Source organism: Toxorhynchites rutilus, chromosome 2 (genome assembly GCF_029784135.1).
Source record: "Toxorhynchites rutilus septentrionalis strain SRP chromosome 2, ASM2978413v1, whole genome shotgun sequence".
Lineage (NCBI taxonomy): Eukaryota > Metazoa > Arthropoda > Insecta > Diptera > Culicidae > Toxorhynchites > Toxorhynchites rutilus.
The window spans coordinates 279,419,707-279,489,425 of NC_073745.1; the positions used below are offsets into that span (position 1 = coordinate 279,419,707).

At 38.3% G+C, this 69,719-nt stretch overlaps 1 protein-coding gene across 1 annotated transcript; it reads left to right on the forward strand.

Moving 5' to 3' along the window:
- The first annotated feature begins 46,697 nt into the window (after positions 1–46,697).
- On the forward strand, positions 46,698–57,345 carry LOC129767291 (solute carrier organic anion transporter family member 74D-like). Its single transcript, XM_055768004.1, has 8 exons — positions 46,698–46,873; positions 47,432–48,405; positions 54,944–55,509; positions 55,571–56,243; positions 56,301–56,442; positions 56,507–56,626; positions 56,688–57,007; positions 57,063–57,345. Exons 2-8 carry the CDS (start codon positions 48,143–48,145, stop codon positions 57,229–57,231), a joined length of 2,253 nt encoding a protein of 750 aa, XP_055623979.1. The 5' UTR covers positions 46,698–46,873; positions 47,432–48,142; the 3' UTR covers positions 57,232–57,345.
- Positions 57,346–69,719: the final 12,374 nt, after the last annotated feature.

A 69,719-nucleotide genomic window follows, 5' to 3' on the forward strand; every position in this document is an offset into this window, starting at 1 on the left:
AAAATAAAATCGTGGGGCACGTTGGATTTCCATTATCCACAATTAGCGACTTCATGATATGTCCCACGTTTTTATTTTAGTCTTATCAATGCCCTAGACTAATGAAGGAAAGGTGTGATTACTGCTAACTACTACTTGCTTAATTATTTTCTAGCTTTTAGTACATTATTATGTTTAATCACAATTAAACCGTTTAACTTACCGTTTTACCGTTTTTTTACTTATTTTATTCGATATGACCTTGCATCAGCAAGAAGTAATTTGATTTGCTCAGAAGTTTTAATTTTTAGTTTCGCTCTAGACAGCGATCAGTCTATACCAGGGGTGGCCGAACTTTTAGGCATTACGGGCGACTAATTGTTCAAATGCTAGCCTGCGGTCTACCAATGTTGACTGTATCGAAAAGTCATCAGAAAATGTATGTAGAAGTAAACAATAAAAAACGTTTTAACCCTTCTGTACTCGCGCGCAGAATCATAACTCATATACTCGCGCACCGTGTCACATACTGTGCGTGTCTCTGTAATTCTGCTATTGTGTATTTTTAGGCGTTATTTATATTTATTTTATTTAAAAAAATAATTAAATGAAAACACTCCTGAAAATATAATTTCTTCAACCTAATTCAGTTTCAATAATCATTTCATTCAGCCTCCTCAAGCAAAATTATTGATTCTCGGTCTGTGAGATCGTTTGGAAAGGAAAAACATAAGTCGTACTAATAAATATTCAATGATAAATTATTCTATAAAAAAAAAGTAATGCTTTATTTTCTGTAAAGTCTCATCAATCAATATTTTTGACTTCTTTTCAACGAAATTGTCATTATTGTCATAAAAATGGGTGTGTTTCTATGTAAATGATTATCATATCCCACAATTATCTAGAGGTATGAGAAATATCTATCGGAAATATTGGCCCCTATTGTGTAAACTGAATCGAACGGTCGATTCGATCCCTATAACTGTCACACTGAGCAAATTTTTGTATTTTATAAATCGATAGAATCTTATCGAATCGAGTTCTTTCTCGAACGTCATGTGTTGCGAATTGCATATTCTGAAATGTTGCCGAAATGTTTCTCAAAGCGAAATATTAAGAATACAACTATCAAACCAAACAGCTCGAAAAGTTATGCCGACTGCTTGCACCCGACTGTATCTATAACAGCAAAATAGAGCGAACGAGCAAAATTCTGTTCAACTAGAATTACATAATAGAGTCCAGCATTCGATTTCAGAAATTTTTAATTTCTCATTCATCACTGTTGCTCTATTCATGACTATATTTCTTGAAAGTAATCTGCACAAATTATTCACATTACTCATCATAATTTTAAAATTAAAATAACAGTACTTCATTATAACTCGCATTTGCCTTTGAAAGTCGAAGTTTCTTCCAAAAATTTAGATGCCGGATGTTTCCTGCATTTTCAATTGGTTATTTAACAAATTGATGAAATTGTTCATAGTGTAAATTTTTTGATGGTAGAACAACTGGATGTGTTAGAAAAAAAATATTAGAACTGAAACTTTATTGAAGAACTATTTTTTTCTCAATTCTTTATTTAAGAGACTTACTGTCTCCTGGCCTGGTTCACCTAAGGAAATATCTATTCTTACAACTAATAAAACATTTTTGAGGTATTGAAGTTAGCAGAAACACCTCCTAAAATGATCACGGCAAAAGTTGGAAGGATATTTAATCCCTTGCATTTGGAGGTGGCACTATCCTAGAGCAGCTGACGGGCGCCTAGGAATACCTACGCGCGCCTAGGGCGCCTAGGAATACATATACCTTTAGATCGCGAACTACCGTTTGACCATCCCTGGTCTATACCATATGTTAAGTAAAAGACTGTGCTGTCGAATATGTACACTGTTTGTCTCTGCTGATTTGAGAATCGATTCCGCAAATGTCACGTTGCAACGAGATAGAAGTATTGTTTTGCTCTGTGGCTTCAATTTTTAGCAGCACGATTCGGCAGTCATCCAGCTAGCAACCAGTCGTCGGTGACGGAAAGGACGACCGAAATGGCATTTCTCGAGGATGAGAGTTTAGGTTAAGGCTTGTAAAAATAAAATAAAAATATCTGAATGAAAATTAAATTTTGGAAAAGTGGCAATTTTTTTCTAAACATAGTCTCTTTTTAGCTCAATTCACTTGAACCAGCGATGCTCCAACTTCTTTAATCCATCTGAAAAATACTCAAGGTATGCAAAATAGGATTCCGTGGCGGCGATGACCTCCTCATTCGACTTAAATTTCTGCCGGCGAGTGACTTTTTCAAGTTTGGAGAAAAAAAAAATCGCGCGGGGCCAAATCTTAAGAATACGGTGGATAGAGCAGCAGTTCATAGTGCAATTCGACCAATTTGGCCGTGGCGACGGCTCAATTTCCATTTTTTCCATTTTTCTAAAATTCGCGGACACGCCCGCTCCCACACACGGTCAAAACAAAACTACGAGTCCGATTCGGCTGAAACAGTAGCCGTTTACAAGAATTTACTACACGATAAGTAATCTCTCCTGCGATACTGACACCATCGGGCGATGAGGCTAAGTACCTATCGGACCGCCCTTCTATATAGGCCCTCAATTGTTTTCTATCAACCAAATTAAAGCTCCCTCACAATTTGTTCTATGATCACCAACTATTATTATTTTTTTTTAAATTTCGCTGCAATATCATTTCACACAATTTTCAGGAATCTTCAATTAAAATCTCCAAAAATCACGATTTTTACTCCTCTGTTCTTAATTTAAATATATAAGAAATATTTTTCCAAACTGTATATAATCGAAAGTAAAAGAAAATATAAGGAAATCAGAAAACGAAAATGTTTGAAAGTATTCATATCGATCGAAAAATTAATATTGGGCGGAACGAAGTTCGCCGGATGAACTAGTAACAATATATTTCTTATATGACAAGTGAAACCCAAACAAAAAGAAAGAGTTGACAAGACAATGCGAGGGGAGTCTTCGTAGCCTAATTAGTTGCGTGTCCGCTACTAAGCGAACAATCATGAGCTCATAACTCAGGGCCCTCAACTGAACATCTATGTGTGTTATTCTAGCTACTACGTCCACGCAATAATCATCATATGACGGTAATGCCAGCCCCTTACTGCTCACATAACGGTCTGCTAATGTGCTATTTAACGGTAATTGGTGCTATTTATAACACAACAATAGAAGCCTCATATCAACAGTCCCGCTGTGAACAGTCCAACTGTGAACGTTCGAACTGATCCGTCTGCTGGGAACTAAGGGTGGACTGTATGTAGGAAGCGTTGTTCCACTCTTGGACACAACGGGTGCGTGGAAGGAACCCTCGTGTTCCTCACGCCTTAATCTACGGGTGGGAGCCCCAATGGCTCCGCTCCGTGCATGCACTGAGAGGAATAGTTAGTAAATACGACGAATATTTTGGTACATGTTACAAATCCTCTAGTCATTTTCTACCTTACTAATCATTGGTACATATTACGAAAGAAAAATGGTAGGCTCAAACGTCAAACAAACTACGATTTGTTGGTCCAACATTGATGCAATATCAGTGAAAATTTTGCTTCTCATTTGTGAGAGATAATCATCAGGGATAATAAAAATGTTTTTTAAAAATTATTTTTAATTTGAAAAATTCTATTTGATTACATTTAACTCCACATACTTAGAAAACATTATAATAATAATATATAACTTATTCTATAAGCAGCGTACACGAGGAAAGTTCCCGTTCATCTTCCTGTTGCATCGCTCTAGTTAGCAATATGTAGGGAGTGTCGGTAGCACCAGCACGTTTCAACCGCATTTTGTTCTCTCGTGTCTCTATGAAGAAAAGAAATACATATGTTAATAATATTAAATATGTATATATGTAATGAAACGTAACATCAAAAAAATGCTTACCTCCGAATCGCTTCATCTCCAAAATAGAAATGGCGATTTGCAAAGTGCGCACATCACAGATATTAGGTATGACAAAAAAACAAAGTTACTAATGGTATGAAGTAAAATCTACGAATCTCTGGTAGGAACGTTCATTGCGTCTGACATCGCTTTTACGCAATTTTGGTAATATTTACAAAACATTTGTATATTTTACCAATGTTTTGGCTACTAAAGATTTGGTAGCTGCTTTTACTAAACTATTTCTCCAGTATGGAAAACTATCTACATGCTCTGAAAAGAGCATTTTTTACTCTTTCGGAAATGCTTGAATAAACTCTTCTTAACCTTGATGGATTTTGGGTTTGAGTAGTGCGAGATGGAGACATGGGTTATGCTTTATTTACACTGCTTTCATTGTAATTATTCTCACTGAATGTTTAAATACACTAAAATTCACTCGCTGCTGCTGCTGATGTTATATTCCTCCCTCTGCTGCTGACGCAGTACAGCCGCTGATGCAATGCTGCTTCTTCGTATTTTTCTTCCTCTGCCACTGCTGCTGACGTGACACTGGATCTGATGCAATGCTGCTTGTTATTTTTCTTGCTCTGCCACTACTGCTGATATCATAATGCCGCTGGTTCAATTCTGCTGCTTTATTCCGTTAATGTTGTTCACTTTTCCTTGTTGCTTGTCACACGGTCGAGATCAAACTGAATAATTTTCGCTGTTGGTGCAGCTTCTTAAGGCGCGTCCACATTATGCCGAATGAGGCCGATCGGCCAGTACCAGGCGGCATATTCGGTTCGTTATGTAATGTGGACGCCCCATCGGGTGCACGAAGCCGAAGTCCCATCGCATGCACGAAGCCATCACGAACACACGAAGCACTATGTTGTCAACGCTAATATACTTCGTTTTGTTTTGGTTCGACTTTCTCGAACCGGACCCACTTGTTTCGGTTTGGGTTCGTTTGATTCGAGTCGGTTTTCGGCACGTCGGCAAGCCCGGGCGGTACGTCCACATTTAGTCGGCTTTACCGGGCGGCCAAGGCCGCTTGGCGTGATGTGGACGCGTCTTTATATACCCTCATTTGGGTAAGTGCATTGTGACGAAACTAAAGTGGGCGTGGCTTACGAAACGAATACTTTTCAGTGCTCTTCTCGGACTGAACACGAACAATAGGAATATTCTTACGCCGGAAAAGGTGACAAGTGTTGTGTATCGATAGAATAGGAATACTCTCACGCCTAAATGGCTACTGTGTAATAAATAAAAATGTATATCGATAAGATAGGAACACTCATACGCCTAAAAATGGCTAATTATATTACAAATGAGAAAAAAAAATGTACACGATAAATTCGGCTCTGTTACAGATGAACTGCCAAATGAGCGTAATAAAAATAAACAGATGGGATAAAAAAAGACAATTCGAGAAAATCATCGGACAATTTCTATTGCTATGATAAAAACCTCAATCGTTTATAGGTAATATTCCAAAACAGCCCGAGCAAAGATACAAAGATACAACGTGTCAGAATTTTCGTTTATAATGCCGGCAATTTATACTTTATTGTTTGGTTCAGGCGCGAAAGCATTAAAAACGAAAACGTCAATGTTTAATAGGTCATCCTTAGTTCTCTATCCATTCAAATAACTTTTTTTGACCTAGCCACGGCATGAAAAAATTTGAATCTCGCTCCGGGCAGTAGTATATCACTCCCCATTAATTCTCAATTGAGTTTTGGATCTGGTAAATAAGCAGGGTAGTTCAGAATCTGAAATCGCAGTTCAATCCGACTTTCGACTTCCGACTTTTATGAAATGATACATTAGACACTGAAAGTCTATTGCCAACTCGTCTTAGGAGTTGACAGTACCATCTCAGATAGCAGTGAAACGTTGTCGGTGTAAAGACATGGGTCATTTAAGCAACTTTGCATACTTGAAACTTGAAACTATGCTTTTTGAAAAAGACCAAACATTTTTTCTTAATTTTTTACAAAAAATTATAACCCAAAAAACTACGATACTTACAAAATTGTGGTCAAAGGATGGAATGTAGAAAATGATTTTACCGAAAAAATTTTAAACGATAACTCATTTTCCTTAAAAACATTTTTTTTTAATTCTCAAAAAAATACATAAATAGCCCATACAATTTCCAAAAAGTCGTTTATGCATCTAAAGATCGGGCACTTTTACAGGAAAAAAAAATTTCTATCTAAATCTTTTTCATGTTTTCTTTGAAAAAATCACAACAAATACTAATTTTGTTAAAAGTCGAGATTGCGATATAGTATATTTGAAAAAGTTTTAGATCTAAAAAAAAAATATGAACTTTTATCGATGACGCCAACTTTCTATCTTGTATAGTTTCTGGAATATATGGTGTTTTTGTATGGAGACGAATAAAGTTTTTTTTCTCCTAATGAAAATGTGTCACCCTTCTAAGCTCGAGTCGACCGCGAGTAATCGGTTTCCTATTTCATTAACCATAGAATTAAGGAAACAACATGTTGATATATGTTAGTTGAAATATAGTTAAGAGTTTGGCTCCATTAAACTTATGTAACTGAGCCTGTAAAAATTATCGGATTAATAAAAAAAAAAAGTTTTGCTCGTAACATTTTTATGTGTAAATTCTCCCGTTTGACACGTTCTTGACATGTTCCTAAATAGAAAAAAGATTACAGAACATTTGAATTGCGGTGATCTATACATCAAAATGTTACGAATTGAACATTAATAGTAATTTTTCGAAGAGAACATGAAAAAAGTTGTTGTCAGAAAAACGTTTTCCATGTAAAGGTGCCCGTCTTCTGATGTGTGGGTGGCTTGTGGAAAATTGTAAAGGCTATTTTGAACTGCCCGACCGAACGGTTTTTCGGATCAATAATTCACGCCGACGATCTCTTTACAACTGACTGCTTTATTCTATTTTTGTAAGTCTATATAAACCCAAGTTTCGTAAATCTATTACCTCTTCAAAATATAATAAACAAAACGAATTTTTTTCAAGGATTTTTTTTCAAAAATTTGTTTGATATTTCTTGATGAAAACTTAAATATATCTCGCACAAAAATACACAAACATACGAGCAAAACATTATTTTTTCCAGGAATATCCATACAAAAATACCTTATATTTCAGAAACTATTTATTAAACTATATATATATATATAAAAAAATGGATTTTTTGTCTGTCTGTCTGTCTGATTCTTATGGACTTGGAAACTACTGAACCGATCAACATGAAAATTAGTATGTACGGGTTTTTGGGGCCGAGGAAGGTTTCCGTGATAGTTTGAGACCCCTCCCCCCTCTCTAAGGGAGGGCTGCCATACACATAAACCACAAATTTCTTCATCACTCGGGAATTATTCAAGCAAATGAAGCCAAATTAGGCATACGGAGGTTTTAGAGTGCAATAAATGTTACTATGGTGGTTAGACTCTCCACCTTCCTCTTTAGTGGGGGGCTGCCATACACATGAAACATAAATTTCTGCATTACTCGAGAATTAATCAAGCAAATGAAACCAAATTAGGTATATGGAGTTTTTAGGGTGCAATAAATGATTCTATGGTGGTTAGACACTCCTTCCGCTCTCTAAGGGTGGGTTATCATACAAATGAAATACAAATTTCTGCATAGCTCGAAAACTAATCAAGCAAATGGGGCCAAATTAGGCATGTGAAGGTTTCACGGGGCACGAAACGTTTCTATGGTGAATACACTCCTCCCCACTTCTCTAAGGGTGGCTGCCAGACAAACGAAACACAAACTTCTGCATAACTCGAGAACTGAGTGTTTTGGGTATGAGAAATGTTTCTATAGTGGTATGACACCCCTCCCTCCTCTGGAATGGAGAGGGGGTCCCATAAAAATATTACACATATTTCAACCAAACATGACAATTGAACATTTTTGGAAAACTTTGAAGATAAAAGGGAAAATTCGGAAAATAAAATTCTCATATGTTCTACAATTACATAGTACTGTTAGTCCATTTGATGTTTGCGCTAGCAAAATTGATCTTTGTTACAAACTGGAAATGGAATTTATTGTGATGAAACGCACTCCTATATCTTCTTCTATCTATACCAAACAAAAGGATCGCCGGATGTGTTGATAAGAACAGAACTCGAGGAAGGAATTGTCCGATTTAGGGCTGTCATTATTCTATCATATTTTCTGCATAAAACATTTATTCCATGTAACGGAGAAACATGTTATTTGCAAGTGATTGAAGAAAGTTGAACGAGAATTATGTCTGAAAATAATCTGATATTATAATGATGAGTTTTGTTAGAAATACTAGGAATTTTATAGTAAAAGGTAAATTCAACGGGGTCGATTAGAGGATCAATCAATGAACAGTTCTGCGATTGGACCCATGAACTTGCTCATAGTAAGAAAACGTGAATGTTTGAAGGTATTGATAACAAAAAACAAATTTTGGGCGGGACGAAGTTTGTCGGGTCAGCTAGTAAAAAATAAAAAGTTGACGTCTTCGATAAAAGTCCATATGTCAATAATATCTATAAAAAAAAATCTAAAAAATTGATATTTTTAAAGAAAATTCAAACAATTTCCTACATTGCATCCTTTGACTAGTATTAAAGTTTTTAAATCATATTTTTTGTAAAAAATTAAGAAAAAAAATGGTCTTTTTCAAAAAGTAGTCTAATTCTTCTTTAAACATTTTAAGTATGTAGCATTTTAGCTTTAAACATTTTAAGTAGTTGGTATGAAATTGGTATATTGGATTTTGCTTTAAAAATCGTGAAAAAGTTTTAAAAAAAAGTTTTTGAAGGTATAGCCACATATGCTAATAAGAACTGTGAATCAGTGTGTTTATTGTCAATTGAAATAATCGTACCTCTCATCGAGCTGAAAGGTTTTACAAATCAATTGTAATGCAGTGAAGTAGATTTTGGGCATTGGACATGATTAGATTTTGTTAACACAATATTCGGACGGGCATTATCCAACGCGTCGCATTATTGTCTTTTCTCCATTTTATTTGCAATGAAATTTTATTGAAGCGGATGAAAATTATTTCCAAATAACCGATATCAAACATTAGTACAAGCATTTGAATGAACAAGTTGTAAAGCATTTTGTCCACCGTCTTCGGAGCAAACAATCTCCGGAGAATTGTTGTAACAAAGACAGAACAACCTCGCATTATCACATCTCAGCTCCCATCCAACGTCCGATAACAAGCATAATATAGCTATAAATTATATATCATAAAGTCATCTGTCATATATCCTGTGAGTTATTTGCTGGTGCTCTGCCGGTTGGCTCCGTCTAATACCATTCTCCCTTGTACTATTCCAGCCAGCAGCGCCAAAGCTGTCTCCGAGTATTTTTGGCCTCTTCCAGTTTTTTTCGCTTCCCTCCTCACGTTATTATTTATCGTTCCGTAATAGAAAATAAATCGAAAGATAAAAAATAAATACAAGTCCTAATGCGGCCAAAGGTCGGTACCAAACATGAGAAATCATCCACAAGGACATCCCCGCTAAGTTGTGAGGAACATCAACAACAACAACAGGAAAAAAAACCGCCATAAGTCTGTTTCGTTCTGATCCCGTCCCTCTTGAGCGCGGAATGAAACTTGCAACTTGGATTCGGATTTCCCCTCCATCCGATTGGCCGTTTTCTCCATCTCTCCGTCTCACTCTGTGGGCCGACTTAAAACATACTTGCTCAGCACTTGAATCCAACTGTAAACGATGCGATGGAAGCATTTTTATTTTTCCATCTTCTGGCGGACAGTAAGCCGATTTTGTTAAACTGACCCCGAAAAGGAAAAAAATCTATGGCGATCGGCCGCTCGCAGTAGCCAATCTGACGAACTGAGTACTGATTAGACATGTCTCCCCGCTCATAATTGTAATACCATTTGTGTATTTGAGTAAATCTTTGTCGAGTTGTGATCCTTTTGGGAGAATTTTCAAACTCGAAGGATTCAGCTTACCCAGAGGAATAAGAACGCATACCAATTCAAATATTTACCCAACTGCCCACGGGAACACACAAGTCGACGGAAATCAACACCTACTCATCTAACAAATTGGCCTCGGAATTGGTCAGCATAGGAAAGCATTCCCGCCGCCCGGATTGATGCACATACCCGAGAGCGCGTCCACTCGAGTAATACCACAGCAGGCAGCAGAGAGGGAGATTTTTAAACAAATAAAGCCTCCGTTTATGGTTTCAAATTTTGAACTGTTTGCTTTCCTTTCATCCGAAGGTAAATTTTGTCGTTCGCTCAAGTGGCAGGATGATTCTTCAAAATCATGCGCTTACCTCGACGAATTAGGCTCGGATATGGATGGCATGAGCATGTACGGTAGCGGTAGCGGTTCATCGGAGATTCAGATGAGGCGTAGACACTGACGTTGGATTGTTGTTTGTTTGTTGATTCTAATGATGCACCACGCACAGTAGCCAACCGGCAAACACCCGACACGCATGGAAGAAACATAAAGTGAATCGGAACAAACAAACGGCTGAATGAATGAATGAACGGGAGATATCTTCTGGGTAACTCCGGCGATTGGAATGTTCGGGAATTCGGCCTTGATTTGTCTGCTATGGATCATCCCGTTTTTGGAAGGATAGTGATTGACAATGTTGGATTGCAAAAAAAATCTATTGTATTTTTCATTACATTTTGGCACATCCGAGGATGGCACAAAAGTGCTATGGGTACAAAAAAGTTCAAATAAACTTTCTTATACCATCTTAGTATACATTTAATTTTTCATGATTCTACATCCCATTAAAAGATTAGATCTGATTAACAACTTTTCGCCAATAAACCCAATCCATGGCTGCAGTTCTCAAACTCCCGGCTGCATCGATTCTTGCCAAGTCTGGCTCAACCTGGTCAAACCACCTCGCTCGCTGGGATCCTCTCCTTTTTGTTCCTACCGGATTCGATGCACCATCTTTGCGTGGTTGCTGTCCGGCAATCTTGCAACATGCCCTGCCTATCGCACTCGTCCAGCCTCGGCGACTTTCTGGATGCTGGGTTTGCCGTAGAGTTGCGCCAGTTCGTAATTCATTCTCGTTCTCCATACTCCGTTTTTCTGTACACCACCGAATATTGTTCTGAACACTAGGGATTGCATTACCGTGCCAGAATTTCAATAACCGGCTATTCGGTAATGAAAATTTCATTACCGGTAAAACCGGTAAAATATTGGTAAAAAAATACTTTGAAAAAAACAATTTTCTTGAAGAAACGGATTTTATTTATAATTTTATATTTATACAAAAAAAACATTGAGCAATTTTTTTGCTGGTTGAAGTAATACTTAAGGACACAGAGAATCTAATTAATCTAATTAACAAAATTTCCAGAAAAGGAAAACACCCGTTCGGAGTTCAATTATGTTGGGCGTACAGTACGAAGAGTATCGAATACCATTGTCATGTATTTGCCACTGATTCCCTCTGTACGAAAACTTTTGTCCGAGGGTTTTTATCAAACCGTTTATAAACGTTGAGCTTTGGGCTGTACTTTGATACCATTGATTGTTCTAATCGTCGTTCAAGTTTTTCCCTTGACCATGTTCAACTGTTCTGCAGTTTTCGCATCGTCTAGTGGATTTCTTTCCTCCTGTTGTTCAGCTACTGAATCAATATCATTATCGTCAAATTTGATCAAGTCAGGTACAATTTCAAATGCCTGCTTGATCAATGCAGTCCGTTTGATAGAAGACACCAAAGTCATCATTAATTGTGTCACAACCACGAGCAGAATGAATATATACGGGAACAAATCTGCATATACGAAACGTCTTTCTGCAATCCTTCCAATCAGGGCTTCAAGCGGCTGCTTCAATATTTCTGATGATTGCTCCGATAGCAATCATCATCAGATGATCATTTGTCTATCATTACTCCGATAGCATAAATTGCAATCATTTCTTTCGTAATAGCAGTTCAACAGCGACCAGAACTGGTTTGAGGGCATCAACCAATTCCATTATCGCTGTCAATTCTCCATCGCTGAAACTTATCTTGTGATTCGTTTTCAGATTGAGCCGCGATTTATGAACTGAAGTTCGGAGATCGTTGAATCGGCGCAACACTGTCGATTCTCGATTAATATTTCAAAGCCGAAATTACCGGTTATTGACTGTAAAATTACCGGTAATTCGGTAATGACAAATGACCCGGTATTACCGGTAAAACTGGTTAACAATCCCTACTGAACACTCGGCGCACGAAAACACCAAGCGCTTGTGAGTCCTCTTCAAGCGTCCTTCGTCCATGCTTCGTGCCCATAGTGAACAACCGGTCGAATTAGGGATTTGTACAAGGTACACCTCGTACGGGGTCGGAGTTTGTTGGACCTCAAGGACTTGCGGAGCCCATAGTAGATACGACTTCCATTGACTATGCGTCTTCGAATTTCACGGCTGTTGTTGTTGTCAGTTATTATCAACGAGCCGAGGTAGACAAATTCCTCTACCACCTCGAGCTCGTCCCCGTCGATCGCAACACTCAAAAAGAACTATGTTGCGATCAGTCCCTTCTGCTAGTATATATTTAGTCTTAGACGCATTGATCCCAAACCCAATCAGCCCTGCTTCGTGTTTCAGTCGGCTACCGTCGCATGTATTCTTCCGATTATGTCCACGTCGCACGGTGGGGCGTCCCATAGACAAAAGTCAAAAAATTCACTTTTATATACCCCCAAACTAAGTAGGCGGTGTGTTTTATACATGTTTCAGGCATGCTGAAACGATCTCAGTAGCCTTGTTAGCCCACCCAATTTGTCAGAACAAGCATGTGCAGTCAAGAAGTTTCTTCTAAGCACGTGGCAAATTAATTTTCAGTGATTCATCACAGTTTTACATTGATGGCCTGATTCTCGAATACACTACGAATACATTTCACGGTGGAAACGGTATGAAACGTATTCGCGATGACAACGGTACGGTGTCGACATCTGGATGCGAGATTAGTTTCCCACTAAATTTATCATTATAATATCAAATTTTCTTCAGATGAAAATTTTGTGTGAGATTATTATATCACATGAAGAAAACAAAGTTTTCCACTCACATTGAAAACCAGTTTGATACGAAGAAGTTAATTTTCATTAATTATTTTTATTTGAAATGTGCTCATTCTGCCTGAAAACTCATTATTATCTTCGACACTTCACTAACTCGTAAAACGTAGTTCAATGGCGTGCCGTTTATTTCGTTTCCACCGTGAAGTGTATTCGAGAATCAGGCCCTGAGTTTTCGTTTACGTTTGATATCTTTTAAAGTGAAACCCCAAATGGCGATGATAGCAACACGTAAGTATAATCCGTTTCCTTAACTATTATTGGGACATGCCGCAAATAAACGCTTCTTTGTTAAGGTAGTTTTTTTCCTTATAAAAAAAAGGAAATTAAAATTTCAAATCCTCCGGCAAAAAAAGTTCCGCGGAGTTCCTCTCCAAATCACCCCTCAACTTTTCAGTCATTATACCATTGATATTTTGCAAGTGATTCTTGTTACTCAAGTCTGCTCTTCTGACCACAGTTTACGTTTTTTAGATGATATTTCTACAATCAAGAATAAGCAAATTTTCGAACAATCCCAGTTGACCCCTCCCAAAGAAAAGATCTTTGCTCACCTTTTTCTTGAGTTTTTATGATACGGATGATTTTTCTAAAGAGTTTAAAGAAGAGCTTTTGAAATTTTGCAAAGTTTTTTGCTACAAAATTAACCAGAGATGGTCGACATGCTGCAGATCATATTCAAAATTCGTAAAGCAAAATTCTGACTGGTTGTCAAAACCAGTTAAGCTTCCGGCATATCAGAAAGGTAAAACTAAAGACGATTTGCAGTCTGTTCCTCAAATTGGTAAAGGAAGACCTCAGAAATCGTTTAACGAATGTTCGAAAAAGACAAAAAGGCGACGTGTTGATGATCTTCTTAACAACAATGCACCTGAAGACCTTGCATTCGCTGCCGATCAAACTGTTCGAGTGGAAATCAGGAGAAAACACTGACGGTGGCACAAGCACTGGCTCTATATGTTGATTTAGATATCTCTGAAAGAAAGTACAATGTACTTCGAAGTACTTTGAATGAAATACATCCAAATTTGCTACCAAGTCTTTATGCATTGAAACAAGAAAAAGCAAAAATAACTCCTAAATTGATCTCTGCGACCGGGACGTCTGCTGAAGTAGATTTACAAAATCTCATGAATTGCACCCACGCTAGCATCGTCAAAGAAATTCCGCTAATGACATCAACTTCAGTCAATCTCGTCTGTAAATGGCAGTTCAGGGCATAGTGCATACAAGCAAAAGTGTACGGAAGCAGGAAGTTCAGACGAAAGTTTGTTAGTTGTTGCACTGGTTCCCTTAAAACTGATCGACTCCGCAAATAACACTATCATCTGGATGAATCCTCGGCCAAGTTCAACATCGTACTGTAGACCGCTTACATTTGTGTTCACGAAGGAAGACTCACAAGCTATTCTTGGCATTCAGTCTGAAATGGAGAAGAAAATTAAAGCGTTACAGAATTTCATCATCAACAACGATAGCGTTAGGGCTGACTCATTAGCAAAGATAGGTGCAATTGAAGGCGATATTTATCAGCGTCAAATCGCCTTCAATGAATTTTATTCTTTAGTCCGCAAAAATACCATAATTAACTGGCAACGCAAATGGAACGAAGATGAATTGAGCCGGTGGCTCCACTCGATTATCCCTAAGGTTAGCCTCAAACCATGGTTCAAAAGTCTGGACTTGAGTCGGGCCTTTATTCGCACCTTCTCCCGACTCATGTCCAATCACTGTTCGTTAGACGCGCTACTCTTTCGTATTAATCTTGCCGACAACAATCTTTGTGTTTGTGGCCAAGGTTACCACGACATCGAGCACGTTGTTTGGTCGTGCGAGCTGTATCTTGTCGCCAGATCGAATTTAGAAGACACCCTTCGGGCCTGAGGAAGGCAGCCCATGGAACCGGTGAGAGACGTGTTGGCTCGGTTAGACCTTGATTCTTCTTCTTCTTCAATGGCACTAACGTTCCTAGGGGAACTTCACCGTCTCAACGTAGTATTACTTGCGTCATTTTTATTAGTACTTAGTTGAGATTTCTATGCCAAATAACACGCCTTGAATGCATTCTGAGTGGCAAGTTCTAGAATACGCGTGATCACAGTGCAAGTCGGAGGAAATTTCTTTGACGAAAAATTCCCCCGACCAGAACGGGAATCGAACCCGAACACCCGGCATGTTAGTTATGACGCTAACCACTCGGCCAAGGGAGCACATTAGACCTTGATTACATGTCCCAAATATATGTATTCCTTAAAGCTATCGATCTTCGTGTGTGATTGTCCTTATACCCTTAGTTTTTCCTTTTCCTTTTCCTTTGTGAGAGATCGGGTCCCTTCTTAAGAATAAGATGAAATGTAAATACATATTAGATATAAGATAGGTTTAAGAATTGAGTGTGATGAGTGTGATTGAGAGTGTGAGTGAGATCATTGTCAACATATCCTCATATCCCCTCCTTTTCCTGAAGAAAATATGTCACCCTTCTAAACTCGAGTCGACCGCGAATAATCGGTTTCCTATATTATTAACATTAGATTTAAGGAAAAATGTATGAAATATATACTAGTAACAATACAGTAAGGAGCTCGGCTCCTTTAAATTTATGTAACTGAGCCTGTAAAAATAAACGATTTGAATAAAAAAAAAACAACGATAGCGCTCAGATCGTTGTAAGTTTTGAATTCTATCTTACTATGATAGATGGAAAGGTGGCAAATATGCTTTCCGGAAATAACGCTTCTGCAAAATGCTTAATTTGTGGATCTTTTCCGAAAGATATGAATACATCGAAGGCTGTTAAGACAGTATCAAATACCGAAACTTACAAGCTAGGTCTGTCACCACTGCATTGCAAAATAAAATGTTTTGAATGCGTAATTCACATTGGTTACAGGTTAGCATAATAGAATGTTTAATAGTGTATAAATAATAACTATCATTCATTTCAACAGAATGCCATTCAAAACCTGGCAAGTGAAAACTGCTGAACATAAGCAAGAGTATGAAAGCAGGAAGCGAAAATTCAAGAGGTGTTCAAGTCAAGGATGGGTCTAGTTGTCGACAAGCCGAAACCGGGGTATGGTTCAAGTAATGACGGCAACACTGCACGAAAATTTTTCTCGGATCCACAAACCAGCTCGGAAATAACAGGGGTAAGTGTGGAGCTGATAACGAATTTCGCTACAATTCTCCGTATAATATCGTCGGGGCGAAAAATTGAAATGTCCAAATACACAGAAACTCTTGTCGGATACAAGAGATCTCTACATAAGCCTGTACGGATGGTATTTTATACCTGTAACTGTGCATAAGTTATTGGTACACAGTTCAGATATTATGGAAGCATTTGATCTGCCTATTGGCCAGTTATCGGAAGAGGCTTTAGAAGCTACACACAGGCTGATCAGGGAGAACAGGTTGAAGCATACAAGGAAAGCATCAAGAATTTACAGTAATAAAGACTTGATGAACTATATTCTGCTTTCTTCAGACCCTTCCATAGCAGGGAAGAGAAAAGCTATAGCGAATAATCATCACACGGATGTCAATGATATTTCTCCCTTTTTGCTGATACAGTTGAATTCTGTTTGTCTTTTTAATGAAACTGAATAATTTACAAAATAATCGAAATATGTAAGAAAAGAAATAAGACATAAGCTTTCTCATCACATTAGTTAAAAGAGGTGTACTTATTCTTAAACTAACAAATATTACCAAATAGAGAAAAAAAATTACCTTTAAGGAAAATTCCAAAATAATAAATAGTGTAGAGTTTCTCCTGCTATACAATACATGTATGGAATGTAAAAATTAAATGTGACCCTAGAATAGAAAACAATTAAAAATTGAAAAATCACCACGTAACACCGCGTAACTTTGCCATCGGATGAAAAATAAAAGATTATATTATTTGTGTATTATCCAAACAGGAGAAATATTCCGGAAAGCATTTTATTTCTTCATAACATAATTAATTTGGCGTTTAAGATACTTTTGCGATTATGTACAAAACGTTAGTCTTTTATGCAAACAAAATCGTATAAAGCATTAATCTTTTATGCAAAGAGTAAGAAAAATGAAGTTAAAAAAAGTAGTTAAAAATGAAGCATTAGCAACTTAGACGGAAAAATGTATAAAAAAAATGAAAAATCACCACGGCGTTTAGGTCACTGTGTCGTCGGATGAGATATAAAAGATTGTGTGTTATTAGCCTTTTATCTAAACAGGAGAAGCATTCCAGAGAACAATTTAATTTTATGTCACTATTAATATACTATACACTATTAATTTGGCGCTCAAGACACTTTTGCGATTACGTATAATACATAAGTCTTTAAAGCAAATAGTAGATTTCATCATAACTAACATTTTTTCCATTATACCTATCTGAAAAAATAAATATAAGGGTTGTTTTGATTTTTGTCCTGCATCCCCATATATTCAACGCACTGTGCGTCGTCGGCGAAGCAGATAAACTGACTAGACTTGTTAAAAATCGTGCCCCGCATGTTGAAGCCCGCTCTTCGCATAACACCTTCCAGAGCCACGTTGAAGAGCAGACAGGAGAGTCCATCGTCTTGTCGAAGTCCCCTGTGAGTCTCAAATGATTCCGAGAGCTCATCTGAGATCCGTACACTGCACCACACACTGTTCATCGTTTCCAGTCTTGTCAGCTTTCTGTAAAAGCCGTGTTGGTCAATGATATTCCATAGCTGTCGTCGTTCAATTGTATCGTATGCGACCTTGTAGTCAACGAAGATGTGGTGCGTAGGGACTTGATACTCGCGGCACTTCTGGAGGATCTGCCGCAGTGTAAAAATCTGGTCCTTCGCCTAGTAACCGGGCATGAATCCGGCCTGATAACTTCCCACTTCTGGAGGATCTGCCGCAGTGTAAAAATCTGGTCCTTCGCCTAGTAACCGGGCATGAATCCGGCCTGATAACTTCCCACAAATCTACTTACTATTGGCGATAGATGGCGAAAGAGGTTCTGAAACAAAATTTTCTAAGCACCATTCTGGATTGTGATGGCACGATAGTTCCCACAATCCAGCTTGCCTTATTTACAGATGGAGCAGATTACCCCATCCTTCCACTTCTCCGGTAGCTGTTCTGTGTCCCAGATCCTGATCATCTACCGATCCTTACACTCTACAAGTTTTCTCGGACCTCCCTTGAAGAGCTCCGCTACGAGGCCATCCTTATCAGCTGCTTTGTGGTTCTTGAGCTAATTAATGGTCCCATCGTCGGGGTGTTCACTGCACCGGTGTACTCTTCCTAAACGCCTTCTTGGTCTCCTGTCTGCGCGCTGTTAAGGTGTTCATCGTAGTGCTGTCTCCACCTTTCGATTACCTCATGTTCGTTCGTCAAGGTGCCTCTTTCCTTGTTCCTACAGATTTCGGCTCACGGCACATAATCTTTGTGCGAGGCGTTTAGTTTCTTGAAGAACTTCCGCGCTTCTCGAAAACGATAAAGCAGCTCCATCTCCTCATTCTCTTCCTTGCGGAGGCTCTTTTCCCGGAAGAGATGTGTTTGCTGCCTTCGCTTCAGTCTGTTTCGTTCCACGTTTTGTCGAATCGCTCGTTGCAGCATGGCCGCGCGTGCTTCATCCTTCTCGTTCAGGAGCGCTCGACACTCATCGTCAAACCATTCGTTCCGTTGTCCTCGCTGTTCATACCCGATGACGGCCTCTGCTGTGCTGCTTCCAAGATGTTCCAGCATTCATCGAGAGGGGCAGCATCCAGTTCGTCTACCCCCGGTAACGCAACTTCAAGACGCAGCCAGTATATTGCAGCAACGTTCGGCTCCAGCAGTCGTCGTAGTTGGTACGGTGATGAGCGGTGGAGTCTTATGTTATTGACGGCTGACAGTTTAGAACGCAGTTTGACCATCACCAGATAGTGATCTGAATCGATGTTAGCGCCACGATATGTTCTGACGTCGATGATATCCGAGAAGTGGCGACCGTCGATCAAAACGTGGTCAATTTGTGTTTCTGTTTACTGTGGTGATCTCCAGGTGTAACGGTATTGGAGGATGTGCTGGAAGAAGGTGCTACGTATGGCCATGTTCTTGGAGGCAGCGGAGTCGATAAGTCTTAGGCCATACAAAATCTGACATACAAATTTCTGCATAACTCGAAAACTTATCAAGGAAATGGAGCCAAATTTGTCATGTGAAGATTTAAGGAGATAAGAAACGTTTCTAAGGTGGTTCAACATTGCTGATGGGTGGGTTGTGAGCTTCTCGGGGTTTGACTGAATGTTGTATCTTCCGCGCTTCTCTTGTAACGATTCTGAGAGAGCAGAATCGGTGACGTGATTATTAGCACGTCACTTACTTGGACTGTTGTATCCTGTCGCTAGGAACACAATCCATGAGGATAACGAGGAAGTAATAATGACGGTTATGATAAGCCAAATCCCACTGTTCCCGATCCATTTCCTTATCCATACATTCCCTAACTTAAAGTTCACAGTCCTATCCCTACATCAGCTGTCATTTGTGAAATGGCTCTCCTCAGCGAAAGCCCTTAAACGACAGCCATGACGGGGCGAAGAGATGGTGGATACGCGTGGACGAGTGACTAGTTCTTCTGGATTGAGCCGTGAGCGAGTATACACGTGAATCGACATCCTCATTTGATTAGTTTGTCGAAATTTGACTTCTCCATTGTAGTTCCGCGAGTGAAAGTAGTGTACTAAGTAGAGGCATCCGTTGATCGCCGCAGTCAAACGTGCCAACCGGAAGAGGTCGTGGGTGGACCGCGAGAATAACCACCGAGGAGTCATCGAGTCCCCACAAGTAGAAGCAGCAGACGGTGGAGGTAAGCCTGAACCTGATTGTGACCTGAATCAGCGTCCACACCGAGCGTGCGTGGAGCGATTAGGTGCAATCAGTTCCTGTATTTGACGGGTGAACGTTGTGTCACCGTGACATTCTCTCTTTTCGTTGCAGACCCGCCCTGCCCTCATAGCTCTACCGACAACGCGAGCTGCTTTCGAATAAGAGAGATAGAACGAACAAAAGAAATCCGCACATACTTTCGCATGTGACCAACTAGTTTATTAAATTAATTAGATTAGTTATTACTACACGAATTAAAATACACTGAATTCAAACACTTTTCACATCTGCCGAAGAAATCCAGTTACATCTTATATAATAAATCCATCGCGCTTCGATGCAACATCCTCTGAGCGGCGCATAGCAACTACATTCCCAGAAGCATGTACGGGTAATATCGACCTCTTTCATCGTTGCATTGTTCACTTGTCTTACTCTTTCGATGTCAAAAACATACGTGGGGATCTTTTCTTTTAATTTTTGTAGCCTGAACCTGAACCTGTAAAATACATGCATTAATTGAAGAGATATTAACGTTCAAAACCTTTTACTTTTTCCACCCGGAACTAAAATACGAAATACGCGCCTATATTGAGAGGTAAGACATAGTTCCACGTTTAACACATTCATCGCCCAACGCGACCTTTTTGAGTTTCTTGTGGGGCCCAACTTGCGAATAAATTATTAAATGAAGATCAAACTTATTTTGCAGACACCTATCACATTATCTAGCAATATTTGTTATAATTTGAAGAAGATTCGACAACAATAACATTTACCAAAATCATTTTATATGGGTTTCGAAAAAAACTGCAATACATACAAACCATCCACACTATAAATTAATGGAAAGTATAGTATAAACATTATAATAATATGGTTATGATTTTATTATTTATCTACATATCCTATAGTTACATTCAGGTGCATATTCTGTCAAATTCCATTTAAAAATCATATTCAATTTGAACGAGGAAAGTGTCACCCATATCTGGGGCGACGAAAGTGTTAAACAATGTTTGATCAAAACATTCAATATTCCTCTTTTTCCATTTTCTATACGAATGCTCAGGTAGTGACACTTAAACAACTGTAGTTAGTGAACAAATAAACTTCGCAAATGAGCAAGTGATAGATGAATCTCTCGAAATGAATCTTGTTCATATTTTAGTGGCACCATCTGTTGAAAAATCCCGGGACTTTTCAGCCCATGTAGTATAACATTTTGCCTATTAGATATAGTAAAGTTAATTTTCATTCACAATTTCCATCTTGGAGGTGTGATAATTTCACCTAAAGATCTATCATAGTCAATGTCGCTTCCCAGACTCATTGTCAACCTTCTCACTTCAAAAATAAATATCTCCGCCCCGTCTGTGCTATTGGTCTGTACTGAGAACCCACTATGTCTGACAATGTAAATATATTATGTATTTGTCGGCTATGTGTTTGATACAACCGTATTTGTTCTATGTGTACAACATACTTCATAGCATAACTGAGATGCGCGAGTAGAAATATTTCCTATCGATTGATGCAAATGCGAACTATCGAGAAATGGCGAAGCTTAAATCGCTTATTTTTATTATTAGGCTCATGTAGCATTTCGGCTGTAACTGAGCCGAATTAATCGTGTACATTTTTCTCATGTTGTATATAACACAGTAGCTATTTAGGCGTTAGAGTATTCCTATTCTATCGATACACAACACATGTCGCATTTTCCGGCGTAAGAATATCCCTATTGTTCGAATATTCACAGTTGGACACAGCGGGACTGTTGATATAAGGCTTCCATTTTTGTGTTTATAAATAGCACCAATTACCGATGCAGCAGATCGATCGTATGTGGAGTGAGAGGCTAGGATCACCATCACCGGATGATTCATGCATGGACGTAGTAGCTAGAATAACACACAAAGATGATCAGTTGAGGGCCCTGGGGTTATAAGCTCATGATTGTTCGCTTAGTAGTAGACACGCAACCAATAAGGCTACAAAGCCATTCCCCCCCCCCACCCTCCGCATACATTAGTTAAGATACGTTGTATCTAAATAAATGCGGTGTAAACCCATTTGGATGTCTGATGAATCGTGAGGAGGCGGAGCTTAAAATGCAATATTTTCTCTATCCATATTGTCCGTAGAACAAACGTTGTGTTTGCTATTTCTATTTCATAAAAACGTGCCCTGTTTCCTGATTTAGCTGAGAGTCGTAGTCTTACGTCAGAAATTAGGTCATGGTTTTATTTATTACTAGCTGACTTGGCGAACTTCACCCCACCCACAATTGATAAATTGATTTAAATCATTTCGAAAACTCAAGTTCCCACAGAATTTTCGTTTATGTACGTGATCTATATTCGCGGTATATGTGATCGTCCAGGAAAAAAGCTCAAACTTCTTGTGCTCAAACTAGTTCACTAGTGTGACAACATATCGCAGAAGAAATTTCATCCAACACGAAACCTTGAATACAGATGTTTTCGCAGTGTAAATTTTAAATGCGTTTTTCTAGGAAACTTGTTTTTTACCCTAAGCCCCTTTTCGTCCCGGACAATCACATGTAATTTCTGTTTTAATATAAAACTTGACGCAGACTAAGACGCCTCAAACCTGATACTGACTGTTTGAATCCGTTGCTCCGCTCTTGAGATAAATCGTGAGGAACAGACATGAAATTATTTTTATTCATACAGGTTACTCATACAAGATAGTTCAAAACAAAATAGCTCCAGATGGTCCAACCACAACAGTCTGCCAAGTCACATTCGGCCAGCGAGCCGTGGGTTAAGTATAGCTGCTCTAGCATATAGATAATTCTCGAGGATTCCCTACAATCCATTCGTATTTACATTTAGGGGAGAAGAATTTTTCCAAACAAGTTGCTATCAAATCAGTGTTTTCCAAATCACAAACAAACGCATGTTATCTCAAGTATGGGAAAAATAAACAACATTTCAATAACTTCAAGAATTCCTTTATCTACCACATTTTTTGTGCGAAACAATTGTATAATTCAGATCTACCACAATCCACCAATCAATGGCCAGGATTCCACCAGTCGTGACGGTCATTTCATTAGAAGCCTTAAATTGTTTTTCCGGAAGATCCTTTCCGGATGAGGGGAGCACGAGAACCAGCCAATACCGCCCTATTTAGCGCAATGCTAGTCGTAAATTTCCTCGACATAAAAACCAGTAATCACAATCCTCAGCGCTGTCCTCTGCTGAAAGGATTATGCGGAAAGTGTTATTATTTTATTAAGTTTCGTTTCCTTCCTTGCTTCCGCTGCTACCGCTGCAGCTGGACCGGGTGAGTGCGGCCTGGCTCATCGAAAATTGGACTTTCAAACTCAATTATTATTGTCGCGGAACGCCTTTCCGCTGACTTCGAAACGGCATGGAAGCACTAAATTACAAGTAAAAGTGAAGCACAAACATAGAGCCGAACCCGATGCCACTCAAAAACTGCTTCGGCACGTGGTAAAGGATTAGGGTGTATCGCATTTTTCCGCGGTCCGCGGTTCTCGGTTGAAGAATACGATGGTGAAGGGGTTAAAAGGTGAGTCCACGGGCGGAAATTCTTCCAGAAGGAAAAACCCTTTTCATGGCGTAATTGAATTCTATTACGCGATTATTTTATAGACCCAACTAATTCCATCCGGATGACGAGATGTACACCAGACGAGACGCATATGGCGCGGGACCTTGGTGTGTCTTTCAAGGGGTTCAAGAGCGGCTTCGTTCCGGTGGATGGCTTTAAAAACAGTCAAATGGTCGACATCTAGATGCTGCGGATTGCACGGACATGGATTTTATTGTAATAATTTTATATTTGTAAGTTTTTGTTGATATATTCAGCTGATCGATGAGAGAATGATGAATTTCCTCCGAGGATACACCAACATGGAAATGTTCAACATTGTTGAACATTAATGTTCGATTTCAACATTCCGCGTTCGGGCAATCGTTCGAAGGATTTCACTTGCTGAGAGTAACCATCCCAGCGCGAAACAGAGCGCTACGGGTAAAAACTTTTCAGATCACTTCCGATTTGATTATGATGTTTTTATTCTCTAACTTTGGACAGCGCACATCGTTGCCTTCTGAACACGACGGCATTCCATCGGTTGGCAATGATGTCCGCCGGCCGGTCGAACGTAATGAGGACAGCGCACTCCTGTTGCCTATTTGTGTTCATCCGGAGTTCCACACCCGAGCAAGCAATTTTCCAACAAAGCCTCCCAAGAACTCGCGTCCATTGAAGGATAACGCATTAGGCAACAACGGTGGGTTAGTTTTGCGAGCGACCGTACGGTTTTCACGGTTTTCATACGACCAACAGGAAATATCTCTTTCCGCTCAATTGCCATCCCGCATCCCGTTTTCATGCGAACCAAAGAGAGGTTTTTCTGTAGCGCGCAAGGAAAGCATTATTGCCCACTAATGCCCCCTTCTCGCAAAAGGAGATAAATAAAAAAGGATTAAATTATAATTAAACGATGATAATTTGTGCCCTGCTCTCCGTGGAAGGAGCAGGAAATTCGACATAAGAGCCCGGATTAGGTTGGTATCGAAAATGTATATTCCTTCGGCAGGGCGGAAGGAAAACGTGGCACGTTTCCATTTACTCGTGTATGTTTTCGGCGCCGGAAGGATGCTCGACTGCGGTGTGATTAGGTGCAGTAAATCTTGCGAAACAACACAGATGATTTGTGGTCGGGACGCTTCCCAAAACGTCTTAGAAAGTAATGGAACTGCTTGCTCATTCATTGGATCCCCAGGATGGTTGTGTCTCCGAGCATTTTAACATGGGACGATGTATGAACAAGATGACTGAGAGTCGGAATAACATTTTGCAGTGGAATTGTTATCAACATAATACACTACTATTTATTTTACTTATACAGGGTGTTTTTGAAGGTATAGCACTCCAAATCGAAATAACACTCAGATAAAAAGTGCCATAGCTGACTTCATTTAAAAGTTAATTCTTTGCCATTTTCTGATATTTTGAATTGGATATTGTTGATGGTCAAAATATAAAAATATCGATATGACTTTCAACCTTCTACAGGTAGGTCATATATATATATATATATATATATATATATATATATATATATATATATATATATATATATATATATATATATATATATATATATATATATATATATATATATATATATATATATATATATATAAATGGATTTCTGTCGGCCTGTCTGTCTGCCTGTCTGATTCTTATGGACTCGGAAACTACTGAACCGATCGACATGAAAATTGGTATGTTGGGGTTTTTGAGGCCGGGGAAGGTTTTCGTAATAGTTTGAGACCCCTCCCCCTTTCTAAGGGGGGCTGCCAAAAAATGAAATACAAATTTCTGCTCGAAAATTAATCAAGCAAATGAAACCAAATTAGTTATATGGAGGTTTTAAGGTGCAATAAATGTTTCTATGGTGGTTAGACACTCCTCCCCTTCTTTCTAAGGGCGGGCCGCCATACAAATGAAACACAAATTTCTGCATTACCCGAGAATTAATCTAGCAAATGAAACCAAATTGGGCATATGGAGGTTTTAGGGTGTGCTCCCTGTAGTAGATATAATGTACCAAATTGACACGAAATTTATCTAATTTACACTGTTTTCCTATTCTCACTATTCACTATTCCCTAAGCCATGTTGTGTTTCCGATCGTTGGTGGCCACAATTCTACTTACCGGTCGGAAGCGTTCACTGCGCCATTGTCGTGACCCTTTGACGCCATCGCGGCTTTCTAAAATAAATTACCGGAATAGCAGAAACTGCGTGCTATCACGCCAAACTTAACCAACAGAATGTCTGTGGAGTTCCAGTCTCCCGATCAAAAACCCTTCCTCATCTCTCTCCCGATTCTCTCTGCAGGTTCATTTCTCTCGGCTTCGTATTTTTTTTGAAATGAAGCAAGACGATTTTCTCGCGTCCGTGTGGGAATCCTATGCAAACTATCATTGTCTTTCCTTTTCACTCTTGCAGAGAGCCCTCCACCGAATGTGAGAGACTACCTCGCTCTCAGTAGCCTAGGTGTTGTCGACGTTTCTCTCCTTCCATATGAACGTTTTCTTTCTGTCATATTCTCGAGCCTATACATAGCTGCTATATTTTTTTTCTCCATACATCGCTTCCGGGTAGCAAGTTTCGCTCAGCTATGAAATCGTATTTCTCTATCGGCTTCGTATTTTCTTAAACGAGCGCTACTTACCTTTGTGTATTTACTTTGCCCTCACCTTAATTACACTGAGATAATTGAATACTTTGTAATTGTTAATTTATTTATTAATATGAGACATCTATCTACTACACTCCCTTGGTCGAGTGGTTAGCGTCATAACTAATATGCCGGGTGTACGGGTTCGATTCCCGTTCTGGTCGGGGGAATTTTTCGTCAAAGAAATTTCCTCCGACTTGCACTGTGATCACGCGTATTCTAGAGCTTGCCACTCAGAATGCATTCAAGGCGTGTTATTTGGCATAGAAATCTCAACTAAGTACAAATAAAAATGACGCAAGTAATACTACGTTGAGACGGCGAAGTTCCTCTAGGAACGTTAGTGCCATTGAAGAAGAAGAAGAAGAAGGTTTTAGGGTGCAATCAATGTTTCTATGGTAGTTAGACACTCCTCCCCCCTCTGTGAGGGGGGGCTGTCATACAAATGAAACACAAATTTCTGTATTACTCGAGAACTAATCAAGAAAATGAAACCAAATTTGGCATGTGGAGGTTTTAGGGTGCAATAAATGTTTCTATGGTGGTTAGACTCCCCTCCCCTCTCTCTAAAGGGGGCCATACAAATAAAAGACTAATTTCTGTATAACTCGAAAACTAATCAAGTAAATGGAGACAAATTTGGCATGCGAAGGATTTAGGGGACACGACATAGAATAGGAAAATAGACATTCCTCCCCTTTCTATGAGGGGAGGTGGGGGACTGCCATACAAATGAAGCATACATTTCTGCATAATTCAAGAAGTAATTAAGCAAACGGAACCAAATTTAGCATGTAGAGGTTCTAGGGGGCAAGAAACATTTCTAAGGTGGTTCAACACTCCTCCCATCTTTATAAGAAGGGGGGAGGGGGGGTCTGCCATAGAAATGAAACACAAATTTCTGCATAACTCGAGAACTAATCAAGCACAGTTTGGGGTGTGAGGGTTTTTTGGTATAAGAAATGTTTCTATTTTCCCTCCTCTGGAATGGAGAGGGGGCCCCAGAAAAATGTTACACATATTCCAACCAAAAATATTAAAATCAAACATGACAATTGAAAATTTTGGGAAAAGTCTGGAGGAAAAAGGTAAAATTCGAAAAATTTAATTCCCATATGTTCTACAATTACATAGTGACAACCGTTGTTAGTCCATTTGATGTTTGCGCTAACGAAATATCTTTATCTTCTTCAATCTATACCAATAAAAATGGATTGCCGAATATGGCGATAAGAGCAAAACTCGAGGAAGGAATTGTCCAAATTAGGGCTGTCTTTATTCTATCATATTTTCTGTATCAAACATTTATTCCATGTAACGGAAAAACATGTTATTTGCAAATGGTTGAAAAATCTTGAACGAAAATTGTGTCAGAAAACAATCTGATATTATAATGATGAGTTTTGTTAGAAATACTAGGAATTTTATAGTAAAAGGTAAACTCAACAAGGTCGATTAGAAGATCAATCAATGAACAGTTCTGCGATTTGACCCATAAACTTGCGCTTAGTAAAAAACGTGAATGTTTGAAGGTATCGATAACAAAAAACAAATTTTGGGCGGGACGAAGTTTGCCGGGTCAGCTAGTATTTGATAAATTCAAAGAAAAATGGCTAAAAAATACTTCAAACGATATGTTTTAAGTATTTGAAAAACATAAAGAAATAATTTACATTCAAATTATAACTTCTAATCTGGTACAGAGTACCGTTGCATCTCACCACTCAAACCTTTTACAGATATCGACTCTTTACCTACAACATAGCGAATATTAAAAATTTAATTCATGGATAAGAAATGTTATTTCCCTCGGATGGATCGAAACGGCGACATGAAGTTGTCATGGATCAAGAAATGCGCGAACAGCGCATTCCCTCTATTTGTTCAACGAGCAACGCGGGAAAACTGACCTGAGCTAAGTTGATAAACCATAAAGCTTTTGCAAGCGCCCAGATTGTATGCAGCCTGTAGCATTTATGGTTTTTGCTGTTTCGAGTATATTGCACATAGCGGAAGCTTGCGAATAGTGTTGTCCGATTTTTCAAATTGATCTTTCATCAACTAATTGAATAATTTTAGCTGTTCGTTATTCGATACGAATAATCGTATCAATATCATAAATTAATTGTTTAATCGGAAAATAATTCACTAGTAAAAAAAGAATATTTTCAACTAAGCATTGAAAAATAAATGCTTTGGATCAATAATGTTATCAAATATAAAAATTCGTACAGTTTACAACAAATGTGTTTGCTTCGTTGCACACTTTTATCAGTTTTTATCAGTGTTATCAAAGCAGTAACAAGATCTTGTCTAAGCTTGAACCAAACCGTTTGCTTCTGAAAACAGACGTTCTGAAGGAATGGATGTAATTGGATTGCATTTCTGCAATTGTCATTTCCGTACAAGTCAATTCCGTATTAGCATCAGATTTGTGGGATCCAATAAGAATTTTGCTCGTGAATTACCTCCAAACTAGTGAGGCGTGGTGCAGAAATTACGTAACGCTAAAAACCCGAATCAATGGAGAAAATATATTGCAGTTCGGAGAGGTTACTCTTAAAAAATATATATTACGGACTATAAAATAGTGATTTTCTTATAGAATACCAAAAATTGTTGAACAAAATATTATTTACCATAAAAGAGAATTTTGAGCAACCGAAAATCATTTTACTGCTCGAGATACACTATTAGCCGCCATTACGATCTTTTTTTCTAGTGGTCGAAGAGTTATGCATATTTTTTTCAGAATTGAAACGAAAATCTGAACATCAAACATGTAAAAAACAATGAACAATGAAGAATCTTAAAGATTCTTACATCAATTTATTGAACATATTTCTACGCACCTATCAGAATAAATAAAATTATATTTTTCTTGACATAACCATTCAATAATTGTAAAAAACAAAGCATTATCTAAACGTTTTAAATATCACGTTTTGATTGATCCAATTTGTGTTCCTCAAATTGTACCGACCAAAAGAAGCAGCAAGAGCAGCAGCAGAAGAATAGAAAATGAAACTTATTTTTTATATGAATTATATGAATTGTATGAAGTTTGAAAAAATATACATTTCAAAAATGGCTCATTTCAAGAAAAAAAATCGAGGGGTTGTATCCGAGACACGACCGCTTAGGACGTAGGACTACGCAATCTTTTTTTTTAATTTGTTGGTTTATCATTTCGGATATTATTTGCGAATACGTCGAAATTTTATAAATAACTTTCTAGTAAAAATTTCCGGGGATCCTGAAAAGGTTTAATAGCTTGCGTGGTTTTGAAGAATCATTTCGAGAAGCAACGATTCTTTCTTACTTCTGCGAGAACAATACATTAATTGGTCATATGTCGCAATGTGTTTCTTTATATCAATGCACGCATTGTACTGAGTATTTAGCGAGAGGCATCTTCCGTGCATCGCCATTCAACAAGCATCAAACACGCGTCTAACAGATGCACACAGTTGCAGCGACAGAAATGAAACATCACGAGAATGACCGTTTATGAAAAATCGTTTCTCGACTCTCGGTCAAATCCGTCAACAAAGCTAGGAGCTTCCGATGCGCACGAGAGCAGATACGAATGGAACTAAACTAAAAGTATCGAAGGTGTGCTATTCGCATGAACAGGAAATGAACAAGTTCTAAGTTTCGCCCAACGAAAACAAGCAACACACACAAAGCCAATCACTGATGGCTAGAAGCGACCTATAATCATTTGTATTCTTCTCTTTTTTTCGCCTGCTTCGCCCCCCGAACCCTGGGGTTGTGTTATTTGCAATTCCAGATGCACTTCAAGTGAAATATTCGCTGGCATTCACAGTCCGAGAGGAAACAAAACGAGCAGAACCTTTGTTGTTTTGGACACAGAAAGATTCTGAGAATTTTCCTCAGAGGAGATGTAATACTTATACGGTAGCGACAGCCCACTTACTATGCAAGATGGAGTTTACTTCGCAAATATTCTCTTTTCGTTACCCCCTTCGTTGTTTCTATTCTAGCGGCTGCAAAAGTTGCCCGTTAATGATAGCTCTGTTCGGGAAAGCACACAAATGGAATTCCACGCCAAATCAGCCTGCCGCTGCCCCGACCCTCTCCGATTTTTTTTTTAACTTGACGCATACGATGGGCGCGACCCACAATCACAATTTTCATTGTTCTTATTATTCTTTCATTTTGGTGTCCATTTTCATTTTTGGGTGGCTCGAATTTTGCTCTTGAGTTTCGCGAGCAGAATGGGGCCGCGCATTATCGTGGATGAGGAACACTCCTTTCGTCAATGAACCTGGCCTTTTGTTCTTAATCGCGGTTCTTTATCGGTCCAAAACTTCACAATAGTACGATGATGAAACAGGCGTTCGGCAGTCAACGATTCGATAACACTGAAGAAATTCGTGACGCAGTTACATCGTACTTCAAAATATTGGACGCTACGCACTTCACGCTCGGAATAGAAAAACCCGTGCCATGTTATGAAAAATGCCTCGAACGATATGTAGAAAAATAGAAAATAAAACGTAGATTACGAAAATCACCTTGTTTTTTGTCTCAACTTTATTTTTCCGCGATTTCTGAGGCACTGAAACTTATTTTTTGAACGACCCTCGTAAAATGAAATCGTAATCCGACAAAATTTTCGTTCATGATTTTTTTGCACTTGCAAAAATAACATATTACTTTATTAAATAGAATACATATTTGATGCAGAAATATGAATTAACATTCGCATTTTTTTTTTTCATTTTAAACACGTATTTATTCCACCAACGGAACACAGAGCTCAATGTTGTCAACGAGAATTCCTTCGTTTGTAGTCATTTGCGGTGTTACATCTGCTGCAATATAAAACTGCAATGAACTGTGTCTGTGCAAGGTTACAAGAAAATGTAAATCTACAATCGAACAAAATCATTTTCGAACGGAAAATTTTGGTCATCTCCAGTAGAATCTAGCCAGTTTGCTAGCTGTACATCTCACGAAAAAGGATCCTCATTTCCAAGACGACGCATGGAAATCACAAAAGCGTCTTCGGTTCATTAACAAAGAACCATCAGTTTCTGAAGCAACAAAAACCGACGCTTTGTCCGACAAAAGAGCACGACTAAGTGCACTCTCTGGAAAAAGGGCTCACATCTTCTTCCAATTTCAGTACAAAAAAGCAAAGAAAACAGCAGCATCCAGAGATAATGGGAGAAAATGCATTGTCTTTGATGATGACGACTTACAGTGGCACATTTAATTAATAAGACAAAGCGAGCTTTTTATGCAGTGGTGTTTCCTCTGTTAGACACATAAAGCATAATATAGGGCGGACTCGATTACATACAGTCTCCAATTTCTCCAATAAATAATTTTATATAATCGAATCAATAAACTTGTATTACAAAACTTTACTTTTATACTTTGGAATTGTTTTTCATATACATATATTTTTCAGTTTTTTAAATTTAAAAGAAACAAAAAGTGTTTTATTCATCCTCTTAAAGTCAAAAAATACCTTTCTCATATAAAAAAAATTACATATAGTCGGAATCTTTCAGAAGATGATACAGGATCATTAGGGTGGCAATGGATGTATGGGAAAAATTTTATCATCGAATTTCAAAAACCGACCATGTACATTTTGTTTATTGGTCCAAAGAAATGACCTGTGCAAAATTTCAGCTCAATCGGTCATGATGTCCCAAAAAGTCGATTTTCGGCCAAAAATTTTTTTTCGAGTTAACACCAGATCTCGACGTATCATGCATTTTTAAGTCATTTGGCATCGAATAAAATATTCGATTTTTTAAATTTCCTTTACTCCCCCCCATGGGAGATTTTCGAGGATAAAAATTAAAACTTTAAGCGCTTTGAGGCACCTCTAAATCATGTCCGATTGAGCTGAAATTTTCCACAGGTCTTTTTTTTGGACCAATAAACAAAATGTACATGGTCGGTTCTTTAAATTCGATAATTATTATTTTTTCCACACCTCCATCGCCCCTTAGGCTAAGTCTCAAAAGGTCGACTTTCGGCCAAAATTTTTTTTTCGAGATGACACCAGATCTCATCGTTTCATGCATTTTTAATTCATTTGGCATCGAAAAAAAAATCGATTTTCCAAATTTCCTTCACTCCCCCCTTGGCAGATTTCCGAGGATCAAAAAATCAAAACTTTGAGCGCTTTGAGGCACCCCTAAATCATGTCCGATTGAGCTGATACTTTGCACAGGTCATTTTTCTGGCCCAATAAATAAGCATCATGGTCAGTTTTTGAAATTTGGCATGACCACTTACGCTGCAACCCTAGGGATCATATTTTATGAAAAAAATCCAACCACACATATGTTCCAATTTCAACAATGTGGAGCCGATCTGGCGTGGAGGTAACATCCATACTTCTCACGCTCAAGATCACGAGTTCAATTCTCACTCCCGACACTCTTCCAAAATGGAAGGAAAAGTGACGAACCAGCCAGAAGCGTTGAAAGTCACTATAATACAGAAAAAAAAAAAAAAAAAAAAAAAAAAAATTTCAACAATGACATAACTATATCTTGTTCCGGACTATGTTTACCTTAGTCTGACTTTACTTAAAAAATCATGCTAAATAGGACGATTCTGAAGCTTCTTTTTGAAAGATGAGAAAATTTGTACAGAATATAGTTGTGAAACATCTAAAGTAGTGGATTAAAATAACATTTTGGAAGTGAAAAAATAACTGGTTTATGAGGTGTTGTTATTAATTTTATCCCAAAAATCTATATATATATATATATATATATATATATATATATATATATATATATATATATATATATATATATATATATATATATATATATATATATATATATATATATATATATATATATATATATATATATATATATAAATGGATTTCTGTCTGTCTGTCTGATTCTTATGGACTCGGAAACTACTCAACCGGTCAACATGAAAATTGGTATGTAGGGGTTTTTGGGGCCGGGGAAGTATTTCGTGATAGTTTGAGACCCCTCCCCCCTCTCTAAGGGGAGGGCTGCCATATAAATGAAACATAAATTTCTGCATTACTCGATAATTATTCAAGCAAATGAAACGAAATTTGGCGTATGGAGGTTTTAGGGTTCAATACATGATTCTATGGTGGTAAGACTCTCCACCCCCCCCCCTCTCTAGGGGGGGAGGTGGTCTGCCATACAAATGAAACACAAATTTTTGCATCACTCGAGAATTAATCAAGCAAATGAAACCAAATAAGGCATATTGAAGTTACAGAGAAAATTACAAATGAAACACAAACAAATTTCTGCATAAATCGAGAATTAAACAAACAAATAAAACCAAATTAGGCATATTGAGGTAACAAATGTTTTTATGGTGGTTAGACTCAATAAGTGTTTTTATGGTGGTTAGACTCACCACCCCCCTCCCTAAGGGGGTTGCCATACAAAAGAAACACAAATTCCTGCATTACTCGAGAATTAATCAAGCAAATGAAACCAAATAAGGCATATTAAGGTTTTAGGGTGCAATAAATGTTTCTATGGTGGTTAGACTCTCCACCCCCCTCTTTAAGGGGGGGGGGGGGGGGCTGCCATATAAATTAAACACAAATTTCTACATTACTCGAGAATTAATCAAGCAAATGAACCCAAGTTTGGCATGTGAGGGTTTTAGGGTGCAATACATGTTTCTATGCTGACTTTCCCCCCGCCTCTCTAAGAGGGGCTGCCAAACAAATGAAACACAAATTTCTGCATTACTCGAGAATTAATCAAGTAAATGAAACCAAATTAGGCAAATGGAGTTTTTAGAGTGCAATAAATGTTTCTATGGTGGTTAGACTCCCCACCCCCTCTCTAAGGGGGGCTGCCATACAAATTAAACACAAATTTCTGAATTACTCGAGAATTAATCAAGCAAATAAACTCAAATTTGACATGTGAGGGTTTTAGGGTGCAATAAATGTTTTTATGGTGGTTTGACACCAGTACTGAGGAATTAGTACTTTTCACCGTTTGTAACGAACATTTTACTCTTCTACATACATAGAATAAATATACGGAAAAGTTTATTTTCATTCTTTTTTATATTTAGGAAGTATGCTTATTCCTTTCGAAAATCTATTATCATTTTTGATACACAAATCGAAACATGAAGCTCAATATCGTCAACGCGAACTGGTATGATCGAAAGTTGATTTTATGGTTATCCTCTCATTACATATAACCAAGAGCAGGGTTCTGAATCAAAAAACGAAGTAGTATTGAATTGTGCTTATATTCTGCATGGTGAAAGAATTGGAAAAATACAATAGAGCCTTAATAATTTCATAAAAACCATATATTTTAAGCAAAAAAAAATAAACATATGTACAACCTAATCCAATTTCATTGAAAAACGTCACTAAAATGTCAATTCAATCAAAATTATTACTCATAAAATTTGAAAAATAATTTGCGAAATGTGCATCCCCTTAATCTACCATCTTTCCGTAACCGCTCATAAGTTATACAATAAAAATATTTATACACAAAATCAATTGAAAGCCAATCCATAATCAATAAACCACCAATCCCTTCTATTGTCACCAAGGGATCAGTTTCAGATTCGATTATCATTAGCTTGCATACTGTCCTACTTGAAATCAAAGGAGAAGCTGCAGAACGTTTCCAAACCCTCAAACAATTTAAATTGTCTCTCCCCACATGCCCAAAACCGATTTGTTCCTCCCCCACTCCACACACACAACACGCGCATTATTTTTTATGACCTCTCATAAAAACTCGTACGCCCACCCAACGGTTCGGCACGCTATGCTTTCGCTCCAGGACTTACCCCTATGGAAACATCATCATTAGCCTAACTTACCCCTGGCTCAAGCCAAACTTTTCGCTCCCCTCTTCGGGATGAAACGTCTTTTTTCCGTCGGAAAATCACAGCATCCTTCATCGGGGGAATCGTTTGCCCGGAGAACGGAAAATTGTGCGGTAAAACGACACGAGAATAACTGAATTTTAACCGCATGGAGTGACTTTTATTTGTTTTTGGTACAACGCCGTCCCGCTTACCTATCAACCGAAGTGGCCAGTTTGCCTTTTTAGCATACAATAAATTTCCACTCTCGTCAGTCGTTCGCGGAAGCAAAGGACGTCTTCTGCTTGAGGCCAATTGCTTACGGACGGAGAATCCCTTGCGATGATGCCTCTGTGAGACAAATTCTCACTCCTGGTAAAACAGGGGTTCTTGTTTGGCAATAAAAAGCCTTATCATATTACCGGGCGTGATTACATATGACCGCCGGCTACACGTGGTGAAAGGCAGCTAAATGAATTAATTAAGATGAGTGCTATTAATATTTTGCTGGGAAGATTTCCCGGCATCTAGCGTTTCGACAATCAACAAGATTAAAGGATGATTAATACTTTCAGCATGGAGGTTCAATTGGTTCCATACTATGTTGGTTCCTAGGAAATGTCCAACAGATATGAAGTCACCGTCTCAATGACTTTCTTAGCTTGATTGTTCGTATAAATATAGCAGTCAATTCAATGGCCAGTAGACTCGAAGACGCCTTATCACTCCTCAGCTATCGCTTACTATCTCTCCCCGAGCCAATGGATGAATCCTCCAATTCTGACGTCTTATTATCTCCTCCCGTTGCTTCTGTTTGATTAAGAGGTGAACCAATTTCCCCATCGTTCTTGTTACTTCCGCTAACGAGACACGCTTTCAATACTTGGCCAAACATTGGGAAGCGAAGAAAAAAGATCTACTCAAACCAAGAAGATTAAAAATTTTCTTCTACCTTCTTTGTGTTTTTTTTTCTTTCACGATGACAGCAAATATTGAATTAAAAAAAACTGATCGAGCGTAAACAAAATAATTCCCTTCTCTTCTATGCAACGACGGATGATGTGCTCACTATTGGAAGTGATTTACCTTTTTTCCTTTGGTTCGATTCTAGCGTTCACGTTTCCAACTGTCTGTCACGACAGTGCTCTTTTTGAAAGCGAGATAATTGGGAGATTTGGCAAGAGGAAACCGCGGAAATATTTAGATAAGGACGGAAACAAACAAAATACGACAGCCTTTGAAATGTTTTAGCTGCTTCTGCAGTTCCGTTTCGTGGGATGGGGAATTCAGTGACATTAAGATTTCTGGGCTTCGAATAAAAGAAGCGGAAAATCATTCATGTATTGTTTATACTATGAACAAATTCATGATCTTTTTTGACGGATAGATGAAGAACAAATAACATTTTTCTGTGATTCTGTGTTATATTAGTAGACTATTATTAAAAAATTAGTCTCTTTACACATAAGTAATTCCAAATGAAATCGGCCTAAAAACGCAGATTTTGAAAACATGTATTTTTGATTCGATTGAAAGTTTGTATTCCGTATATGAGTTTTCCACAGCAATTGGGAATTTTTTGACTCAAGTGTAACTTTTGAAAAGGGCGCACAGTGGTCCCTGAAAAAATTTAGGCGCCCAAAACCCAAAAAATTACGTTGCATAAAGACAAGAAAATCGTACAGTCCCTTATTCTAGGATGTGCAAGGCATCTAGGATCACGTGTTTCACCACATTCCGCGCGCGCATCATTGCTCTGGCAACGCGATAAGATACCAGTTTCGCATGCTCGCCGGTGCCACTGTTTCGCGTGTGTTTTTCTAACACGTGTTTTGGTGAAGTTTTTGAACGAATTTTTTGGCTCATTATGTTTCTTGAAGCATTTTTAACGGAGAATTTGAATTTGTTGTCTGTTTCAAAATTCGGTTGGTTGTAGTACGTGTTAACAATAAAGTAAGCACTATGTTGGAAATTTAATTTTACTTCGAGTGGACTTATAAAACTTCCCCCCATTTCCCCGCAAAACTTTTTCAATGAAAGTGTTCCTCAAAGTGTCTTCTATCACTCACCATTCGAGTTTTTCACCCGAAATCCCCCCTTTGGATTTTTTTCTCAATGTCAACCCGATATAATTGTTCTCAGAATTTCGTGAAAATTGGTAGTTTCTTTCTTTATCGCAAAACATCAGACCCTTATTTTTAGGGTTGTCCGAAAAATCAACTTTTTTCCTCTTTTTTCCAAAAATTACCTTTTTCAAAAATTCATAACTTTTGAACTACTAAATCGATTCAGATGATCGACATATAAAATTAAAGCCAATCACCAATCTGTTCTCGTTATTATTGATTGTATTCGTTTTTTATTGTTTTCATAGTCTCGGGACCAAGGGCGCTATATTTTTTCATATTTTTTCTGAAAAGCTGAGGATTTTTCACATAACATGTCGAAACCAAAGAGGCATTTTTTCGTTTTTGAGTTATGATTTTTCAAAGTTAACCGATGGACCAAAAAATCATTTTTCACTTTCTTTCCAAAAATGACTTTTTTCAAAAATTTATTACTTTTGAACTACTGGACCGATTCAGATGATCGATATATCGAATTAAAGCCAGCCTTTGACACATTTGCCAATTAATTGAATTGAGGGCAACCATCCGAGGAAGCAGCCGAAGCTTCAAATAAATGTTATAGAAGGTATCGGGAAAGCTTTACGTTAAAGACATCCCGATTGAGGACCAATACCGATCTAATGTATCGATTATTGATCAACTCTGATCCATACATATCGACATTGAGGAAGAAACAAACGAAGAGAGAACCAGCTGTGAGCGGAGAAGTTCAGAACTTACTGAACATTGAGGAAGAGATTCAAGCTTCTCTAATGCCGGTAAAGAGGATGTTCATATTGAAGCCCAAGATCAGACGGAAGATGAAGAAATACAGATTGAGGACGAAGATGAAGAAGAAAAATATGAAGAAGAAGCCGATGAAGACGAGGAAGGAGATGAAAACATGGAAGGAGGCGAAGTCGATATTTAGCAGTACATAAGAAGGCATTTTTTGAATTTTATTTTGCAAAACTCGTGATGCTTTTTTCAATAAGAATCACAAATTATGTTGCCAAATTTTTGCTATAACTACGCTATTTTAAATAATATTTTGATCTCTAGTATTGATTTTCGATCGTTCATTTAAAAACCACACATTATTAAATCGAAAATATTGCACTTTTCCCCTTCGCATCCCCTTTTATTTTAGTTTTTTGATTAAACCGAGTTGAAAAATGAACTCTGCGTATTCGAAAACATACATTTTGATACTAAACACGATAAAACCTGAAAATTTTGAACTTTGCCCCCTTGAACCTACAAAAGTTAGTCCCCTATTTATGATTTACAAAAAAAAAACTTGAAATATCTAGAATATGTATTTTTTGTTTTGTTTTTTATTTTTCAAATAAAATAGAAGTCATGTAGAAAATTTAAAAAATTAGTCCAAGATGCTAAAACTAATTTTGACGAACTTTGTGGAACTTCGAATTACATGATACAGAAATAAACGACATGATAATTGGCTGAATCAACGAGGTGTATTTGTGTTGTTGGGATTTCAATTCTACTTTGAAAACTGTTCACATTCTGATTGTGTAGCACGAATGATAGTTTAACAGTTTGTATTAAGATGAAAAAAAAGATTTTTTAATATCGCTACGTTTTGTATTAATGTCTTCAAATGTTTTCGAACGTAACTCCTAAGCATGTATTTTTACCATTATGATGTATTTGGAAAAGTTGTTGAAAATTATAAGCAAATTCATTAAATTTCATGAACATGACGGTATAACACGGCAAACATTTCAAAAGGGTTGACAATAAATTAGAAATATTTTTGACGTAGGACTACGTCTTACATTAAGGGTGCCAAATCAGAAAACAGGTCACGTTTTTACGAAATAAAGTTAACATTAATAACTATTTTTGCTGCGAATCGATTTTAACGATTTGCATGCCAATCGAATCGGAAATTTCCTAAGATTTGTTTAATATGCTATACATTACAGTCCCATAGTCTTTATAAGGTTAAAAATTTATCAAAATTGGAAGCATTCTCATTTCCCCATATATTTGTTCTGTACATTTGTGTGCTTTCCCGAACAGAGCTGTCAATAACGGGTAACTTATGCAGCCACTAGAATAGAAACAACGAAGGGGGATAGCGAAAAGAGAATATTTGCGAAGTAAACTCCACTCTTGCATAGTAAGCAAGCTGTCGCTAGCGTATGAGTATTGTATCTTCTCTGAGGAAAATTCCCAGAATCTTTCTGTGCCCGAAACAAGAAGGTCGCTTATTCTGCTCGTTTTGTGTTTTATGTTTCCTCTCGAGCTGTGAACGCTAGCGAATATTTCACTTGAAGTACATCTGGCACTGCATTTAAAACAACCATCCGAGCAGGCAGGCAGGCGAAAAAAGAGAAGAGTGCAAATAATTATAGGTCGCTTCTAGCCATCAGTGTTTGGCTTTGCGTGTGTTGCTTATTTTCGTTGCGCGTAACTCAGGACTTGTTCATTTCCTGTACATGTGAATTCAATACTTTTAGTTGCTATTCGCATCTGCTCTCGAATGCATCGGCTCTGTTCGGAACAAACTCCTAGCTTTGTTGACGGTTTTGACCGAGAGTCGAGACACGATTTTTCATAAACGGTCATTCTCGCGATTTTTTTTTTCTATCGCTGCAACTGTGTGCATCTGTTAGACGCGTGTTTGATGCTTGTTGAATGGTGATGCACGGAAGATGCCTCTCGTTAAATACTCAGTGCAATGCGTGCATTGATATAAAGAAACAAATTGCGACATATGACCAATTATTCTATTGTTCTCGAAAATGCAAGAAAGAATCGTTGCTTCTCGAAATGATTCTACACAACCACGCAGGCAATTAATTCTTTTCAAGGTCCCTGGAACTTTTTACTGAAGAGTTATTTATGAAATTTCGACATACTCGCAAAAAATATCCGAAATGATAAACCAACAATGGGGGGTCTCCGTAGCCACATTAGTTGCGCGTTCGCTTAGTAAGTGATCGATCGTGAGTTCAAAACTCAGGACCCTCATTGACCATCTTTGTGTTGTTACAGAATAGCTACGTCCACGCAACAATCATCAGCGATGGAGATCGATCCACGGTCGAAATAAGATTGATTCATCCATACAACTGCTCTGCTCTGCAAGACACATCGGGCTGCTGTTCTATAAATAACTCAACAATGATCAATCAACTGTCTCCGCTGTCCGGTGGTGTCCAACTGGATAATGGAAGAACAGAAAGAATACTCTTACGCCTAAATGGCTACTGTGTGAATGTACCATATGTACTGGTAAAGAAGGGATACTGGCGAACGGCAACTGTGTAATGTGCTAATTATAGATATGATAACCATGTGACATGTACACGATTAAAATTCGGCTCTGTTACAGCTGAAATGCTAATGAGCCTTAAATAAATAAATGGGATAAAAAAATAAAAAAAAATAAACCAACAATTTTCAAAAAATAGATTGCATAGTCCTACGTTCTAAGCGGTCGTGTCTCGGATACAACCCCCCGAATTTTTCATTCCATTTGTTTATTTAGGCTCAGTAGCACATAAATTTGCTTTGAAAAACTACATACCCAAAATATATAACCAATTTTCACCCCTATGTCCTATTTTGAATCGCGATATTTGTTTTTTTATATAAACAATACCAAATAATTGATCCGTCGTTCGTTTTTCAAACATGTCGAAATTATTTACGTTGGTGAAATGCCGGAGGGCACTTTGTCCTCTTTATCGAACCCTCACCCCACACATACGCAAGCAACCTCAGTCCGACTAAAGCTAGGCGCCTGGCCGGCGAGCTGGAAGCCTTTTTGGATGAGCACAATGATTTATTGAAATTATTTTAATCACACACATGCTCGAAATGCAAAATAACAATCACGCTATTGTCGTCAATCCTGATAAAAAAACAGGCTGGAGAAATTGTGCGTAGATCCAATGCGCTACAGTTATTTCAATCATTGAGAGCATCATTACTCATTTTGAAATAATGATTTTTGACACGTTGTTGGAGGAGACGAAACAAACATGCGCTCGATGGATACTTATGTGTGTCGTTTTATTAATTGACGCAGTCAGGACAACGTTATTCTACGATATCTTGAGCTGTGCCAATAATCCATGGTCAATACAAACGCAAAGGTAGAGAGCGACCGACTGTGATTTCTATGATACAATCAACAGAAGCGGTTTGAGGAAGAATACATTCCCTTGCGAGACGCTATCATGAGCAACACCGACACAGCCTTCGTTCAAACTACAGCCCGTGTATACGAATAAAAAATGAAGCCTTGAAAGAGCTCCATTACAAAATTACACGTATTCCGTCCAACATTTTGCTGGATGTAATCGGTTGAATGACAAAAGCGAGGATTACCTTATACGTACATTTTTAGTTTGGTTAGCCAACGAAATACGCTTTTAGCAAAAAAATAGAGTAATTTCCCGATCAACTTTTCTCCCGTATTCTGAAACCCGATCGAATCAGAATTACCCGAATGAATCGTAACTTAAGTTCAATCGAGTTGTGCAAATGTGGCAGCCTTACCATTCAATTCGACATTGAGTTATTTCTGTGAAACGAAAATGGCAATGTTCATTTCTGATGAAATGAACACGGAAAAAACAGTCTTTAATATGTGTTCTGTGTAACAGGATAACTCATTCTCTGCAAGTGGGGAAAATACTGAACGGAAATTGTCTCTGAAAATGATTTTAGTTTATGGATAAAGTTTTGACGGAAATGCAAAGAGATACATAGAAAAAACGTTATGTTAGAGCTGTCTTCTAAGTATTTAAACAACATTGAGTACTGATTTTCATTCAAATTTTGACATTTTAAAATTGCATTCGTGTTTGCCAATCTGATAGAGAGTAAATTGCTCCACGAAAACGGATTAATTAGTTCGATGTTTGCGCCAAGCCAAGATTACCACATTTCATAGCACGAATGAATTGAGGTCAATCGGATTTCAGAATGCAAAAGACGAATCGTGAGATCCGATCGAGGTTTAAAGCAATCGGATTCCGGAATATGAGTGCCTGTTCGATATTGTTATTGTTCATTGCCCCATGTTTATCTAAATCTTTTAACAACTTGGATAGCATATGGACAATGTACAAAGCGTTTTCCAAAAAGAGTTTATCAACGACACGATTTTTTGTGTGTTTTTTAATTTTTTATCACCGATTATCGTCTAAAGCGCTCCATTTCTCTGTATGTCATAGATCTCATCTCCATCTCCACATAACACTCCGGCTCGGGGAGTCCATTTTCCCGCGGTCCATAGCAATACCCGGTCAAAACTTCACATATCTACTCGATGTCCACTTGGAATCTATCCTTCATCGATCACAATCGAATGATTTTGTAGATCGTTAAATCATTTAAACACACTTACAATACATCATTTATTTTTTATTGAACAGCCAAAATATTCACAAGAAATAATTTTATATGGCAGAACAACGTTTGCCGGGTCAGCTAGTAGATGTATATAAATGTACCTCGCTGATACATTGCAAAAAATGCTTGTTGACGGAATTTGAAAGAAAAAATTTCCCTATATATAATATGTGATTTTCAAAGATATGTTATTTCTTTATTTTTATCCCATTTATTTATTTAAGGCTCATTAGCATTTTAGCTGTAACAGAGCCGAATTTTTAATCGTGTACATGTCACATGGTTATCATATCTATAATTAGCACATTACACAGTTGCCATTCGCCAGTATTTCTTCTATACCATTACATATGGTACATTCACACAGTAGCCATTTAGGCGTAAGAGTTATTCTTTCTGTTCTTCCATTATCCAGTTGGACTACCGAACAGCAGAGACAGTTGATTGATCATTGTTGAGTTATTTATAGAACAGCAGCCCGATGTGTCTTGCAGAGCAGTTGTATGGATGAATCGATCTAATTTCGACCGTGATTTCGATTGTTGCGTGGACGTAGCTATTCTGTAACAACACAAAGATGGTCAATGAGGGTGTTATTTCTTGTATATGAGTAAATTAAAATTGAAATCATGAGTTTTTCGTTGTAATAACTTTAAGAAGGATTAAGATATTGACGAATTCTGCATCGCAAAATGTTGGTATTGATAAGCTCTAAAAGTCGTACGAAGACAATTTTGATGCAGAATTTTAAATATAAAAGTTAGAGTGAAATGGCCGGTTTTTTCATGGTTACCCTAATGTAACTTAGTTAAAATACAACTTTGTGGGAGATATTTATTCTTTAGACAAAGACTGTCTTCGACAAAGTTGTTACATATGATAGAGCGCTCATTTTCATGTGGGGTGATCAAAATTGTCGATGAAATAAAAAAAATCTAACTTTCTTATCTTTATAGTTCGACAATGTTGTAGCCCTAGTTATTTTAAACAACTTTTTAGAGCAAAGATTTTTTCTATCTTTTAATATAATCGATTTAGCCCTTTTTTCCTAAGTTGCATTAGGGTGACCATGAAAAAACAGTTTTTTTTTGCTCTAACTTTCATATTTCGAATTCTCCATCAAAGCTGTCTTGGTACGACTTTTAGAGTATATCAAGACCAACATTCTGCGATGCAGAACTTGTCAATATCCTAACCCTACTCAAAGCTATTGATGGTTTTTCGCCCGAAAACTCATGATTTCAATTTTTATTTACTTAAACACGAAAAATAACAAATTATTTTAAATCTCCCATTATGTAGAGTGAACTCTGCTCTTTCAAATGCCGCCAATAAACTTTGTTTATGTTGGCCCCAGAAAGAGTGGCAGGCGATTGAAGAGAGTGTATTTTTTGGGAAGAAATATCAACAACTTCGAGTGAAGTTGGGATATTGACAAGTTTTGCGTCGAAAAATGTTTGTATCAGTATGATCTAAAGGTCTTCCGAAGACAGTTTGCATGTACAGGGTTTTCCAACTTTAAATTCCGAAAGTAAATTGAAATAAAACACACTTAGAATTCGAATTTCGATGAAACTTTTATTTCAAATTATGGTTTGGTTTATGCCATTATGTGTGAAATACAACATCATTCAAATGTCCACCTAGTGCTTCCTCGCACACCTTGATCCGGAACAGGTAATTTTCGATGACTTTTCGGCACATATGGTGCGGTATCTCGGTCATAACTTCACGAATGTTGTCTTTCAAATATTCAAGAGTTTGCGGAGAGTTGGCATAGACACGGTCTTTCACATAACCCCACAAAAAAAAGTCTAGCGGGTTCAAATCGCATGATCTGGACGGTCAATTGGCATCACCAAAACGCGAAATTATGCGTCCCTCAAATTTCGTTCGCAATATGGCCATGTTCGGTCGTGTTGTGTGGCACGTGGCGCCGTCCTGCTGAAACCACATGTCATCCGTATCCATATCTTCAATTTGTGGCAAAAAAAAATCGGTTAACATGCGGCCATAGTGCTCACCAACCACAGTTACCGTCTCGCCATCCTCATTTTCAAAGAAATACGGCCCGATGACTCCACCAGACCATAATGCGCACCAAACAGTGACTTTTGGCGGATGCAATGGCCTCTCAACAATCACGTGTGGATTTTCTGAGCCCCATATAAGGAAATTTTGGGTGTTCACATAGCCACCGAGCTCGAAATATTCCTCATCGCTGAAGAAAATTTGATGCGAAAATTCAGCATTTTGCTGCTGTTGTTCGTTCACCCAATCGACGTATGCCCGACGCATTCCATGGTCACCACGCTCTAATTTTTGTACCAGTTGGACTTTATATGGATGTAGGTGCAAGTCCAAATGCAAAATTCGCCACAATGATGTGTTTGACAAGCCCCATTGCTGAGCACGCCGTGAAATCGAAACATTCGGGTCATCCTCCACACTGGCAGCAACAGCAGCAATATTTTCGGCCGAACGCACATTATGATGATGCACAGGTCTCACAATATCCGCTACGGATTCAGTGTGTTCGAATTTATGCACTACGTTAGCGATTGTGTGCTCTGTAGGCCGTCCATGACGACCAAAATCCGTCCGGAATGCTCGAAAAACATTTGCCGGTTTTTCATCATTTTTATAGTATAATTTAACAAAATTAACACGTTGTGCGATGCTAAAACGATCCATATTGTAAAATGGCAGACATTCAACTAACGATATGACGCATTGGTTGACAGCTATGTCAAACGGTTGTCAGCGCAGGGCTGTATACTTTCGGAAGCCCGAAATGGAAAACCCTGTAGAATTTGAAATATAAAAGTTAGAGCAAGAAAACAGTTTTTTTTAATGGTGACCCTAACGCAATTTAGAAAAACGGCGCTATATCGGTTATATCAAGAGATAGAAAAAAGCTTTGTTCTACAAAGATGTCTCAAATAACTGGGACTACAACATTGTCGAACTATGTTTACCTCTATCCATAGAGATAAAAAAGTTAGATTTTTTATTTCAACATTTATATTTCAAATTCTACATGCAAACTGTCTTCGAAAGGCTTTTAGAGCTCACTAATACAAACATTTTTCGATGCAGAACTTGTCGATATCTCAATTTCACTCAAAGTTATTGATATTTCTTCCCAAAAAAATACACTCTCTTCAATTGTTTCTCATTCTTTCTGGAGCATATTTCACTCTACATGATGTGTGATTTTCAAAACTTTGTTATTTTTCGTGTTTGAGTAAATTAAAATTGAAATTGTGAGTTTTGGGGTAAAAACCCATCAATAATTTTGAGTAGGATTAAGATATAGACAAGTTTTGCATCGCAAAATGTTGGTATCGATAAGCTCTAAAAGTCGTACGAAGACAGTTTTGATGTAAAATTCCAAATATATAAGTTAAAGCAGAAAATACACGTGTTATAATATATATGTTAATAATATGTTATTTCAAGAGATAGAGATAAACTTTGTTCTACAAAGATGTCACAAATAATTAGAGCCACAACATTGTCGAACTATGTTTACCTCTATCTATAAAGATAAGAAAGTTAGATTTTTCATTTCATCGACAATTTTGGTCACCTAATTTTTGACAACATAAAAACGAGCGCTCTATCATGAGTAACAACTTTGTCTAAGACTGTCAAGCCCTAAATGCTAATTCCCACTTAAATGTATCTCTTGGACCATTGTGCATTGTGCATTGGTTACTCGTTGTTGACAGAACGGATATGTAAATTTGCAATGTTGCAATTCGACGGGCTCAGCAAATACTTTTCTCGTCCTTTTTTCGGTCGAACAATAGGAAAATATCTCACTATCAAATTTTCCGATAATATTACACATACAATACGAACCATTTCTCTTCCTACATGACCGTGAAATGTGCCAGCTGGTTACTGACTCTCATTGTGAATCTGTGGAATATAAATTAAGACCAAGTATATCGCTGAACAATACACATCACAATTTTTGTGTGGCAGTGTTTACTACGAGCAAACACCACGATAACCGTGAAAGATTGCGTGCTCTCATCTCATCCTATCGCCGTGAACATCATCGTTCCATATAAGTACGCATCAGACACTGGCCGTAAGACTCCAACAACTTTAACTTTCGTTCCTAGTGGCATATCATCGTCCCAATTGTGGCTGATTGAATTAGAAGGTACTTTTTCCGTTCAGCATCGTCTCTCGTCTATCAGCTCATCGCGGATTATCTCCAGTTTATCCCCAGATCGCGTCCGGTGCATGTGCGTTTCGTGAATGTTACTTTGTTTTGGGAAAAGACTATCGAAGAGGGTCATAGATTCCGAGTATAAACTAATTTTTATTGGTGTTCCTTTTAAATTGAAATCAGCGTTGAACTAATGAGTTGAGTTGGCGCACAAATTTGTAGTGAGAAAGGTACCGTAAGCACACTTGTGAATTAAATGTGACAAATGTATGTTTGGGCTCGGCACCATCAGCGAATTTATGGTTTTGTAAGATAACGTCTCGGCAAACCGCGACGAAAGCAAACAACGAATGTGGCTTTATTTCTAGCAGATATGTCAGGCGATTGTCGTTATGATTTATGCTAATTTTCACGGAATGACAATCACCCATTGTAGGCGAAACCTAGTATTCAGGGGGAGCAATATCCTGCAACGCAAAAAATGTGTACGCGAATTCGCAAAGATCTCGAAATTCCCGTGAATGGACGGAAGTAACTCTTAGACATTGTCGTGATTCCAATTGAAAGAAAAATTGAAGTTCCTTTGAATATCTAAAGTTTGTCGTTTGCGTGTAGTAACATAGAAATAGCTCAACAACCTTTTGAATATCAACTAAATTTATTGTTATTACTTTTTGCATCAACTAATGAATCGTAATCAACGTTGATTTAATGATAACTTTAAAGAAGACTTTTTTGCCACCAGTGCATTTTTAGTAGTCAAGTTAAAGTGATTCTCATTTATACAGATGACAGTCAAAAATACGAAGATTCTCGTAGAACTCGTATAAATTTTTAACGTTGTCCATAATTCAACGCAATTCTACAAAGATTTACACCATTGAAGTTTACCAAAAGAGGCGCCGAGCAAAAATCTCAGACAGGATCAATCCTCATCATATATCAACCAAACTGTGTTCCCGTGGTCTTTATACTTCTCACATCCGCAGACACTTGTTACACGGGAGTAGTATCGTTATCAGTGTCAACAAAACAAACTCCTGATACCCGAACGTCTGCTGCTCAGTGATGATGTGCATCGGTCTGTCAACAAAGAAAACTTTCCGTATTAACACCCCCACACAAAGCCACCCTATGATACGTTTCCCACCGAAAAACAACACTCTAAAGCTCTAGGGTGTAACCTGGATCTGTAATTTAATTATAAAAGAGATAAAGGCGTGAAAATCACTGCCACATATGCTGCGGAGGGCGCCAAGTGAAGTGCTTGCTTCTCGCGAGCAACTTTTCCTGCTAGCCGAGTCCGTGTGAGGGATTATTTTTCAACTGTGCTCAGAGCAGAACACTGTAATGCGGTTGCTAATGATGACACCGTGATGTGTGAGAGATTTGACGAAGCGGTTGACTTGCTGCCTGGCTGTATTATCCTAAGTGTTGTCGTATTCACGATTCGTGTGCTTGCCTGGTGAGAAGATAATTGCTGGAAAAAGGGGGACAAAATGGGCACGGAAGAAAAATGCCACGAATTGGAGGAGCGAAAGAACAGTACAAACCATGTCGCTAGTGATTTAGAACAGCGACTAGATCCGGAGGATGATTGCACGAAACAATATGAAGATTCGAAGAACAGTGAGAAAACAAACAATGGACCCGAGTTTCAAAGGATGCTGCCCGATGATTTGGATGAGATGTTCAAGGACATGCCACAGACGGAAGATACGACCTGTGGATATTGGATATTCAAGGGAGACTTTTTACAAAAGTAAGTGTCATTCCGATTTATTTCTGTTAGAAATCATTGAAACTTAAATAGGATATGGGGCTCAAAATTAACGATTTATTTATTTAAATTTTTAAAATTTGATGGGTTTGTGGATTTTCTTTCAACAAAAAGTGAAATATTGAGAATCGGAAGAATTTTCGCTGTTATCCAACAAAACCCTTTACGAGAACTTCGTGCGGGTAGTTTGAGAAACACTCTTTGCTAGCTTAAATTTTTATGAGTCGTATCTACCTGTAAATTTATTTGGAGCTTTCTCAAAATTTACTTATTTCAGACGTTCAGAGGCAAACATGAAATAAATGCAAAACAATAAATTTACTCTCAATTCTCTTATATTTATCGGATAAAACCAAATTCATAGGGCAATTTTATACATGTATTGAGTTACATGTATCGAATCAATTATTAGAGGCAGCTCTCTCGCTTCACACCATTCAGAATGTTTGACGGTTTGAGCACTGTGGGGCTGTTCTAAAAAAAAGCGTTCAAGGCGGTCTCTTCTCGTCTTACCTTACATTTTAGAGATTGGGTGTCTTGAAAAATATAGTTCATAATATTGATTTGGGTAATTTGACATATTTATTCAGATCTTACTAGGTTACAATAACAATAAAAACAAGAACTAACTGTCTATACTTACGAGATAGTTGAGTTATATCTTCAGCAAACTGTAGAACTATCAATTTCATGAAACTTTGCTGAACATACATAATATCTATCTATAAGTCCTTCCGATATAAATTTTTCTAAGAAAAGTATCTTAAAACTAGTTTTTTAACTTAAATTCGATCTTAATTACATTATATAAACTCAACATAATACATAAAGTTTTAGATGGTATTAAAATACATAACTTTGCTGAAGACACTATTAATTTTTAATGACACCATTGCGATGTACAAAGGTTACAAAGCAAAAATATGTCACTTTTACTTACTATATAATTCAAAAATGTACACGTCTGTACATCAATCCTCAACGTTATTTTTTTGTCAGAGTTCGGAAAATATACCAAACTACTTTTCAAATTCGGGACTTTTCGGGGACATCACTTTTTATGCCAATTTTTACAGCACTATTTACTTTATATTTGAACCTCATTACTTCATACTTCAACCAATGTTGATGATGACCTGGCAAACTGCAACTGCGCGAAATGGATATGAATGCTTTCAAACATTCACGCTTCCTTACCAAATGAACGCTCGTGGATTCAATTGCAGAAGTATTCATGAATTGATCTTCTGGTAAACCCTTTACAATTCTCCTTTACTATAAATTTCCTAGTACTTCTACCAAAACTCAAGATTCTTCAATTACTTGAAAATAACACGTTTCTCCGTGACATAGAATACATGTTTGATACAGGAAATATAATAAAATGAAGAAAGCTCAAATCGGACTATTCCTTTCTCGAATTTTGCGCCAACACATTTGGCGATTCATTTTGTTTATATATAGCCATTCCATGCCAAACCGATATAGTGGTTCTCAAATTTCTATGAAAAGTGGTAGTTTTGTCCTTTATTTCAAAATATTAGACCCATTTTTTTATTTTTTCATTTGGGTGACCATTTCCATTTTAGGGTGGTCCGAACAATCAATATCTCAAAAACGAAAACAATTGCATCTCTGATATCGAGATACGTTGTGTAAAAAATCTTCAGCTTACAAGAAAAAATATAAAAAATTATAGCGCCCTCTAGTCCAAAGCCATGAAAACAATGAAAAACCTTTACAATCAATAATAACAAAAATGAAATCCACAGCGCAGTTAGAGGCGAATGAATTTCAAAGTTTAAAGCCTCTTAAAAACAAAGAAAGAAGAAGAAGACAGCGCAGAATTCAGATACTCGTCGTTTCTCTCGTGTGTGTGAAGCGCGACTCATTTTACATACACACATCAAATTCTATCGCCCGCTTTGTCTTCGCTCGTTCTAAGCAAAGCATTAAAAAAACAGCGCGCCTCCATACCAACCGTATGTGCTTGTGTGAAGAAAAATCTCTGAATAGATAAAGCAAACCGGATTCAAGCGCGGTGTAAAACAGATATAGCATTACGGCGCAAATCATGGCGCATCTGTGTTTCGGAGCGTGCTCATTCGTCAGCGCACATGTGTCACGGGTGTTCAACAAAAAATGAAATTTTTTTCAGTGATATGGTGAGTAACCCGTAACGTTACGTAACGAGTAACCCGTTTCTTTCCAGAGCGCAATTCTCTCGATGAGAAAAAAAAATTACGATGAGAAAATGTTGGATTCAAGCCATTTAAGGTTCTTAGAGTCGTTTTTAACGAACCGGAATCACCATCTTCTATACCAAAATGTCATCGGAATACGATATTCGACTTCCGCTGGTATGACCCATATCGTGAGGGTTTCCCATACTTTTTGGTACTTAAAACTATCATCGGCAAACAGGAAGTCAAAACAAGGTTTTATTCTATATTCTGGAATCTAAATTCATCTATTGTTGACAAATCACAGGAGAAAGTTCATTTGTATGTTTCTCATAAATTACAAAATGAAACCTAGGTCTACCAACTGCTCTTCAAAGAAGTATTTAATTATTCATTCAATGGTTTATATATACATTGAAGTTTGGTTGAGTAAGTGCATAGATATCTCAAGAAGCATATAAATAGCTAAACCTTAAAATGTTTTAAATAAAATTATGAAGTTTCTTAAACACAACCTTCTCAAAAGTTGGTGCATAAAACTTAAATTCGGTTCACAAATTCATATTATAACAAGTGTTTATTCTGATAACGTTTTATCCCAAACTTGATGTAAAATTTGGTTCTCTCGTGCATAACCTAAAGGAATAGGTCATTAGCTTCTCTTCCAGTAACTCCTATCCTTACCACCCCGTGGTACCGACTGGGGTACGAGTAACTATAGTAAAGATCGGGTAATCAACCCCGGTGGGGTCCTGGTCGTATGCGGACAGGAAAGGGGGAGCCTTTTTGTGTTTCCAAAGAAATTCGAGACAGGACAATGGCATGAGACCCAAACAAAGAACCCGCACTAGAGATTGAAAATAGGGAGTGTGTTGGAGAAGTTCGATGGTTTCAAGTTGGTTATATCATCTACCTTTGCTGGAACAGCTTTCATCGTGATGGGGGAGATGCAAAAAGAGGGTGATTGGTAGATGGCTAATCAACGAATGAATGTGCAGATTGAGGATGCGAGACCACTTCTTCAACATCAGTTGGACGACGAATGCTGGATGCTTCTGAGCGTGAAGGATGCGTAGTCACGCTGCAACAAGCGATTCGACAAAACTTAGAACGATACTGACTAAAGCGAAGGCATCAGACACATCTCCTTCGGAAAAAGAGCCGTCTGGAAGATAAAGAGTTTTTGATATAACAGTATTTCGACGTTCCATGCAATTTTACCGGGTATCTTTTTTGAAATTCTAAGGTCGACATTGGCACTCTAATACATCAAAATGGATTTCTGTTTGTCTTTCGGTGTTTCTGTCTGTTTCTTTTGAAATTGGAAATTACTGAACCGATCAGCGAGGAAAATTGTATGTAGGTGTTTTTGGGGCCGAGGAATGTTTTTATGGTGGTTCGAGACCCCTCGAGAACTAATCAAGCAAATGGAGCCAAGTTTAGCAAGTGGAAGTTTTAGGGAACAAGAAATGTTTCTATGGTGACTCGACACTCCTCCCTCCTCTCTGAAGGGGAGCTGCCATACGAATGAAACACAAATTTCTGCATAACTCGAGAACTAATCAAACAAATTGAGTCAAATTTGGTAAGTGGAAGGTTCAGGGGACAATGTATGTTTCTATGGTGGTTTGACACTCCTGTAAGAGAGGAGGATGCTGCCATACTTGGAAATTACTAAATTTATCGGTGTAAAAATTTGTGTGTCGAGATTTTTGGAGCCGGGGAAGATTTGTATCATGGCTAGAGAACCCGCTTCCCTCTGGAGAGGAGGGGTCACATACAAATAAAACACATATTTCAACCAAACATGACAATTGAAAATAATTGGAAAATTGTGAAGGAAAATAGGATAATCCGGAAAATTTAATTCCCATGTGTCCTACAATTACATCGTGATAAACGTTATTAGTCCATTTGAGGTTTACGCTAACGAAATTGAGCTTTGTTCGAAAGTGGGAATGGTTTTTCAGGTGATAAAATGTACTCCTAGATTTTCTATCTATATAAATAAAAATAGATCGAGTTTGTAATCGCAAAACTCGAGAAAAGAATCATCCGATCTTAGCTATCTCTATTTTACAGTGTTTTTCAGATTAAACGCTCACGCAACAAATTTTAATAACTTCTACAAAAGTGAACCGATGTCTATTTTTAAAAAACGAAAATAAAGCTTATTTTAGGACATTTCCGATGTGACCACCCCTTTTTTCGATAACGCGTTTTAAACGGTGAACCAAATTCTTCATGCACAACTCTAACATTACGACTTCGATGCTGTTGAAAATCCGAGTTATTTCTTCTTTGAGTTCCTCCAAATTTTGTGGCTTATTAACGTAGCAACCGTCCTTCACGTATCCCCAGAGGGAGTAATCGACGACGAGAAATAATGAAATGCTTACCATAATAGGAGAAAAAGCTTCGGCTGCTCGAGTAATGCGATTTCACTAAAAATACACGTTCTTGTAAATTGTACATCTTGACACTAAAAACCATCCGATCAGACTTAACGAGTAGGCGAATATTATCGTCCCGAAGTGGGGAATGCAGTGTTACCATCGACGGTGCGAAAAAAAAATATAAGGAGCTATTCGATTTTTTGCGTGAGCGTTTAATCTGAAAGACCCTGTATTATATTTCCTGTATCAAACATGTATTCAATGTAACGGGGGAACATGTTATTTGCAAGTGATTGAAGAATCCTGAACGAGACTGAAAAAAAAAATTATCATAATGACGAGTTTTGATAGATGTACTAGGAAATTCACAGTAAATGAAAATTGCAAAGGGTCAAAGGGTAATCAATGAAGAGCTCTGCGATTGGAACGCACTAAGCAGAACCTACGAACGTTCGCTTAGTGAGAGAACGTAAATGTTTGAAAGTATTCATATCAAAAAATCGATTTTGGGCTAGACGTAGTTCGCCGCGTCAGCTATATATATACGTTTTCCTTTTATTGAATAAAATATTTTCGTAGTCCTACGTTGACACTACGGTCCGATCTTAAATAAAAAAAAACCTTAATTTTTTATTGTCGTGTTAGCTAGGAATCATACAAGATTATTTCTCGTTTATTCTTACAATTAAACCCTGTATTTCCAACTTTAAATTCCGAAAGTAAATTGAAATAAAACACACTTGAAATTCGAATTTCGATGAAACTTTTATTTCAAATTGAAGTTTGGTTTATGCCATTATATTTGAAATACAACATCATTCAAATGTCCACCTAGGGCTTCCTCGCACACCTTGATCCGGAACAGGTAATTTTCGATGACTTTTCGGCACATATGGGGCGGTATCTCGGTCATAACTTCACGAATGTTGTCTTTCAAATGTTCAAGAGTTTGCGGAGAGTTGGCATAGACACGGTCTTTCGCATAATCCCACAAAAAAAAAAGTCTAGCGGGTTCAAATCGCATGATCTGGACGGCCAATTGGCATCACCAAAACGCGAAATTATGCATCCCTCAAATTTCGTTCGCAATATGGCCATGTTCGGTCGTGTTGTGTGGCACGTGGCGCCGTCCCGCTGAAACCACATGTCATCCGTATCCATATCTTCAATTTGTGGCAAAAAAAAATCGGTTAACATGCGGCCATAGCGCTCACCATTCACAGTTACCGTCACACCGTCCTCATTTTCAAAGAAATACGGCCCGATGACTCCACCAGACCATAATGCGCACCAAACGATGACTTTTGGCGGATGCAATGGCCTCTCAACAATCACGTGTGGATTTTCTGAGCCCTATCACAGTATATCACAAAAAACATGGGTTGACGAGACAACTCATTCCCTTTGGAGCTCGAGAAAGGCACTGAATATCATACGTGAGTTGAGAGATGGATATGTACCCTCAGAAGTCCTTATCTCGACACGAATTGCTTAAAAAGTTTTTGAAACAAACATTGCGGCTATGACAGAAAGCATAATGACATGATATCAGGGAGTAAAAATCTCAGGCATGTGCTTTTCAAGACATATAGTCTGCAATCTTCATTTCAAGATCCTTCCAAAACATCAACGAATATTAATTCGATAGTTTTGGATTTTCACAATCCCTAGCAGCCGCAGTACGATTGATTAGAACCTGAAAACAGAATTTAATCACATATTGATGCATTTGACGTGGACTACAGAAGCTAATTCGACCCAGAAAAATAGTTTGTACTAGAACCTTTATCATCTAAGCTATCAAACTTTATCATATTCAATATTTCAGTCCTACTCATTCAGGGTTCACGGTTAATACGTATGCTTAGTTTTTCATTATATATATATTATTTCAAAAATGTGGACTAACATCGTTATTATTCACTTTTTATGTTCATTTAGGTTTGCCAATAAAAAAGCCTACGTCTTCATGTATGGTGTAGTCGGGTGCATATTTTCTGCGACCTATGCATACTTCAATGGTACAATCACAACGCTGGAGAAACGATACAAAATTCCTAGTAAAAACACCGGTATTATTTCGGTGGGAAACGACATCAGCTCCCTGTTTCTATCGGCCATCCTCAGCTACTACGCCGGCAAAGGTCACCGCCCCCGGTGGATCGCATTCGGATTGTTTACAATAGTACTATTTTGCTGGTTAACTGCTTTGCCACATTTGTTGTACGGTCCGGGCGAAGCGGCTCTATCACTGACCACCGAATACGGAGCGACGTATGACGAGCATCAAACCAGAGAGGTTTTAGAAGCGCAGAAAGCAAAAACACTTTGTCGGAGCAATGGTACCCGGGGGGCAGATTGTGAAACCGAAGAGGGAAACTTCGCACCCCAAGCGGTACTATTCCTGGCTCAGTTTATCTCCGGCATCGGCAGTTCACTCTATTATACGCTGGGCGTATCCTACATGGATGATAACATTAAAAAGTCTAAAACTCCAGCCCTGGTTAGTGAGTATCTGTACCGTTGTCACGGTTCTGTTTGTCTGACTATGTTTGTTTTCTTCGCAAGGTGTTTCCTATTTCCTCCGAATGCTCGGTCCAGCCATCGGATACACTTTGGCGTCGTATTGTTTGAAGCTGTACATCTCCCCAACGATGACACCAACAATAACCAATAAGGATCCGCGATGGTTGGGAGCTTGGTGGATTGGCTGGTTGGTGCTTGGAGGAATTCTAGGGTTTTTCGCATTTTTCATGGGAATGTTCCCCAAACAATTGCCGAGAGCTGCCGTCCGCAAACGAATCGCCGCTGAAAAACAAAAACTTGGCATGAAGCTAAGTGAGGCGAAGAAGGAAGACGAACTGCCAGCATCCTTGAAAGACATGATCAAAACATTCAAACGGCTGCTGAAGAACAAAATTCTAATGCTGAACAATATCGCGTCGGTATTTTATTTCTTCGGTTATATGCCTTACTGGATATTCACACCAAAATATATCGAGACGCAGTACAAACAGTCGGCATCAACGTCCAGTCTGGTGACCGGAACCGTGGCGTTGGTCTTCTCTGCCATTGGAGTGCTTCTCTCGGGAATTGTGATCTCCAAGTATAAACCTCGAGCACGGTATATGGCGGCGTGGAATATACTGGTAGGAGCTCTGTCGGTGATGGGTATGGTGATGTACGCTTTTCTAGGATGTTCAGCCAGTGAGAACTCAGTGATTGTGAATCATTCGTCTCCGTGAGTATTATCATGAAATGAACATTTTATAAATTTTTTATCACAAAACTTCCATAGCACTGATCTAACACCCACATGTAATTCGGCATGTCACTGTGATTATGTAAAATATTCGCCGATTTGTGGTGAAGATGGTAACACATATATTTCTGCATGTCATGCTGGATGCAAACAGCAGTATCAAATTGCTGATCTTAAGGTAATTAATTTCTCTCATAAATTATGTTGTGCAAACTAATGTTTGTTTTTCTCTATTTTTTTAGACATTTGACGAGTGTTCATGCATATCGAGAAGAAACGAATCGGACAATCCTGTTTTCAAGAATCTGCGCTCATTCAACGATAGCTCTGATTTTAAATACTCACTTACTTACGATAGATCAGTAAGCATCGAATCATCCTGTGCATTCGAGGCTTGATGCCTAATTCGATTTTTTATTCTAGACATTCCGAGGTGGCAAAGCGATCGCCGGTCCTTGTCCGTTGGATTGCAAGCGGGAGTTCATAACGTTCCTGGTGGTGATGTGCTTCCTCAAATTCTCTGGCGCAACGGGTCGAGCCAGCAATTTCCTGGTGTCGGTACGTTGTGTCGACGAGAAGGACAAAACCGTTTCGATGGGTTTCGGGATGATGTTGCTCAGTTTGATGTCCTTCATTCCAAGTCCGATATTTTTCGGACTGGTGTTGGATAAAACGTGCCTCGTGTGGGGCAAAACATGCTCAGGCAAAGGAAACTGTTGGCTGTATGATGGGGAAACGCTTAGGTATGTACACTCACAAGATTTTATTATAAATCTTGAACGTTTTCCGTTTTTGTAGGTATCTATTGAACTTCATTGCCGCGGGTTTTGTGCTGTTAGGAACACTGTTCGATTGTGGTGTCTGGTATTACGTGAAGGATTTGAAGATATTCGATGATGAAGTAAAGGAAAAGGAAATCGACTTAGCGGAGAGGGAAGAGGGAGCTACCACTGATCGACCATCGTAGCAAAAGTGAACAGAAGTGCCATTTGTTACCAGCTAGTGATAGCACAATTCCAAAGAACCATGTTGTTTATTTTAATTTAACAAATGACATTAAATTGCAACTGTCAAGGATTAACTGTTCTATTATTATCACTTTGGATGCATGTAATAACAGATTTTACATTGTGGAGTAACAAGTAAACAATATTCAGAACAGCAACCGCTAAGCTACACTGCCTGAATTCTGAGGATAAATTCTTAATATTTTTTTGATATTCAATACATCATGTCTCGGGTGCAGTAATTATGCGTTCATTGGGCGTTACTCAAATCCCCATGTAGAGGAAATCAGGGTAAAACCGGAACCCCTGATTTAATAATTTTTTTTGCAAATTTTCCGATGTCTCCTACAGCTGCGGAAGTTCCTAGCTATCAAAACAAAGAACAAATCGAAACTAGTCAGCAAGAAAGAGACGATCCGTGTAATATTCCGCTAGTGGAATTCGAGTGTTTTAGTCGGAAAATTTTGGAAAATTCAGTACTTTTATGAGCTTAATTCATCTTAGGTCATTGTTTAGTGTATTTTGTGAAACGGTTGGTGGTTCTGTTGCTTATCACTGCTCGAGAACTTGGTTTTGAAATTTTTAGTCCATTCATGGTGATTCCGACACTTTCAGTCAGGGTAAAACCGACACCTGGTTTGTGTTTCCCTGGCAAAATACGTTCTTTTTTTCTGTAGATGTCTCGTGTTTATGTTTGGAAAACAAAACGACAGATTTGGATTGATGTTCAGCTGAAAACATCCAGAACCAACAAAAAAGGCCCATCGGCTACATCTCCGGTGGATGCTCACTCAAGCTGATATCAATTTTTGACGTAGAACTACGTCTTTCATTTGTATACCGGGGTGTAAAATCAAAGTTTCGAAAACGAAAGCGTTACGCCGGAGACCGAGATTTTGAGCGTTAATAGCTCCTAAACAACTGAACGAAATGGTACGATAAACACTTCAGTCGAAAGATAAAATGTCTACGAGTTCTATACTTGTTACTTTTGACGTAGGACTACGTCTTTCATTTCTATACCGGGGTGTAAAATCAAAGTTTCGAAAACGAAAGCGTTACGCCGGAGACCGAGATTTTGAGTGTTAATAGCTCCTAAACAACTGAACGAAATGGTATGATAAACACTTCATTTGAAAGATAAAATGTCTACGCGTTCTATACTTGTTACTTTCTGATCCAAAAACTTGTTTCAATAGTCTTAAATTTGCTTTCAAAATAGGCTATTGAAATCACCAATCGGTATATAAGCGAGCGCCACTCGGAAATCCACTCAGTTCTAATAGAACAGCGATTGGAGCATGTTGTCGCTGTTGTGGTGAAGCTCTTCATTTATCATGAAAGCGCGGATGAACGGTGTCACCAAGAGCCTGTTTGTGCACCTTAGGCCAGAAGGGAATCCATCAGGAGGAGAGTGATGCTACAAACGGTTCCCCGGGAAGATCTCGAAGCAGCCGCTACACACACACACATACACGCACGGAATTCTTTCCGTTTGGATCGAGAAAGATCCGGAAAATAATCTGCCAGTTCCTCTAGGAATTTAAAAATACATTCATGTGAAAGAGTTTATTTGAATGTTTTCTATCCATGTAACACTGTGACCAAATATGTTTCAATCAAGTGCTATTAACAGATGGTTATCGAGTTAGCATTAACCACTGGTGGGCTTCCAGTATCGAGGAAAATGTGGAAATATCTAATCGTTACTGAAAATAATCTGCCAGTTCCTCTGGGAATTTAAAATTACATTCATATGAAAGAGTTTATTTTAATGTTTTCTATCCATGTAACACTGTGACCAAATACATTAGGTTTTGTGATTTTTCAATCAATCGTAATCAACAGGATAGCTTCTGAAGATTATTCTTCCCCATCAGTAGGATATTTCCGTATCCAATATTGGATGCATAAAACCTTGTGCCTCCAACGTAACGCTCTCGTTTTCGAAGTTCTCCAAATATTCATTCATTCAGAATTAATTCAGATTCAACTTCAAACAAATGATCTCTAAATCAACGATAGTCCTACGTCACCCTTGCGGTTATACCATAGATATAACGCACTTCCTGTTTTTGATCCAAAAACTTGATTTAATAGTCTTAAAATTGCTTTCGAAACAGGCTATTGAAATCACCAATCGATATATAAGCGAGCGTCGCTCGTAAATCCACTCAGTTCTAATTGAACAGCGATTGGAGCATGTTGTCGCTGTTGTGGTGAAGCTCTTCGTTTATCATGAAAGCGCGGATGAACGGTGTCACCAAGAGCCTGTTTGTGCACCCTAGGCCAGAAGGGAATCCATCAGGAGGAGAGTGATGCCACAAACGGTTCCCCGGGAAGACATCGCTACACACACATACACGCGCGGAATTCTTTCCGTTTGGATGCCATTCAGCATCGAGAAAGTTCTGGAAAGAACTAATCATTTCTGGAAAATAATCTACCAGTTCCTCTGGGAATTTAAAAATACATTCATGTGAAAGAGTTTATTTTAATGTTGTCTATCCATGTAACACTGTGACCAAATACATTTGGTTTTGTGATTTTTCAATCAATCGCAATTAACAGGATAGCTTCTGAAGATTATTCTTCCCCATCAGTAGGATATTTCCGTATCCAATATTGTATGCGCCCGCAATCGATTATTGCTCAGTCGCCGAAAGTTCCGAGCTCAGAGAGTTCATTCCCCTCTAGTTTGCTTTCCAAATTGCCATCGTAAACCACGCCTTCTCTCGATTCAATCACGCACAAAAAGCATACCTAAGCGATATTCTGGTGGTGAGATGCATTCATTTTTCGTGAGGACATCGACAAGACAACATCGTTGTTGAGGGTTCTAGACGGCGAAGGATCGAGATTTGCCCTGAAACGCAAGCAGTTTGTTTGAAACTGTGAGGGAGCACAGAGAAGCCGATCCTTCAAGAGAAGAGAAGATAACCATCGAAGCAGCCGCTACACACACATACACGCACGGAATTCTTTCCGTTTGGATGCTATTCAGCATCGAGAAAGATCCGGAAAATAATGTGCCAGTTCCTCTGGGAATTTAAAAATACATTCACGTGAAAGAGTTTATTTGAATGTTTTCTATCCATGTAACACTGTGACCAAATATGTTTCAATCAAGTGCTATTAACAGGTGGTTATCGAATTAGCATTAACCACTGGTGGGCTTCCAGTATCGAGGAAAATGTGGAAATATCCAATCGTTGCTGGAAAATAATCTGCCAGTTCCCCTTGGAATTGAAAATTACATTCAAGCGAAAAAGTTTATTTTAATGTTTTCTATCCATAAAATATCCATATAATACATTTGGGTTTGTGATTTGTCAATCAAGTACAGTTAGCAGGAAAGCGTCTGAAGATGATTCTTCAGAACAAGGTTTTTCGTATCCTATATAGGATGCATAAAACCTTGTGCCTCAAACGTAACGCTCTCGTTTTCGAAGTCCCCCAAATATTCATTTATTCATTCATTCAGAATGGATTTAGATTCAACTCCAAACGAATGATCTCTAAATCAACGATAGTCCTACGTCACCCTTGCGGTTATACCATAGATATAACCCACTTCCTGTTTTTTGACGTGGGACAACGTCTAACCGGAGTATATGAGGGGTAAAATGAAAACCTAAACACAGAACATGCAGGAAAAAATGAAAGATTCCGAATGGTTATAACTCGAACATTTCTTACTGGATGGAAAAGATGTTTGCATCAATTGATAGGGAATATTTCTACGCTTCCATCGCAATTAATAAAATGTTATTTTTCATTATATAAACGATTGAATAACTGTAAAATGTTAAGCGTTGTCTAAACGCCCTAACTGCCTCGTTTTGATTGGCCCGATTTACGGTTTCCCTAACACAGCCATCAAAACCAAGCAACCATGGAGAAATCGGCATTGCAAATACATGGAAGTCGGGGGTATTTTTGTTTCGACTGAAATGTGTTTCCCTAACACAGACTTCAAATCCATGGAGCGTAGGGAAATTGGCATTGCAAATACATGCAGATCGGGGGTATTTTTGTTTCGGCAGAAATGTGTTACCCCAACACAGACTTCAGAACCAAGGTGTCTGAAGAAGTTGGCATTACAAATTCATACAAGTCGGGGGCATTTTTGTTCCGGCTGAAATGTGTTTGCCCAGCACAGACTTCAAAACCAAGATGTCTGGGGAAATCAGCTTTGCAAATAAATGCAAACTGCGAGTACTTTTGTACTCGCTCGCCTTTGTGCAAACTAGAATATGTTTCCTTAACACGGTTTCCTAAACTAAGGTACCTGGGAAAATCGTGCAGACACTAGAGGCGAATGAACTTTCATTTAAATCCTCTATAGTATAAAATCCGCTATAGTATAAAAAGTAGAAGTTGAAGTTGTTGATTCATGCAAGCCGGAGGTACTTCTGCACCTGCATGTTTTTTTGCACTCCGAAAAGTGTTTTCCTAACACGGATTACAAGAACGGGTACGAACATAACGCTTTGGCTCGGTTATTCAAGATTGCATTGAAGGATATGCCCTCATATCTTCTGCTCACTGAAATGATTGCTAAGCTAAGGTGGTCCCACGTCAACCTTGTAGTTATATCATAGATATAACCCACCCATTTTTTTTTCTCCGGACCAGGAGCAGGGTTTTGTTCATCACCTCCTTGATATTGAGAACTTTTTCTGGCAAAAAACAGCGTGAAACACCCTTACAATAAGAAAAAGATAATTGCAATCCAATTACGTATCATTTACATCTATTCCCTTTCCCCCACCCCTTCTTAATGTGTCCACATAGTATATGGATAGTACTTTTAGTACTTTGAAGTTATTGTAATGAGTTTTTATTCGTTTCTTTAAAGGTGTCGGTTTTACCCCAACGCACTCTCATTTATTTCACTTGAAGACATCATTTTTTATTTTTCAAATATTTTTATATCAAAATGCAGATAATTACTTGATGATTGTAAAAAATTGAAAAAAATATTCTTTTACAGTTCAAATATTCGTACTTTTCTTCGGATTTCCTCCATCAAATTTTGGAGTCTTTGTGGGTCAACCTCAGCGGCCATTTTATGTCACAATCTCTTCATGTCTGCAACATCCCGCACCACACTTCTTTAGTTTCCGCTCAACAATTGTCCAATATTTGGACGGAATTGAGGGCTATTGGGAAAATTGTGTTTTTTTTTCAATATAATCGACCTCATTGTCACGGTACCATTGAAGCACCTCTCGACTGCTCACCCTTTCCTATACATATTCGAGTCCATTGTCTTGTTTGTGACGACAACCTTGGTTTTCTGTCCACAACTGCAAATCTCTTCTCAAATTAGGAACTTCTTGGCAAATTTATCAGCAAAACCGAACTTAAATTTGCTGGGGACATCACCTCCGGCAATGGCCTTATGGAATTTCAGGCCTGGCAGCTGTCCAAAAATGAAGATTCACGCATGTTTCGTCATACATCAGCATGCATCCTTCGTACTTGGTGAAAACAACTCTAAAAACAATTCGCGAGCGCGCCAAGGCCTTGATGGCCTGAATGCTTTTGAGAAATGGATCATGCAACTTGATGAAAAATTTTCCAAAGAAAATAAAAGGCATTAATTCAGGAATTATGTGTGATGGTAATGTATTATACAGGGTTTTCCATTTCGGGCTTCCGAAAGTATACAGCCCTGCGCTGACGACCGTTTGACATAGCTGTCAACCAAAGCGTCATATCGTTAGTTGAATGTCTGCCATTTTACAATATGGATCGTTTTAGCATCGCACAACGTGTTAATTTTGTTAAATTATACTATAAAAATGATGAAAAACCGGCAAATGTTTTTCGAGCATTACGGACGGATTTTGGTCGTCATGGACGGCCTACAGAGCACACAATCGCTAATGCAGTGCGTAAATTCGAACAAACTGGATCCGTAGCGAATATTGTGAAACCTGTGCATCATCGTAATGTGCGTTCGACCGAAAATATTGCTGCTGTTGCTGCCAGTGTGGAGGATGACCCGAATGTTTCGATTCCACGGCGTGCTCAGCAATTGAGCTTGTCAAACACATCATTGTGGCGAATTTTGCATTTGGACTTGCACCTACATCCATATAAAGTCCAACTGGTACAAAAATTAGAGCGTGGTGACCATGGAATGCGTCGGGCATACGTCGATTGGGTGAACGAACAACAGCAGCAAAATGCTGAATTTTCGCATCAAATTTTCTTCAGCGATGAGGAACATTTCGAGCTCGGTGGCTGTGTGAACACCCAAAATTTCCGTATATGGGGCTCAGAAAATCCACACGTTATTGTTGAGAGGCCTTTGCATCCGCCAAAAGTCACTGTTTGGTACGCATTATGGTCTGGTGGAGTCATCGGGCCGTATTTCTTCGAAAATGAGGACGGCGAGACGGTAACTGTGAATAGTGAGCACTATGGCCGCATGTTAACCGATTTTTTTGACGTGGGACTACGTCTAACCGGAAGATATAGGGGGTGAAATGGAAATCTAGGCACTGAACAAGTAGGAAAAAATGCAAGATTTGGAACGCTTATAACTCGAGCATTTCTCAATAGATCGCAAAGGTTTTTGCATCAATTGATAGGAAATATATCTACGCATCTATCATAACGAATAACATTTCATTTTACTTGAGATAAATAATTGAATAATTGTGAAATATCAAGCATTGTCAAAATGCACTATGTGCCAATTTTTGATTGGTCCAATTTGGGCTCCTCAAATCGTACCGACCAAAACGGGCAACCAGAGCAGCAGCAAAATAGAATGAAGCACGATTGGAAAGGAAAAAGAAAACAATGAACGAAACATTGGTCGCAGTCTCACACATGCGTAATTCTCGAGCCAGCCAGTCAGCTTAAAAATCCCCGCTCCGCTGCCGTAACGATCATTCTTTGTGTGGACACCGACTGGACAACATCGTTGCTGGACGAGCTGGACGGCGAGGGATCGAGTGCCTTTCTCAAAGCAAGAGAGCGGAGGTGGTAGCGCTGGAGTAGAGTAGTAGAGTAGAGTAGAATTTTCAAAGGGCCTTTCTCAAGGCTAGAGACGAATGAACTGCAAAAGTTTAAAGTCTCTATAATACAAGACCTTCCTTCCTTCCGTAACGATCATTCTCATTCAAACCGTACACCACATCGGTTCGCATCACAACACATCAACAAACCAACCCAAGCAGCCATGTCTGGACATGGTAAAGGAGGAAAAGTGAAGGGAAAGGCAAAATCCCGCTCGAACCGTGTTGATCTGGAGTTCCCCGCAAGGGTAGCTAGGCCGAGCGCGTTAGTACCAGTGCACCAGTCCACCTAGCCGGCGTTATATAGTTTCGGCCGCCGAAGTGATCGAGTTGGCTGGTAAAGCTGCTCGCGACGATAAGAAAACTCGCATTCAGAACAGAACACATTCGGTTCGGTGGACATCATGACAACAACAGGCAGTTGCAGCGAGTGGCGAGTGGCAAACGCAATCGCAAAACGGCATCAGGTAGCAGAAGAAAAAAGTTTGTTCTTTATACAAACTGCTTTGGTGGCAAATCCAGAACAAGACGGCATCGAGGGCGTTCGAAATGTTTTTTTTCAAAACCACGAGTACTAAGTTTTCTAAATTGGAATCATTCCATAAAACAAGGCGCTTTTCAGGGCCATTAAACCTTCCAAAAAAGAGTTTAGGAAATAAAGTTCAATGCTTTCTAAAACATTATCCAAAATAATAATAAAACACAAATTGATGTTTTCATAATTTGTTTGCCAGGATCTGATGAGTATGTGAATTTGGCAGTTGTTCTGAGCTTATTGATAGTTGAGGACTTTCCTGATTATTCAATTTTCACCAATTCTTAAATTGTTTCCAGATTGAAAGTACAGTAATCTACAATTAGTTCGACATTTAGCTAATTCGCCGGACATGTAATGCGACTTATTTAGTTGGACATTTTTGTAAACATAGAGATCCGAATTATGACCCCACATTGAAAGTCGACACTGTACCACTGTCATCGCAAATGTTCAATTACAGGTTAAAATTACCTCCAATCCGGCACTGAGTGGTGGTAATGCGACGTGCCATTGAATGTAATTTACTGTAAAATATGTCACAAGCTGGATGGGAAGAAATTTTCCAACTGTGAAAGCTGTGGCGAGTGGCAAATGCAATCGCTAAACAGAAAGGTTTAGCCGAACAAGATGGGGATATCGAGTGATGACAAAACAATAAAATCTTTAGACTTTTTGTGATCCTGAAAAGGACCTTTTTTAGCCTGTATGTGAATCCAACGAGCGAACAAATCGTAATGAATGTATTTTTTTGCCATCGCTCCCTTTTAACGCTCATTCGTTCGTCTCGTTGGACCCGCCCCTTTGGCTGAGTCTGCCGATTTGTCTCTATCCTGTGAGTGTGTACCGCTAGAGTATAAAACACGCGGACCCCAAAAAAATATCTTATTTTCTTTCAAACCGTAAACCCGTGTGGTTGTACGGCATCGGCATCGTGTACTCAACAAAGGAGGAGAAGAGCAGGGAAAGGCAAAATCCCGCTCGAACCGTGGTGGTCTGCAATTTCCCGTAGGTGTATCCGCCAATTGCACCGGAAAAGGTAGCTAGGTCGAGCGCGTTAGTACCTGTGTACCGGTCCACCTAGCCGGCGTTATATAGCTTCGGCCGCCGAAGTGATCGAGTTAGCTGGCAAAGCTGCTCGCGACGATAAGAAAACCTGCATTCGGAACAGAACACATTCGGTTCGGTGGACATCAAAACAACAGGCAGTTGCAGTGAATGGCGAGTGGCAAACGCAATCGCAAAACGGCATCAGGTAGCAGAAGAAAAAAGTTTGTTCTTTATACAAACTGCTTTGGCGGCAAATCCAGAACAAGGCGGCATCGAGGGCGTTCGAAATGGTTTTTTTCAAAACCACGAGTACTAAGTTTCCTAAATTGAAACCATTCCATAAAACATGGCGCTTTTCAGGGCCATTAAACCTTCCAAAAAAGAGTTTACGAAATACAGTTCAATGCTTTCTAAAACAATATCCCAAATAATAATAAAACACAAATTTATTTTTTCATAATTTGTTTGCCAGGAGATAATTTGTTTGAGTATGAGAATTTGGCAGTTGTTCTGAGCTTATTGATAGTTGGGGACTTTCCTGATTATTCAATTTTCACCAATTCTTAAATTGATTTTAGATTGAAAGTACAGTAATTTACATTTAGCTCGACATTTAGCCAATTGGACGGACCTGTAATGCGACATATTTATTTGGACATTTTTGTAAACATAGAGTTCGGGGTCCAAATTATGACCCCACATTAAAAGTGGACACTGTACCACTGTCATCGCAAATGTTCAATTACAGGTTAAAATTGCCTCCAATGCGACACTGAGTGGTGTTTCGGCACGTCGCATTAAATATAATTTATGTTGTACAGTAACTCACAGTCACAGTCACAAGCTGGATGGGAAGAAATTTTCCAACTGTGAAAGCTGTGGCGAGTGGCAAACGCAATCGCTAAACAGGAAGGTTTAGCCGAACAAGATGGGGATATCGAGTGATAACAAAACAATAAACTCTTTAGATTAAAGATAATTTTGTGATCCTGAAAAGGACCTTTTTTAGCCTGCATCTGAATCCAACGATCGAATAAATCGTAATGAATGTATTTTCTTCTTCTTCTTCTTTTTGGCTTTAAGAGGGTTTAAACTTTTCAGTTCATTCGCCTCTATGAATGTATTTTTTTTGCCATCGCTGCCTTTTAACGCTCATTCGTTCGTCTCGTTGGACTCGCCTCTTTGGCTGAGTCTGCCGATTTGTCTCTATCCTGTGAGCGTGTACCGCTAAAGTACAAAACGCGCGGATCCGCTGAAAAATATATCATTCTCTTTCAAACCGTAAATCAGTGTGGTTGTATAGCATCGTTTCACATCACATCGCATCAACGGATTGGTGCCGGAGCACCAGTATACCTAATAGCGGTTATAGAATTTCGGCCGCCGGAGTGCTCGAGTTGAGCACATTCGGTTCGGTGGCAACAACTAGTTTCAGTAAACGCAATCGCAAAACGGCAGCAGGTAGAAGAAGGAAAAAGTTTGTTTATACAACCTGCTTTGGTGGCAAAACCAGCCTCCGTAAAACACGGCGCTTTTCAGGGCCATTAAACCATTCAAAGAAGAGTTATTAAAAGTTATTCACAATACCAATGCATTCTAAAGTGACATAATATGACATTTAATATGAGCTGAATTATTTTGTTTATGCGTGTTTTTGAACTTATTGATGGTTGGGGTCTTTTAAATTGATCATTCAGTTTTCACAAACCCATACATGGTTTCCGAATTAAAAGTGGCTTCAAATTACAACACATTGTATGCAGGATGGCATTAACGAATTTTCTCGGTAGCATGAACTGCTTTCTTTGGTTGATAACTGATGTTGAAAATTGACTGACGTCTGCATTGTATAGAAAAATAACTAAGGAGCAACATGATGAGCTATGTATTTCCTGCTGCTCTGTTCTTATTTTACAGGACTTTAATCCGAAGGTCATCCGTCCCTGTATTTACTGTTGGTTTTTCAGAACGCTTATAGCTCGTTTATTTCTCGACAGATCGTAGAGTTCGTCTCCAAAACCTCAGTTCTTTTTCATTTTTATTTACTTTGTTTGCGGAGACTACAAATCTTACAATTCATTCGTCTCCGAAGCCACAGTTTAAGGTACGGTAATGTGCTCAATAGTGAAATATATGATAGTGAATGAGCTGATGACCACCTATGCATTCCCTATCACAGCCATCATTTTGATTGTACGATATGTGCATACGCCAAAAGAAGTTTGTAAAAAAAAACGCAAAAACACAACACCAAAGGTTCTTTTCTGAACCCCCAACATGTTCATAAAGAGTAAACAGTAAACTAATCCATTTTTCAGGTAGATAAGTAGGTATTCACGTAGGAGAAGAAAATAAAACAATATATTTAAAATATATATTTAGCAAAAGCTGTCCCCTTTGTATGGTCCTACGTCACTCCGGTTATGTCCCCGACATTACCCACCCGTCTATTATTTTTACAGTTTTATCCAGCATTTGTACTTTTTCGTCATTTTCAAGTTTTTTACTCCTCAGAATTATGTTTTTTTCTAAGGTCACTCATACACTGTTTGGCCGAAGCCAAATATTTGACTCTTTTTGACAGATATAATTTGATCAACGTGTACTGATTAAATATATTCGACACAAAACATGACAAGCAAATATTCAGTTACTAGCTGACCCGGCAAATTTCGTCCCGCCCAAAAATTGGTTTTTGTTAACGATACCTTCAAACATTCATGTTTTCTAACTATGAACGAGTTCATGGGTCCAATCGCAGAACTGTTCATTGATTGATCTTCTAATCGACCCTGTTGAATTTACCTATAACTATAAAATTCCTAGTATTTCAAACAAAACTCATCATTATTATATCAGATTATTTTCAGACACAATTCTCGTTCATGATTTTTCAACCACTTGCAAATAACACGTTTCTCCGTTACATGGAATAAATGTTTTATACAGAAAATATGATAGAACAAAGACAGCCCTAAATCTGACAATTACATCCTCGAGTTCTGCTCTCAACATTCGGCGTTACTTTTTTATCGGTATAGATAAAAGAAGATTTAGGAGTGCGTTTCATCACATTAAAATCCATTTCCAGTTTCGAACAATGATCAATTTCGCTAGCGCAAACTTCAAATGGACTAACAGCACTTATCACTATGTAATTGTAGAACATATGGGAATCTAATTTTCCGAATTTTCCCTTTCTCCTTCAGAGAAAGAGAAATTTTTAATTGTCATGTTTGGTTGGAATATTTTTGGTTGAAATATGTGTAATTTTTTCATGGGACCTCATCTTCATTCAGAAATTTGTCATTCATTTGAATGGCAGAAAGGGTCATTGAAATTGAAAACGTTTCAATTTCAATGACCCTTTGATCATCAACATGACGATAATTGATTCAACTTTGATTCAACGACATAGAAAGGAAGCATATTCCGATTGTTTCCCTTCTACAAAGTCTTCCGAATATTTACGATCGAAAAGAGATATCGATAATGATTTTATAGAGATTCGGAACCTGAATTTTACTGACTTCACTGTAAACTAACACAAGGGTGCTCCATTTTTGGGGTAATATTCTTTCACTAAAAGTTATGACATTAATTTTGCCTTTCCCAAGTTGAGAAAAATATTGCAACATTTCTGATACTGCCAAATTCCTCAGAAGCGATTTATCCAATTATGGATAATTACATTCTGGTTCGTTTTTCCTCCGAGTTCAATTTCGAGAAACGGATTTCAATCAACAAAACTCACAAATTTGTTGGACTTTCCAAACAACAAATGATTCTGAAAACTATGTTATCAGTGCAATATTTGTATACGATA

Excerpts from the sequence above, each read along its gene's own strand:
- LOC129767291 (XM_055768004.1), top strand. The coding sequence starts at position 48,143 with ATGGGCACGGAAGAAAAATGCCACGAATTGGAGGAGCGAAAGAACAGT. Across the intron at positions 56,244-56,300 it reads ATTGTGAATCATTCGTCTCC|CACTGATCTAACACCCACAT; the intron begins GTGAGTATTATC and ends AAACTTCCATAG. Across the intron at positions 56,443-56,506 it reads ATCAAATTGCTGATCTTAAG|ACATTTGACGAGTGTTCATG; the intron begins GTAATTAATTTC and ends CTATTTTTTTAG.